The following is a 72089-nucleotide window of genomic DNA, read 5'->3' as shown; positions in this document are numbered from 1 at the left end:
TTGGAGTCTTTTCAAGCTGAGTTAAACCCAGTGAAAAGCTCGGTCTACCTGGACTCGGTGTACGATAGGGTGATCCTTTTGGAAACACCGTTTTGCAGGGGTTGCATGATTATGGCTTTGGTTTGGTGCCCATGTTCAACATTATTGAGAACTTGCTCAAATTCAAGACACTGAACGATAGAGATGTCAAATTCACTGCAAACCAATGGAACAAGAAGTTAGCTAAGAAAACAAGTCATGCCTAGCTAGACGGCTAATCACATGACATGGGTGTGAAAAAAAGAAGAAAAACATGCAGCAAGGTAATTAATAACCCATTAACCGGTCAAAATCATAGTCAATGAGCTGTACAGGTGCTGCTGGTAGTGTGTGTGGAGATCCATTTTTTAGGTCAGTTTTTCCAGCTTGATGACTTTCATGATTGCCGTTGAACACTGGATCTTCTTGTCTTGATTCATGTGGCGGAGGGTGCTGTCCGAATAACCGTATCCTTTTAGCAAGCGGGACATGGTCATCATCATCAGATTCCAGGACTACCAATGGCGCAGCAGTGCTTCCTGAGACACTTTCTTTTGGAATTTCTTTTTTGGTGCCGCGTCTAGATCGGCTCCTACTAGGAATCACCTTTCTCCTCGTACCAGTCTTGGATTGCTGTGATGTAAATTCATGCATATCATCATTTAAATTAACAAACAAAGAAAACCCTACTAAAGTGAACAACCAAATCGTACTAAGGTGTAAACCCAAAAATATAACAAAGTGAACATCAAATTCAAATTATCACATGAGCTATGATACAGAAAGCAGACCACCTTATCCGTCTCCTTATATCTTGGTTGAGATGTAGTCTTGCCTTCGGTAGACGGAAATTGGTCAGTGTCCTTGCAGGGCCTTTTACACCCTCCTTTCTTGTTAACTGCCTTACTCGAAGGCTGTTTCTTGTGTCTTTTCTCTTTCATTGAATTGTTGACTAGGCAACCCTGTGTTCAACATGGGACAACAAATACATGGAAAAAATCTAATGTGAACTTTCAGGCGTTTGGGAAACATAACAACCTCACAATCGTTCATAAAAACTAACCATCTATGGCCACACTATATTTTACATCCAAAACCCAACTACAGTGAACATCCTTAACTACAACCACACTAATCATCACTGAAATCTACTTTCACACAATGAATCAACTAGGCAGCACCATCAAGCAATTCTTTCATACATAAAAAGCCATCCAAATAAATTAATCATAATTTATCTATCCAATTCAGGTTAGAACCTAATTTGAGCATCCTAAATCCTCCTGTTTAAGTAACAAACTCAACTCAAGTAAAACCTTAATAAAATTAAGACACAACTATATTCAAACAAGCTTTCAACATAGAAACATGTAAATATCATACACGGTCATTGAATTTAGCCCTCGTAACCGTTCTTTTATGAACTTCATATATCAAAACAAGCCATACAGCCACATAATGAAGCCTCAATTACAATTTTGTTATCGCAAATTCTATGATAACGATCAACCATCACAACACATAAATAAGGATCCAATTAATTGAGCTAACGATCTTGCATAAGGAAAGCAAATCACCTTTTCTGCGTTCCTATAGGTTGGATGAGGTGAAGTCTTCCCTTTGGTAGACGGTGATTCGTCAGTGTCGTTGCGGGTCCTTTTACACCTCCCCCCCTCGTTAACAGCTTTACTCGAACATTGTTTTTTCTGCTTTCTCTTGGTCCTTACATTTGTTACTATGCAACCCTGTGTGTCCAACATTTGGTCAAAAACAAGATTCCAATCACTCAACATGGACCGCCAATTGCATTTTTTTGTTCAACTAGATTTTATAAAATGCATTAGTAGAGATTGAACCTGTGAGATGACGTAGTCGGCCTTCTTGTCAAGCTCATTAGTGGTCCACTCAACAATCCAGGGTTCGGGAACTCGACATGCATGCAATGGACCATGTTTCAAGCGCTGAAAGTACAAAACCTATAGAGAAATAACTTAAATTTTAGGAATTACACATACGGTCGTACATTGGCTTCAAATTAAATTAATTTATTGCATTACCAGCAACACGAACATGCACCCACCGCATGTTTCCCTGTTCTCATCTTGGAATTTCCTTATCGCATCCCGCAGCCACTTTAATATGTGATAAGGCCAATGAAACCTTCTAGGGTTCGACACATCTAATATTGGAGGGAGGTCCCACGGAGAAATAGTTTGCTGACTTGTAGGGTTCAGAAACATCTTCAAAACAACCATGATAAAGTATCTTCTAAACCTCATCCTCTGTTGCTCAGTCTCCATTGGACAAGAAAAGACAAACTCACGGAGTTGGCTTGTTGTTTTCTTCTGAAACTCCGCCTTAATTGCCAGATGCGATGGATTTTTCTTCTGCAATTCTGGGATTGGTTCGCCTGCGAGGAACGGAACAGTTTGCCACAGTCACTAAGCGTCAAAAACAGAGAAATTAAACCACTCAGAGAAATTTTGACAACCTACATAACTAACACTAACCATGAGAAGGTATGCCGAATACACTGCCAATAAGTTCGGCACTAATGCGAATGTTCCCTGCGTCCACCATGAGCGTGTTTGTGTCAACGTCATAAGCCCTGGCTAGTTGGAGCATGATGCTCTGTTTCACATGCCATTGTGGTACGCGACGGAGGAAACCGAATCCTATGGCCTCAATCTCGTCCAACTTAGCTCGCTCATGATGTCGTTCAAGGTGGGTAAATAAGTTATTGATGTAGCAAGGTGAGCACCGGGTCTCTACTAGTTTCTGTTGAGCAAAACCAAAAAGGATCAGAATAACGTTTTAAAAAAATGTTGATTTAGTGATGTAATTTGTTCGATACCTTTTTACCTATCTGAGTTTTAGGTCAGCCGGTATACAGATTGATTCGTTCGAGTAGCGTGGTAATCTGCTCACGCAATAGTCCCCTTGAAACCTTTCAGTGTATCTTCTAAGTTATGGAAGATAAACAAATATCAAAGCTCAAAACTTCCCATTAGTAACCATCTATAATTAGGATGAAAAACTAATTCATGAACACAAAATAACTTACCATCCACACACTTAACTAACAATCAAAATAACTATGGGTCATGTCTATCAACCACACCAACTATCGAATTCCCTATCACAAGGGGTACCCAAACAGCTTTGAAATATCAATAACAAACAAAGACCAGCCGCACACCCGTCAACTACAAGCATACCAATCATCAAGGAAAACTACTTTCATACAGTTCATCAACTAGATAGCTCCAGATATTGTTTTATTCCTTCACAAGAGGGCATGCCAATAAATGATTCACAAAAAAGCTATTCACTTCAGGCGACTCCCACATGAACATATAGAATTGGAATTTTTTTTAAACCAGCAATAATCATACAAAAACCAAAAGACAAAATAAGCGTGTACATTATAAACTGTTGACTGACATAATAAACAAGACCGTTTAGAAATTATAAGATGCACCAAGGACACATTTATGGTTTCAGTCCTCTTCCTAGCACATGATTCAGCGACAGCATTTAACTGTTGATCAATAGGATGCAACAAAGATGATAGATACATGTTTCAGTTGGAATCTAAAAAAGCCATCAAACAACGCAACAAATACAAACACATAGAGAACGGACACCGTGATATCAGGTTGTATAAACCAACATGCATGTTGTGAAAATTATTATATAAGGAAAACTAAACAAAGGTGATTCACCTAATAGTAGGTTAGCACGCTTGAATTGTTGAGAGCCTGAAGTTGAGACTGTGTGGTTGTTTTCCGGTTCCTGAGGCACCAAAAAGAAAAAAATTAATATTGTGTATTTATCCGGCTCCTGTACCCGGAAGCATGATATAAATAGATTCCAGGAAAAAAAGTCAAGCTTGTTTTGCACAAAACAGCATGATACAAAGATGCATCGCAAAGCCACCAACACATTCCTTTGTCCATATAGCAGATATTACCTTGTTAGAGCGTACTAAATGCAATTTTTTCTCTCATGTTTAAAAATCAGGGGAACCAGGCTTGAGAATAAAATTATTTTATTGTTATTACAAAGCAATATCATAAAGAGCTGGTAATTATTTAGTTACAGTGTCAAGAGAAACATATTTGGTATCAATAAAAATTCCACTATATAGCAAAGTTTCAAGACTAACTATCCAATGTCATACTAAACTAACCATCCGAGATAATATCAACGAAGAGTCAACAATGGTCAAGCAAGAAAACGTCAAATTAGATGCACATGGTCCACACAGATACAGTCAAAAAAAGGGAAAAAAAATTAATTTAAACTAATATGAAATCAAAACGAACAAACTTTTTCGGTTCTTTCCCGCGCTAAAGTTAAATCATCATGAATTACAACAACGTAAATGAACTACCTACCCCACAATCTCCGGGATGCTACCATCGCACCCATAGCTTTCTCACCATGGTTAATCACTCATATAATCAACAATATCTATCTCTAACACTACATGCAACAGCCATAACCGTTCGAAAGAAGAACAACTACAGATACTTACATTAGATGGTTAGCATCTTCAGCTGATGATGTTACATGTTTCCCCTGTGAAGAGCACGCGGCTGGTTTCCTCAGATCGGATGTTCAGTTGACCGGCGACGGCGGTGCCCACACGAGTGCAACGGCTCGAATGCTTCTTTCGGGGGTGAGCGCTCCTCTGCCTTCAGCTCTGATCGGAGGCACACCACGGACGGACTCCGGGTCGGCGACGGCGGGATGTTCAGCCGCCTCTCTCCCTTCGGATCTGATCAGAGGCGGAGCACGGACTTCCTCGGGCGACCACGGCGTGGTGTACGCGACGGTCTCGGGCGGTCACAGCTGGGTGGTCTCAACGGCCACGTTGGGTGCGGTTTCCTTACCTGTTCGCCTACCGTGGTTGCCGTTTCCGGAGCTGAGGGGTCTTCCTGGTCAAACGGCGCTGAGGGGTCTACCTGGTTATCATCAACAATTGAAAGGGTTTTGGAATAGGGAGTAAAAGGGCTTCAATTTACTGTATTAGGATTTGGGGGAAAAATGTAATTTCTTAAAATTTTGTGGTATGGTTAACTAAACATCTAAAAAAGATTAGGGTTATTAATGTGTTAATTTACTTTGTTAAACTAAATTGGGCCTTTTAAACGATCCATTGTACACATATTTCATTGTTTCCCTAGCATTATCCTTTTTCTATATATATAAACAACGGGGCGTAACCCAAAATGCAGAAGACTAACAAGGAACTATTCTAGGAAGTAGGAGAATTAATGCCTGTAAAATCAACACGAAAATATAAAGCAATATAAGAAGAAACAGAGTATAAAAAATGACAGCTCAACTGAAGGCCATGACCATACTAAATTAATCCATTAATGCAGACATTTACTTCACGATACTAGTGATGTATGCTCCAGCTGCTGAATCTTTTACTCCTTTTTTTGGTAGCCAAAACCACAACTCTTGTGGAATACAGGTCTATGGAGTTTTGATGACAAAGTATAACTGTTGCATGCTTTGGACTCCACTTCCTTGCAGATATAAGTGTAATCTAGACTTAAATTCAAATAGGGGTGGCAATGGATAGGGCAGGGTAGGGTTTGGAGCCAACCCTAACCCTACCCGCTCTTAATCCGCGGGTACCCGACTCTATCCGCGGGTTACAAAAAAAGATGCAACATTATTATATAATTTGATGATAATTTAAAATAGAACTGACTTTTATGTAAAAAAATATTAAATTATCAATTAATGATCTTCTTTTAATGACTAAGGATCTTTTGCATTTAGTGAGAGGTCTTTGGTTCAACATACACTTAAAATATATTTTTATATAAGTATATAACATATACATATATATGGTGCGGGTTGGTCGAGTAGGGTTGAGGCACAACCCGCACCCTACCCGACCCGCACGAGAACCCTACCCGCACCCTATCTTACCCGCTGCGGATCTGGTTGGCAACCCTACCCGACCGGGTGGAGTCGGATTGGATACCCGCGGGTAGGGTACATATTGCCACCCCTAAATCCAAATTCATTCCGAATAGAATATTCTAGAACTCTGCCATAGTTATAGTACACATGTCCAAGTTCGCACTATAATAGGCAAGAAATTTGTCATCATAGTCTCTAAAAATGCCTCCACAAGTTGCCTTACCCTCCTTGTGACAGAGTTACCGGAGTTCAGTTTAATGTACGGATAAATCGAGGGAGTCCAATAAATCTATTTTTCAATGCACTTCAAAAAAATATTGAATATCGTCGGATTTAATATCGAACATTAGCAGCAGATTTACTGGCAGATTTAATAATAAATTAGTCGGGTAAAAAGGTTACTGTCGAATTTGATTTTCTGACGATAAATTTGTCGATAATAATTGGAAAAAAAGGGAAAAAAATTGGCGCCTACGTTTTACCGTCGGATTTACCAACCTTAATCAGTGTAATGCTGTGTTTTGGTTACTCGAAAAGTATTACCGTTAGATTAATTCGAGGTGATCTCACACTAAATTCAAATCACGAATCTTCTCCTCCTTCATTTTCAAATTACTCTCTCTCTCTCTAACCTTTTCCTCTCTCTCAGCCTCTCTCCCCTCCCCCCCCCCCCAAAACCACCTCCAGCATCCCCCCTTCGCCAACGTTGGCCACCACTAACAGCGTCCAAAGACTACGTAGACTCGATTGGTGCTCCTTGCGTCGCATTGGTCGCTCTATCGCTGCCGTTTCGTCGCTCTCACCACTGATGTCGCTGCCGCTACTCTCTGTGGCTGCCTCATTCCTCGGTCCAAGTAGGTTGTCCTCCTCCCTCTCCCTATTATTTTTTTGCAATTTATTTAAAAAAAAAAAAACCCTAATACAGCCTGCCGATTGGTCACCGCTAGCGCTACTGCGTGCATCCGTATTACTGCTACACCAAAAAAGTCTTCCGCGCCACCAATGTCTCCAAGTAAATCACTCACTAATTAGTTTAGAGTAAAACTCTAAACCCTAATTCACGTTTAGCTTGTAATAACTAATCAAATTTATTCAATACCTCATGTGATTGTTTAACTTTGCTATTTTTAGCTGTTGTTTGAATCTCTGAAGCTCATTTCGTTACTAGGTAATTATTTAATTCTGCTCTTTTCAATTTTGTGCAATTTTACATATTGAAATTATGATGAAGTATCTAATTCTTTTGAGTGTATAATGATTTTGATTTGGATATATAATAGTTGCTAAGTTTATAGGTTTGTTGCCTCTGATTTTTGTTAAATCTTCTTTAATTTTTATGTCTTGTTTTATATCTATTGTTTTTATTTCTTTTGGTCTATTTAATTAAATTTGGTTCTAATTCTTGTTTTAAATTTGGTTATGGTCTATTTGCTGGTTAATATGGTGATGGGGATCACAGGCAAGGACTCCAATTGAGAGGTGGATTCCTTAAAATTTAAACACTGGTCATATGGATAGGTTCTTCTTTCTCTTTGGTGACTTACCTGCTTTTGATTTTTTTCTTTACTTGTTCTGTGCTAAGTGGTACAAGTTTATTAATCTTCAAGCTAAGTTGAAGATTTTCTTGACGTGATTTTTAGAATTTGAGCTACAATTTTTTTGTTTTTTTTTTCCATTAATCTCCATTGTAAGTGTATCAAGTATTTTTTTTTCCTCCCAATGAATATAATATCTTTTGCATAAATCTTCATAATATTAAATTACATTATACTGGTGCAGTGAGTGTAATTAATGCTTTTGTCCATTATTCAAATGTCAATTTGTTACTAAAATGGATTGAGGATCCATTAAAATGCAGTGTTGTATGATATTTATTAGGATAAGGAAGTAACATGTATGTATTGACCTAGGTCAATTAATCGCATGATATAGATGCATGCCATAATAAAGTCACTACACAATTTTTATTGAGATTTGATATGTTAGATTTGTGTTTATATTAAGACTTATTTTTTATTGTTAAAATTATTATTTAAAAATCGTAATCCAATCCAAATCGCAACGCTTGAAATTGGATCAGATTGAATTGGATTTTTAAAAAAAATTTAAAAGTTTATTGACGAATTTATCATGAGTTAAATTTGCCGATAGTTATGAATTTAATTATTAATAAAAAAATATATTACTGTTAAATTTATCATGGAATAAATCTGACGGTAAAAATTACCAGCAAAAATTTTTTAACATTAATTACTGGTGGATGAAAAAAATTGCCGGTAATTGGCTTATACCATTAGATTTATTTCAACGCTAAATTCAACAGTAAACATATTACCAATGGATATTTTTGATAAATTCGTCGGGTATCCGACGAATTTTTTTAATGATAAAAATACTGATTCTCTATCTTATCTGATTCACTTCCTCTTGACATAGACTATAATCTTTTATCAAGTAGAACTATAAAAAATCCGTCGGATACCGTCGGATTTACCAAAAAAATTCGTTGGTAATATGTTTACCGACGAAATTACTGTCGGAATAAATTTGAGGGTATAAACCTCGCAGGTAATTATTTACCGGCGAATTTTTTCGTCCGTCACTAATTACTATAAAAAAATTTTCTGGTAATTTTTACCGTCGCATTTTTTTTTCGGTAAAACCGACAATAATATATTATTAATTAATAATTAAATTAATAACTACTTATGGACGGTAAATCCGAAGGCAAACTTAAATTTTAAATTTTTTAAATTTTTGTTTAAAAATTTAATATATAATTTTAAATATTTGATTTCAATAATTTCTAAATTAATAAGTCAGAAAATACATTACTAATTAACTCATAAAATAATTAAATCAGATAATAATAAACTTAAAAAATTAACAACAATAAATAATAAGATAATAATTAGCTCAAAAAATAAACAAGTTAAGATTAATTCAGACAATTAACAACAATCAATTAATTAACTCAAAAAATAATTAACTCAAACAACACCAAAACAGAAATCATAACAATGCAATTGGAGATTTACACTTGCAGATTCATTCAGATGAGCAACATCAAGTCATATTGCTCTTTAGCTTCTGTGTCGCTAATGTTCTCACCTGAACTGATACCAAACTACATAATTATATCATAGCATTTGGAACAAAATCATAAAAACATAATTAAAAATTAGAATAATAAAGATATAATTTAAAATACAAAATCATCAAAACAAAATTCAAAATCAGAATCATAAACAAAATTTCAAACACAGAATCATCAAAAAAGAATTAAAATAAATTCTAAAAAAATAGAATTTAAAAAATTCTAAATCAAAACAGAATTAAAAACCTTAAATCAAAACAGAATTATTGAAACAAAATCATAAAAATAGAATTACAAATCAGAATAATAAACACATAATTTGAAACACAAAATCATCAAAATAGAATTCAAAATTAGAATCATAAACAAAATTCCTAACACAAAATCATCAAAATAGAATTAAAAAAATCCTAAATTAAAACAGAATTAAAAAATCCTAAATCAAAACAGAATTAAAAACCCTAAATCAAAGCATAATTATTGAAACAAAAATCATAAAAATAGAATTAAAAATCAGAATAATAAACATAGAATTTAAAACGCAAAATCATCAAAATAGAATTCACACTTAGAATCATACACAAAATTTCAAAAACAGAATCATCAAAATAGAATTAAAAAAGTCTTAAATCAAAACATATTAAAAAAACCTAAATCAAATTAAACAAAATTAAAAAAAATCATAAATTGGATATCGTCTGGTGCGTGCTACTGCTATGCGTGGAGGACGACGGCAACTACTGAAGTGTGGCATTGTAGAGAAGCACGGAGAGAGAAGCATTTCGAGGATGGCGAAGGGAGAGGAAAGGGTCACACCACGGGATGCGAGTTGGGGTGCTGTCGGGCGGCTTTAACAGCGGAGAAGAGGGAGGAGCTTCGTCTTTGTGAGAGACTGAATGTGTGAGAGAAGATTTAACACTAAGAGAGTGGGGTGTTTCGGCGCTATCAAGAGTGAGACTGAAGAGGAGATCTTTTGGAGGCTATTAGTGGCGTTGGCGTTGGCAAAGGGGGTTGCCGGAGGTGATTTGGGAGAGAGAGATGTAGAAAGAGGGAGAGAGAAGAGGTTTAGAGAGAGAGTGTGTGTGTGTATGTGGGTCTTTCAAAATAAGAAAATCGGAGAGGGCGCACGATTTCAATTTAGGACAAAATCACTGTTGAATTTACTGGCAGAAAAATTCGACGGTAATACATTGCGCGTCCATTAATTGAACTTTGCCGGTGGATTTATCCGCCAATAATGATCGCACCAATTAATTTTTTTATCCTTCCAAATATTACCGAAGAATTTGTCGTCGAAAAATGGAATCTGATGATAATTTTTTTACTCAATAAATTTATTATCAAATCTACCAATAAAACTATCAATAAATTTGACATAAATATCTGACCCTAAATTTAACAATAAATCTGATAGTATTTAATATATATTTTTTTGTAGTATAGATTGTTTAAGTTATGGATCTTCTTATCTTTTAACCCACTATTTCGATCAAGAATGAACTTATTTCAATGGTAAGAGAGCACGTAGTTCTAGCAAATAGAAGGGGCCAATATATCTAATTGCTTGGTGTTTGAAAAAAATTGATTAAATAATTAGACTAAATAAAATTTAATTTGATTAAAAATTTAAAACTATACAGCTTTGTGACCTATATACATTTGGCTTCAAATATTGCCTGTTGTTCTTTCCAAATTCAATGTATACATGTATACACTTAGATTCGTAACTTTCATATATATATGAAACTAATTGATACACACTTATAAAGTGTCTTTTGTAAAGGTGAGCAACCAACTTAATATTTCAAAAAATACGATATAGTAGTAAAAGTTTTTCAAAATCTTTGGAGGCAAACCATCGTCTAGATGTAGAGTTCGATTTTTATTATTAAAAAAAATAAGACAAATAAAAAAAATTTACGTAAAACTAAAAAGGAACTCTTGCATAAAAAAATATATTAATTATATAATTAACTATTTATATAATTTCTTTTACGAAATTTTTTTAAATAAATAATTTAAATATTTTGTATACAAATATAGATAATTTGTAATATATTTATCAATTTTTTTTTTTTTACATATTTTGTTTACTGTGTAAATAAATTAATATTATTTATATTTCGTTTAGACAGTAAATGATATATATGGAATTTAAAAAATACACATATCTCGTTTATACTATAAAAGTGTAAACAAGATATGTATCTTTGTAAATATAAAAATATAATTTTTGAAAATAATAAAAAATATTAATAATTTAATATGGACCAATTTAAAAAATAAAAATTGATATATTTTATTACTATTTACTATTTAGATCAACTTTAGTTAATTTATATCTCATCTATATTTTAAATTTTAAATTCATAAATTTATTTGTTTGTATTCAACTCTTGAAAATAAAACATTTCAAATAATAAAAAAGATGAGCAGCTTTAAATAATAAAGATGAACGGCGTCAGAATAATAAAGAAAATGGCGGTTTTAACTCACTTATTAGCAGGCGAATGGACATATTACGTAATTTTAAACTACCTATACACATTATTTTTTCTAAAAAGCAACCCATTTAATTTAGTATTAAAAAGGAATAAAAAACATATTTAACGATATATAATTTAAATTTAAAATTTTTAATATAACAAAATTTTTAAAATTTTTATATGTTTTTTATTTTTTCTGAGTATTAATTTAGATGTGTTGATTTTTAGGAAAATAATTTTCTGATTTTAAATGAACAATTTCAAATTACGTGATACCCAATCGCTCAATAACTCAGTGAATTAAAATTGGATTTGAATCCTCTGAATTTTAAATTTTATTTTAGAGGATAAAGTGTGATCTCTCACCATTTATTTTATAAATGGGACCAAGAGAAAATATGAGAGAGAAATCATTCAAGAATAAGAGATCGAGATCACACTTTAGCCTTAAAGTGAAAATTCAAAATTTAGAGGATCCAAATTCGTTAAAACCGCCCACAAAATATATCAATTTTTAATTTTTAAATTGGTCTAAATTAAATTATTAATATTTTTTATTATATATATATATATATATATATATATATATATATATATATATTTTTCGTTTACAATGTAAATGAGATATATGTACTTTTTAAATTTTATATATTCTTGTTATTGTGTAAACGAGATATAAATAATATTAATTCATTTATACTGTAAATAAAATATATAAAAAAATAAAAATTAATAAATATATTATAAAATATTTAAATTATTTATTTTAAAAAAATCCCCTTTCTTCTACCAGTATAAATTTTTGAGACAAATGATGGTATCATGACATTATCCGTCGTCAACTCTCAATGGTTAAATGTTACTTAATTTATTGTTAGTTTTAAATTTTAATTTAACCAACATTATTTTTAGAATTCCATATGGATTTAACATTTAGGTCTATAATGCCTATAATGAATGTATTTTATATGCTAGATGTCGTTTTCAAAAACTGCTAAAAGAAGCTGTATAATTGCTGATCGCTTTTATATTAGATCCATCAAGTGCATGTTTATTACTCGGCAAAGTACTACAGTGAAACTCCACTTGCTTATTTCCTTTTTTTAGTTGCAGATCTAAAACACTGCAATTAATAAAGATATTAAAATACATTAAAATATTGTTAAAACTTAAAACACATGTAAAATCTGCGCATGCCTCATAGTGGATGAATGTAGCTAGTTAGTATGTTATTGTTCATTCAAAAAACTTAAAATAATAGAAAAAATAATATAAATAGTTATATTTTTAATATTTCTTTTTAAATAAGAGTTATTTTTGGATTTGTTTAATTTTAAATAATTTTTTATTTTATTTTATTTCTCTTATGCTATTTTTTTATTTTTAGAATTCACCAAAAATTGAATTCTAAACCTTTCGGATATAAAGTTCTGATATCATCTCATGATATCACTCATCTAAAATGTTTAAGTTGATAAAAAGAAACAACATAAATAATTATATTTCTAACATAGTAAAATACGTAATTATATATTAAGTTCAACTAGAGAATTATTTTATTTTAATATCTCCTAATACTTTTGAATTTTTTATTTTAAATTTTAAATTTTATATATTAAACACCTAAATCTTCAAAATATAAAAGTTAAAAAATATTTTAAAATAAAAAATTGACTAATAGTAACTAATCAAAGTTAATTTTCTATATTATTTATTCATTTATATTATGGTGGAGATTTAGATAAGGATGTTTAAAACGTCTTTAAATAAAGACGTTTAATCTCATCTATTGAATAATGAATAGATCGTCATGTATTAAATTTTTAACAGGTGACATAAATTAAAAGTATTATCTTTATTAAAAAGTGTTGTTATATTTTTTAAATTATTAATTTGACTAACACTAAATTTTTAATTAATTTAAAATTTAATTTTTTAACAAAAAATTTATTAGAAGATTGTTTTATTTTTTATAAATTTTATAATATTATTTTTCTGCTTTGAATTCATTATCATTTTGATATTTTTTCATTTTTATAATTTAATATTTTTTTACAAGTTGAGTTTTTGTTTACAATTTGTATATTTTTTATTTTTAAAGATTTATATTTTAGTCTATCAATTCTTATTCTTAATTTTTTATTTTTAGTCTAGTCATTTTTATTTATTTTTGAATTCTTTAAATAAAATTTATTGTGAAATTGAGATTTTAAAAAAATATATTTTATATTGAATTTAATTCAATATCGTTTAAATTAATATAATTATTTATTCTTTTAAATATTTAATTTTATTTTTAATTTATATGTTTATTATTAATTTATTTTTTTAGAATATGTTTTTTACTATAATTAAATAAAAAATTTTAAAAAATATTTTTACCATCTTTATATAAGTGGTGTCTTTATATTGAATTTAAATCCTCTAAATTTTAAATTTTTATTTTAGAGGATAAAGTATGATTTCTTACTATTTATTTTATAGATAGGACCAAAAAAAAATATATAAAAAAAAACTATTCAAAAATAAAATTTAAAATATCTAAATCCTCTTCTATTCTATTATAGCGGTGATGAGAGACACAAAAGGGAGGAGATAATAATCTTGTCGTTTAATGGAGACTCAAACCCGCGATCTCTAAGTGAGTATAAAAAAACTATACCGTTTGAGTTATAGTTTATTGGCCTTGTCGTTTAATTTTGCTACTAATTAATCATATGTCGTGTATGTTATATATATTATAAAGGGTTAATAATTAAGTTAATCCTTAAAATATAGTTTATTTTTTAAATTTGACTTTGAAAGATATTATCAATTAAATTAATTTTTTAAATATTATAAATTAATTATTTTTGTTATTCAATCACTCAATTAATTATTTTTCATAAATAATTGATTATATGAAACATTAACTCACATATACATTATACTTAGCATATCTAATTAGACGCTAAACAAATATATATTGATAAAAAATTATCAATTTAGTGTCATGTTAAGTTATATTAAAATTAAAATTTATATAATTGAAAAAATAGGTTAAATTAATAGATTTTTATAAACATATTTATTTAGTATCTAATTAGATATATTAAATGTCATATATGCTATAAGTGAATGTTTTATATAATTAATCATTGATAAAAATTATTAATTGAATAGCAGAAAGATAAAAATAATTTATAATTTTTAAAAATTAATTTAATTATAAAATTTTTAAAAGTGAATTTAAAAGATAACCTATATTTCAAAAACTAATTTAATCATTAACGCATATTATGAAACTCTTGGCAAAAGACAAACCACAACCATGAAGGTGGAAAAGTTATTCTCACCGCACATTGTGATTTTTTCTGGCGAATCAAGAGATCATATATAAATGTCAAATCATTTTCGCTAAAGTAAGGTAATAAATAATATCATTATTTTTGCGTTACACTGTAGTTTTAAGACAAAATTATTGCTCCTTTAAACTTTTAGGAGGCAAAAATGTGGAGTTGTTGGATTCGGAGCTGGCAAATATCTTATCTGGACCCTCGAACCCTCACCAAAAGTATGCTATTATTATTATTATTATACATCAACTTCATTATATATTTATATATACTTATATTCTTTATAAAAGAAACCTGCGTTAAATTTAAACTGAATTTATTTAAAATTAGTTATTCTATTTTCAAATTTATTTAGGCCGACATTTTTGTTGTTCTGGCAAGAACTCCAATAGAGGGTGGAAAACTGGGATGCAATTTTGTATGTTGATGCCATTGTAAAACTTTTTTCCTTCTCCTTCATTCAAGTAACTCTATCTTTTGATTCATAAACTTTTGTGTTAAGGATGGTTGATGCCATTTTTGGGCTGAATATTCAATATATGATTGTCGTGTTTCAAGTTCTATTTGTAAAAATTAACTCACTCACATCGTGGTGTAACCTGAGTTAGGAATAGGATTAAGCATTATGATTAAATAATTTCTGACCCAAGAATCATTAATTTTGATTGAAAAAATTCTTTCCTACTTCCTAAAAAATATCTTTTTAAAATCGTTCTATCTTTTATATATTATGTTTCCGTCACCTTTATGAAGGATTAATAATTGGAAAAGTATATGGAACTAAAAGGTGATCAGCCAAAAAATAAATAAAACCGTTTAATTAGAATCACTTTTTGAATAATATGTTTGAAAACTACTCCTGGAATTATGGAGCATAAACCAAAATCCAATTTTTCATGGAACCAAACACATTTTGGCTGGTTTTTGGCTGATATATTTTTGATTCCCTAGTTATTCTCTTAATAATTTAATACTAACTTTAGCCTTGGAAAAAACAAAATACCTATAGTACTTACTCTCATAAAATTTACTAATTAGGAACTGTGGTCTAAAAAGGAGTCTCCAATCTTATTTTGCTAGCATCTCAAGGTGGAAGGTTTTAAAATCTTTAAAATTAAGGCCACCTTGAGCTTTTGGTATACAAGTAATCTTTTACCCAATTCACTGCATTTTCACTCAGCTCCTTTTTTACCACACTAAAATTAAGGATTGCCCACTGAATTGCTTATATCAATGTCTCTAAAAGCTTGAAACAAATTAAAATATAAACAGGAATCACGTATGGCTACATCCTTAGTTAGCAGTTCCCTACCACTTGAAGATAGGAGGGCTCTTTTCTAATGACTTAGTTTGTGGCAAACCTTGTCTTTAATGAAGTTGAATGTAGTCTTCTTTGATCTCTATATCAAAGTTGGGAGGTCCAAATATAGTTGGTCTTTATATTTTTATTAAAATAGTGAATATGGCGACGAATATTCTATTAAATCAAACGTGGTTTGAATGGTGGGATCTAATAAATTATAAAATTTAATTTTGTTTAGGGATTCAATTACAAATTTTTAAAATGTAAGGACCAATTTGTAATTTCAGTAAAAATATAGGAATTAACTATATAATTTAATTTTATAATAATAAATGAGATCACCTATATAAGTGATATAATATAAAATAGCTAATGTGATTATAATCAATTATATGTATTACTCATAAATAGATTAGGAAGTTATAATTTTCTAACAATCTCCCACTTGGACTATACATATATATATTTTTGAGTTAATTAATCAAATCTTATAAACTTTATGTGTGCAGCTGAGTGTTATTTCCTTAATTACTTTAACAATTTATCCGTCTCATATATCAGTTATGACTACATGTTTTATTACATTAGTGTCACAATAAAATCACGATGATCACCATACTAATATACTCAACGACATAAATTAAACTTGGATAGAAAATTTAGAAATTATTTTCAGTCAAAGTGAAAATAAAACTAAATACTTTATTTCTACAAATATATATATATTATAAAATAATATAACACCTATATGAATAATAAAATAATATGACACCTATATGAATAGTATCTATACAAAAGATCTTGGGTGTTTGTTTCTTATGAACCAAATATGCATGCATTCATGGAGTTTGTGCTAATTTGCTCGTTAGACATTTAAACACTCTGAACTCCCTTATTTAATAACAATTTAAAATATTAGACTACTAACACATTGTCACAAAATAACTTAAATAATCTTTTAAATTTATTTTTTCATAATTTGTGACAAGTATTCATTGTCACTAAAATAGATGCCTTCAAAAAGTGTTTTATATTTAATTACTTTACTAGAAAGAGTAATAAGTTTCTTCTTAACACCTTTCCAAAGAACTCTTTCAATGAACATATGAATACACCTGCAGTGGATCAAAATTACTTAGACATCTAACAAAATTAGAATTTAAATACTAAATGATCTCTAACTTTAATTTTTTACTTCATATGTATGAATATTTAACATTTTGCTATAACAAAATTTGTTTATCTTTTATTTAGTCATCTATTCTTAACTAAATCAAATATCTGTCAAAGATACTAATAAAGTATACAACAATTGTATGTGTACAAATTCGTTATTTATCAGACTATTGTTGAAGTATAATAAACCTTAAACACTTTTGAGTTTTATAACTTTCTTGACACACATAATGAGGCTATACTGGTCTCCCTTAGAGTTGAGTATATAAACTTATTTACAATTCTGCATGCCGCTGATATACAAGAATAATAAAAATATACTTACTCTTATTAAACTGATATAAATCATCAACGATATTTATCTCAAAATGCCATATGAGATAATAATTTGATGAACCTAAGTTATTAATGACAAAAAATCTCTCTTTTTTTTTCAGTTTCAAAAAAAAATCTATTTAAAAATAGACTAATATTGACACATATGACTTTAAAGTAAAATAATATGTCCAAATAAGACACATATTATATTAATAAAATTCATATAATAATGATGGACTCTATCACAAATATCTAGCACAACATTAATATTTAGTTTTTGGATAAAAATACTAATTTGTAAGTGATATTTTAATACAGTAATCAAACTTTGATAATAAATCCTACCAAATAATAAATATTTTTGGACAAACTTATTATTCACATGAAACCAAATAAGTATCACATGTTTATTACCACAAATGCGCATGTAATTTGGCCAAATATAGAACTTCCTTTGGATCGATCCTTATTACATAAACTATGTACACATAAATTTATTTAGTGTGGCTTACTAAATATTTTCAACAAAATTCTCTCAAATGTCTGAATCGACTCATTATTCACATGAAAACTTGAGAACTATACCTATTTATTACTGAATATATTTTCTATTAATTGGTCAAACATCAACCTTCCTTTGGGCCGATTAGTGGCGGTATAATTAAATAGAAACTAAACACAAGGTTCAATGTTTATTATTTGGCCAAACAATAAACTTTCTTTGTGCTGATTATTAATTATTCGCATAAATAATAAACATTGATTTATTCTTAACTAGTTATCCAAATATATAAATATCATTGATATGTATTGTAACTTTGCTAAATATAGACCTTCTTTTTGGCCGACCAATATTTATATGAATTACATATCACCATATTCCTAAATTAGTTTTCACAAAAAATGCTACTATAGTAGCATAATATTCAACTAATTTATTTCAAAACTAAACCTTATAAAATATATGGATATAACATGATTTGAATTGTAACTAATTTTCTAATGTAACTAATCCAAAATGTTTACATATCACAAAAAAAAATCAGAGACAATATATACAATATTATAATATTGTGAATTCTTATTAATTAATTATTAATCTTTTTGTTTAACACAAAAATTAAATTTACAATAAAAGAATTCAAATAACAAAAAAGTTATAATAATTATTTTTATATAACATAATAAATTATAAAATAATATTCATGCTATTATCTTCAATAAACCCCTTTACGAAGGCTTTTCAATCCAGATCAATAATAATATCCTTTTATTATTATTATTATTATTATTATTATTATTATTATTATTATTATTATTATTATTATTATTATTATCCAAATTACTCTATGTAGCAATGAATTGATTCTTGATCTATGAATATATAAGACAGAAAGCGTCGAAGGTTTTTGTTCTAAACTCCCAACATTAAATTCAAATATAATAATAACAAAAATTTTGAATTCTTTATTATCGAATCAATATAAATACTACTCTCACACAGGTTAATTTGGATAAATATATATACAAAAAGATTTGATTTGAGTTTAATTTTATAGACTCAAATTAAGATTCAATTATAAATAAATAAAATTTATTGATTTAATCATAGATAGCTCTAATATTACTTGTTGAAAATTTTTTATTTTTTTTACCTCAAAACTATCTACATGTTAAATCATTAAAAAAAAAATAACTGAGAGTAGAAGTATACTTGAATTCATACGGCGCATGATTAGAAGAATTTGATTCTTTGATCTTCTTTAACCAAAGTCTTTTATATCTCTAATAGGGTTGAATAACAATTCTTTAATGAAAAAAGAGTTACGAAAGTGGTTTTGATATATTGGAGACCAAAACCCTAAAGTCACTATTTATATTTGAGTGTGACACCCATTAAAATCTAAAATCCAAATAAAATAGTATTTCTAGTTTTATTCTTATTTAATTTCAAATAAAAAATAATAATAACTTATTTCATTAACATAATAAATGAGATCACCTATATATATAAATCATAAATATAAAATAACTAATGTAATTATGATCAATTATATATATTGCTCATAAATAAATTAAAAAATTATAATTTCTTAACAATGTATTCTACTATATTAAACTAGAATCGATACATCATTTGTTCTTCTCTTGGAAATTATGGGGATATGTTCTTAAAATCTGGGAGGTGAAGTGGTTGTGGCATGGGAAATTAAGAACATGTTTTAAATTTTGGCTGTCTAGAAAGTATCGAAAGAAACGTTGAAAAATGATGTTCTTTGGGATGATTTAGTGTATTTGGAGGTTAAAAAATAGTATTATTTTTAAAGGAAAGAAGTCTAATGGAAGGGCTACGATGGATGGATACTGACACAGGCATGGAATACGATGCAACACAGGACATGCGAATACGCAAATTTAAAATTTTTATAAGACACGAGGACACGGCATATATATATAATATAAAGTATTTTTTAGATAAATTATAATGATATTTTAGTATTTTATTGATATTAAAATATAAATTAATTTTTTTAGTATTTTTAACATCTTTTTTTAATTATAAAATATTTAAAATATATTTCATTTTAATCATTAATAATATATACTAGTTCTAAACTCATTTTAAGAATATATGTTAAGAATAAGAATGGACACACTGACACGTGGTGTTTTTTAGGTGTGTCCAAGCGTGTTCGAAAAAGAATTTTTTTTTTAAGACATAGTTGGATATAAAAGATACGCGTGTCGGACAAATATCGATGTGTGTCGTATCTAAAATGTGTCCAATACAAAAACACGACAAATCAAAAAAGTCTCCGTCATAGTGTTGCAAAATCAAATTATATATATTGGTGGAAGACGTGGAGAACTCCAAGCATTGAAAAGAAAAAGAGAGATAACATTCATGAGATACAACAAGAAAACTTTAATTAGAGTGGTATACATTAGTTTTTTTGGAATTTTTTATTTTGTTGGTATTTATATCTTTTTATTGTTAATTATGTTTACATTTTTAGTGGTGTTAATGTTTGTTAAGTTCTTATGATGTTGAACTACACTCACTTTTCTTGTTGAATTTTGGGAGTTGTTAATTATAGAAAGAATATAAAAAATATGTGCAAAAATAAGTGCCATCGTTATTCTCACCAGCACCCAAACAATATTCCCATGCATCACTCTGTCCTCTAGCACTCACCATGTAATTTGATATGCAAAAAATTATAATGTTATATAATAATGATATCATTCTCAATTTTACTAGTATTCTCTTAATTTTATTAAAGTATCAGAGTTTTTAGTAGCTCTAATGAAGACTATACATGGTTAAAATAACTAATTCAAACAAATTTTTTTATCATTAGTTTTTTCTAGTAGTTCACTTTCACCCACCATAGATGATATCAGTTCTTCTCAAAATCCAACTAGCCTTTTTACATATATTTAAGTGAGAACCCTAATTCTGTTCTTGTTTTTCCTGTACTCATTGAAAATAATTATCACTCTTCGAAGCCACTTTTTTTCATGACAGTTATCTCCAAAAATAAATATGGAGTTCTCACTGACACAATTTCTCCTCCCTAATGACCCTCTGTTCTATGTCGGGGAGAGATGCAACAATTTTATTCTCTCCTAACTCTTTCATTCTTTATCATCATTCATAACTCAGAGTGTAATTTACCTCTCTACTATCTCTTCTGTTTGACAGGACCTTCGTGAAAAATTTTCACAGACTGACCTTTTTCGCATTGCCAAACTCCAAGAGGAAATATATGGGTTGAAGTAAGTTCCCTGTCTGTCTGTTAGTGACTTCTACACAGAGCTCAAAATTTCATGGAAAGAGATGGAAAACTCTCGACCCCTTCCTGTTTGCTTGTGTCTGCCAAAACTCACCGTCTCCAAGATTTTGTTATTCGATTTTTGAAAGAACTCGACTAATGATTTGCAGTTGTTCGATCCCAATTACTTTTGCTCGATCCTCTTCCGGCATTCTTGATGAACGAAAAATTCTTACCGCTGCCATCGATAGCTAACGGCCGACGCCATTCCTTAGGCTGCGACATGGTTCCTCCCTTGCTAGCGCAGGACGCGGATATGCTCGATCAAAAATCTGCACTCATTGTGGACGAACCGGTCACACCATTGACATCTGTTATGCGAAGCACAGCTATCTTCCGGGTCATCCCCTTTTTCCTAGTCGACCATGCCTCCCAGATCACACCACTACCTCTATTAATAGCGTAGCTGCCGCACTTTCCTATTCCTTCAGTACTCAGAATCAACGTGAGAAAGATGCTAAGGGTTATCCATCAGAAACTGTTTCTGACTTGTCATTGGCCCATCATAACACTCTTATGACTTTTCTGAAGAAAGCTGAGACTCATGCATCAGCAACCAAAGATAAGACAATTCTTCCTTCCTCTCAAATTGGACTTTTTTCAAGTCTAACTTTGGGTATCCATCATTTATGCTCTTCTTCAACTTTTTCTATTTTAAATCATTCTTCATCTCAATCATTATTTAACGATACTTGGATAAGGTGCTACTGACCATATTACTTTAAATTTGTCCAATTTTTTTTTATCTTATTCTAAAATCAAACCCATCATCGTACACATGCCAAATGAATCCATCGTTATTGCTTCTTATGTTGGTGTAGTTAAATTTTCAAATTCTTTAACTCTCTCTCCAACGTTCTTTATTTGCCTCAATTTCATTTCAATCTAATTTTTGTATCTAAAATTACTTCTATACTTCTCTATCAAATTACTTTTTCAAAATTTTTCTTGTCTCTTTCTGGAATTGAACAGCTTGAGAATCATTGGTTTGGGTAGCTTTACGAGAAGGATTATATGTTCTTACATAAACATCTTATGTCAATAATTCGTTACAATCACATTCCATCGTCTCCACCTATACCACTCATCTCACGCCTTCCAAATTATGGTATTTTCATTTTGGACACATTTCTGAACACAGACTTGATATATTACATAGGCAATTTTTTTTTATTCCATCATACCATGATGAAGTTTGTGATGTATGTCATTTTTCCAAAGAAAAAAAACTTCCTTTTCATCTTAGTATAAATAAAGCAACTGCTAATTTTAAATTATTGCATTTAAATATTTGGGACCCTTTCGCCAAAACTCTATTCATAATCATAAATATTTTTTAGAGTAATACCCCAAATAGGTCCCCAAAGATTTGATGGTCCGACAGATTTGTCCCTCAGAAAAATTAACTAGGTCCCGGGTCCCCAAGATTACTAGATATATGCCATATAGGTCCCCAAGTCAGGTTGAACCGGTTAACACGACACTCTCTCTCCTACGTGGAGGTTGTAGGTGTGACGTGTCAGGTAAAGCAACACGCGTGGTGCTCGGACACATTAGTCCCTAGACACATGGCTAAAACAACGTCGTTTTGGGACAACACCAAAAGACGCCGTTTTGAGGGGACAGATACATCCCCAATTTTATTCCTTAATTCTCCAAACTTCGACGTTTTAAAGTCAAATAGGTCCCCAAAATTTTTTGATATAAGTCAAAAAGGTCCTTGAATTAAAGTGAGTACCTTACATAAAAAAAACTCTTCCTCTCCCTTTCTCTTTATAAAATTACAAGTATCACAAACCCTCACCTAGGTTTTACAAACTAATCCTTCATATTCTTCACCCTATTAACATTTATCCAAATTCGTAATGGTGCTTTGATGGTGTGTACAGGGACTGTTTGGTGGTGGTGTGTCATGTATATCACCATTGTTTGAAGTAAGTTAGGTTAGCTTTTGCTGCATTAAATTGGCAGTAAAGAGTGAAGTATGATGAACGTGCATGTGATGTTAGGGTAGATCAAAGATAATATGTTATAGGTGTAGCTTAAGTGAGAGTTGTGAAGTGGTTATGAATGCGTATTTGATAATAACAAAAACAATAATAGTATTTGAAATTTGTATTCTGTTGTGATGTTGTATTGTGTTGGTTGCTTGGTGATTTGATTTATTTCTTTGACCTATAGAAATTTTTTTTGGACTTGGATTACCATAACCAGTTGACCACAAGGCAATATATTAGTATGATCCCACTTTTGCTAACTTAGAACCTGGTATTCACCCAATTTATGCAGATAAAGAGATCAAAGTTCTACAAAAGAACAAGATGCTAAACGAAGATACTGACAAATTCTAATTGTCTGATTGTAATTGTACTTGAGATTTGTCATTTCATGTGCTTGGAACTGCATACTTTAACGTACTTTGGATAATTTCATCATGATTTCATTCTAATTCTGGTTCTAGTTGCTTAATTCGAGGGGACTAATTTGACATATATACTATAAATTTAGGGGCCTTTTTTACTTGTAACAAAAATTTTAGGGGACCTATTTGACTTTAAAACGTCAAAGTTTGGAGAATCAGAGAACAAAAGTGGGGACATATCTGTCCCCTCAAAATAGCGTCGTTTGGTGTTGTCCCAAAAGGACGTCGTTTTAGCCAAGTGTCCAGGGACTAATGTGTCCTGAGTGCCATGCATGTTACTTTACCTGACACGTCACACCTACAACCTCCACGTAGGAGAGAGAGTGTCGTGTTAACCGGTTCAACCTGGCTTGGGGACATATATGGTATATATTTAATAATCTTGGGGGTTTGGGACCTAGTTAATTTTTCTGAGGGACAAATTTGTCGGACCGCCAAATCTTTGGGGACCTATTTGGGGTATTACTCTATTTTTTAACTATTGTAGATAATTTTAGCTGATTTACTTAGGTCATTTTACTAAAATCAAAAAGTGAGGTGTCACAATACATTAAGAATTTTATAGCTTTAGTAAAAACCTAATTTAATTCAATGGTTAAAATTATTCATTCTGACAATGGACATGAATTTCTTTTACATAATTTTTATTCATCTCAAGGCATCATTCATCAACGAAGTTGTATTGAAACTCCCTAATAAAATAGGAGCGTCGAACGTAAACATCGACATATTTTAAATATTACACGCGCTCTTATGTTTCAATCAAATTTACCTCTTATTTTTTGGTGATATGCCATTCATCATGTTTTTTATTTGATTAATAGAGTTCCGTCCACTATTCTCAAGTTTAAAACTCCTTTTAAGATTTTATTTGATAAACAGCCAAACTTTAATGATTTAAGAATTTTTGGATGTTTATATTTTGTTTCCACTAGCGCTAATTAACATTCTAAATTTGATCCTAGAGCACACAAAGCTATATTTATAAGCTTTAAAAATGATTTTAAGGGTTATATTATCTACATTTTGGATCATAAAAAAATTGTCGTGTGCAAAAATGTTATTTTTCATGAGCACATTTTTCCTTTGATAAAAAATCTTTCCTAGCCCACTATCCACGGTCCAAACACTCCCTCACTTCTAATTGGACCTAATACACTATTCCATGACCCAACACCTATTCCCTCTCTCTCATCTAACATGTCATCATCTTCATCTTCTCCAAACAACATCCTTTCCCCCCTGATCACTTTTCCATCGCCACCATCTCTCCCATCACCACCCTGATCTCATGTCCCTTCCTCTCCCTCGTTTTCTAACCAAACCACCTCCCTAGCTACTTGTGTCTCCCCACCAACTCTGGTTCCTCATCTTTATCGGAGCCAACGCCAGTCCTGGCCACCTTCTCTGATTTTATTTGCAATTCTTCTCTTAATGTTCAAACTTCTCGCTCCTCAAGTTTTAGGTATCCTATTTCATCAGTTTTCTCTCTTGATTTTCTTTCTCTTTCACATAATAAATATGTATCATCTTTGCATTTTTAGTATGAACCCAGACAGAAAGCACAAAAGGTCCCTCACTAGCAAAATACTATGAATGAGAAAATTGCTGTCCTGGCGTTGAACAGGACTTGAAAACTAGTAGACTGTCCTCCAAAAGGGCGACCTATTAGCTACAAATAGGTTTACAAGATTAAACACCGATTGGATGGTTCTATTGAGAGATACAAGGCATGACCCGTAGCAAAGGGTTTCACACAAACAAAGGGGGTTAATTTTTTTGAGACTCTCACCGGTGGTGAAACCTGCAATGATTAGAATTTTTCTTGCCTTAGAATTAATGAAGAGATGGTCTATTCAGCAATTGGATATCAATAAGGCATTTTTCCATGGCGATTTGACAGAAACAGTTTAAATGGCACTTTCTCTTGGCATTATTCCATCCCGTCCCAATCAGTGTTACAAGATCCTTAAGTTTCTTTATGGGTTGCGACAGTCAAGCAAAATGTGGTATGAGAAACTTTCAGCTCTTCTCCTTTCTTGTGGTTATCAGCAGACAACTTTTGATTATAGTTTGTTTGTCAAAATTTTGGGCAATGACATATGTATTCTGTTAGCTTATGTCGATGACATCATCGTTAATGGGAGTTTTGCTGCTAAAATTGCTTCTATTAAAAAGATTTTAGACTGCAATTTTAATATTAAGGATCTTGGTACACTAAAGTATTTTTTAGGTGTTAAAGTTGCTCACTCTTCAAGGGATATTTCTCTTTCTCAGCATAAATACTAACTTAATTTAGGAAAAGTATAGGTAAACAATGAAAATATTAAACAATGTAAACAATAGATATATCAGATGTTCATTTTACTAGTGTACGAATGGTTATTTTAATATTAAAATTTAGAGGATTAATTTGGAGGTATAGTGTGTTTTTATTTGATTGGTGGTTGTTCATATTATTCAACAAAGTCATTGTCTCCCTAGCATTCCCCCTTATTAGATGATTATGGATTACTTGGTTTTAAACATGCTGCTATCCGCCGTCTTGCTTTGTCCACTACTCAGACCGGATATTATGTATGCCACCCAACAGCTTAGCCAGTTCATGGCCTCTCCTTCTCAAACTCATTATAAAGCTGTAATATGGAATTTTTTGCTATCTCAAAAATAGTCCAGTCAAAGGGTTATATTTTCCTAAAGACTCTACTATTTAAATTTGTGGATTTAGTTATTCCAATCATAGTTGTAAAAACCGGATCAGACCGGCCGGTTCGACCGAAAAATCGATGAACCGGACTTAATACCGGTCTGGTCCAGGTTGAGGACCGTTTAAGACAAAGAACCGGAACGAATCGGTTAAATCCGAAATAAACCAGTGAAAACCGGTCCAGTTCGAACTCAAACCGCTCGGGTCACAGTTGAGGGAAACCTATGACGCTGCGTTCCACACAGGGTTCGAACCCCTGCAGTTTTGAATATAACATGAAAGATTGTACCACTCAACTGCAGTGCTTCTTACTAAATTGTACACAAATTATAATACATATAGCATTTTTTTATTTTATTTATATTCAATTTATTTTCATTATAAAATCACTTATTTTTAAATCAATTATATTTTATTTAACTATAAATTTTATTAAATATATACAAATTAAAAAGAAGATAAATAAAATTTTTTTATTAATCACAATTTATTTATTTAATAAATTATATAATAATAGGTAAAGACTCACATGCAGTTGTTTTCATATGAAGTTGATAGTTGAAAATCGTTAGATGATATTTAGTCAAACTTGTCAAATCATCTAACGATTCTTAAATATCAACTTCACATGAAAATAATTGTATGTGAGTTTTTACCTATAATAACATAATAATAAAATAAATATAAACTAATTAATAAAATATTAAAATTTAAAAACAAAATAAAAGTACTTATAAAGTTATAATAAAAAATAATTAAATTTTATATAATTATTTAATTATACCGGGTTGACCGGTTCGACCAGTGACCTACCGGTTAAACTAATAACCCAATGATCCAATAACCTGATCGGTTCGATCACCGGTTCGGTTCTGATAACTATGATTCCAATTAGGCCGAATACCCCGATATTAGTGGTCCTTAACTGGCTACTGTTTTCTTTGGGAGATTGTTTAGTATCTTGGAAAACTAAGAAGCCAACCACTGTTGCTCGTTCTTCTATGAAAGTTGAATATTGTGCTTTGTCTAATACAACTGTTTTCTTTGCATTACTTGTAAAAGACCTCTAGTTCTGTTTTGCGATAACTAAAGTACATCACATATAGCTGTGAACCCGTTTTTCATTAGAGGACCAAATATCTAGAAGTTGATTACAAAACGCTCAAATCGGATCATGAAATTATTTTCCGTTCCTTGTTCAGGACAATTGGCAGATATTTTTACTAAATTTTTTGCCTATTCAACTGTTTCATGCTAATTTTTTTAAGTTGAATTCTCCATATATATCATTTTTCAGCTTGCAGGACATATTGAATTAATCACTTTTTAAAGTCCATGAAAAAATTTAAAATTTAAAATTCTATTAATTTGTTAGTGTAGTTTAAAATTCAAAGATCTGTTAGTTTATTTTGTATTTTTATATATATATAATTAGTCATCATTTTTTATTTTTAATTAAATAAGAAATATACAAATTCTCTTCATATACTCTTTTAATTTTATTATGTACTCTTTTAATTTTATTAATTATAAAATAATATTTAGTTAACCTCCAAATTTTTTAATTATAAAAAGTTTAATATTGTATAATTAAATTATTTATTTCAAAAATTTAATTTATTATACAAAAATAAATAATTATATATCAAACCTTAAAAAATTATAAATTTGCATGGTATTTATGGTGAAAATATTAAATCTAATTATCAGATAGTATGATGATATAAGTAAAAGATATGATGGGATTAAAACGCTGCGCATCAATGCTTAAATTTCTTAACGTATTAATAATAATGATTGAAGCATAAATCATCCAAAATATCCAAAAAAAAAATTTAGGCATTGACAAAAAGACTCTTAATAAAATATTAAACTTAAAATGTCTTTAGAATATTTAAAAACCAATAAGATTACAGAAATATTAAAAACTATCAAAATTTATTATTTTTTAGCATCACTTAATTATTAATTCAATTTTTTAATTTAGATCTTTTAATTTATTAATCTAATAATATATTTTATTTCATATTTTTAAATATTAATGGTCAACTAATAACAGAATAATAAATTCTGATGACTCACCAACGTTTCTCTAAGATTAAACTAAAGAACTTTTTTTTCTATAAGTTTTAAATAATTTTTTATATTTGACAAATAACTTTTGTATGTTATCTTAATTTTAATGAGAATATTTAGATAATTATATAGAACGTGCACATTCGATTTTTAGTTTTTTTTTCCCTTATTTTTTTTAAATTTGGACTATTCACCAAAAACAAATTGTAAAAAAAAAATTTTTTTCGTCAAATTACAAAAATTTAAAAATAAAATTGTTTTTTTAATCCTGTTTAAAAAATCATCAAAAAATCATAAAAAATCCAATTTTTGTAATTCTTTTTTAAACATATATCCAATATTTTTTGCTATATTTTTAAATTTTTTATAGCCATTTTTGTTATTTTGATTTTTCAAAAAAAAATTTTTTGTCTAATTTTTTGAAAACATAAGAAAATTGGTCAAATAAAAAAGATTTTGAGAATTTAGGCATCGTTGATTTTATAATTAAATTATGTATAAAACTATTATCTTAATTTAATAATGATGATGATTAGAGACCACATTCTTACTTTGTCATTTTGTATGGTTTATTCGTTATTTGATTTTCTTTTGAATGGAGAGAGTATATATCCATATCTCCCATTTTTGCTTCACTCTTATGTGATTATGATTATGATGAAAAATAGAAGTTAGTAAATTATTATCAATGGGGGAAAATCCATATAGGTCAATTTTGCACTCTGACCAACATCAGCATGAATACATACATAATGGCATGATGCAATGTATCCCCTTTCGCTCATGACTGGATCGCTGCTAATTCTCTTCCTCTCTCTTGGGCATATCCATTACAAATTTATACTATAATAATTACAAAAAGGTCACGAGCATTTCTGATCACAATCATGACTTTTCCAAAAAAAAATTGATACATTTGAAAAACAAAACCATGACTATTCAAATTAGAAAAAAAGGGTCATCCACTAATACTGAAATGAAATTAAATAGACTCAAGACTAACATTGTAACTTGCAAGTAGCACATACTCCCAAAAGGAAATACATGAAAACAAAATGTCTATTTTCCAAGAAAAATGAAAAATATTCTACCAATTTAAAGTTGTGGCTGAGAAACAATTTGGTTCTCTCTCTCAGACACACTCTCTCGCCACTACTTCATCAGAAGGCAACATAAAATGCCCCATATTATTTGAAGAGAACATCAACTCTTCATATTCACATGCCATAAACAAAGTAACCATTTTGGGGTAAAAACCAAACTCACATCTAAGTACTCTCTAGATTCCCGATTATATTATCAAATTTTCATGCACCATAAGACACGTGGTATGAAGCAATTAATTTTTTATGAGATTTTCATATATTTATTTTTGTGAATTCAGTATTATGTATATAGAAAAATAAATCTTTGATTAATGCTTGGTGTGTCATCACCTCCTGTGGGGAGTACAAGAAGAGATGAAAGAATGGAGAGCTTCAAGTCGATTGGGGTGTCATCAAAAGACGATGAATTTGGCGAACTGTCCGAAGGAAGCTTGTTGGAGAGCATCAATTTTGATGACCTCTTCGTCGGCATCAACATGGAAAGTGATGTGTTGCCAGATTTGGAGATGGAGGCTGATGTCTTTGCCCAATTTTTCGACAACCCTAAGGCAGACCAATCTTCAATTCACAATAAACTTGCTTCCAACAAGAATGAGGAGTCTATGGTTGTGAATCCTCCTACAAAGTATGCTGGAAAAGGAAGAAAACCATCGTCTAAATCCAAGAGTAATAATCCTCAAGCCAAGATTAAAAAAGTCAAGGTACAACCTACCTACTTCCTTGCTTTATTTTCAAATTAATTATCACTTGTTTTTCTAAACAAAGTAAAATGCCAACTAAATTTATTATCTTAAAAATACCAAAACTTAAATTTAATCTTCTTACAAAAACTAAGAAAATGATTCTTATAGAGAACATAGATGCCATTATTTATATTTATAAATTACTTTACCAATATAATGAGAGTTGCTAATAAAAATTATTCTTAGTTTATTTTCTAAATTCTATTTTTTCACAATAATGATTTTTTATTTAATATTTATTAAATTTACTAGTAGTGTTTTTTTACTTCATTAATTAGGAAGTTTAAATTTTCATTGAAGTTTATATGCATGTTAATATGTCAAAGCAAGTTTATATATCCATAATGTTCTTCTGAGTCTATCTCTCTATCTCAATTATGTTATTCACAAAGTTGAAAAAAGCTCACGGGTTCTATAAGTTGCATAGAGAAAAGAAAGAGAAAGGAGTTTTATAAAAATAAATCATTGACCTAAAAATTTGATTTGAAAAAGTATTTGGTGGAGAAGGAATATTATTGTTGATGTTGTGTTATCTCTTGGGGTGTGTGAATGTATAGGTGGATTGGACCCCAGAGTTACATAGGAGATTTGTACAAGCAGTGGAACAACTTGGAGTGGATAAGGCAGTACCTTCTAGGATTTTGGAGATTATGGGAATTGATTGCCTCACTCGCCATAACATTGCAAGCCACCTTCAGGTAACTAATAATAATATTCTTTTTATTTCCTTCAATTTAATATCTATATAATCTTCCGTAAAAAAAATATTTTCGTAATTTAATGGTAGGATATTTTTTCTCTTTTTAGTTTTAGTATTCAAACTTTTAGATTTTTCAAAGGAAAATTTTTATCAATTTTTATGGAAAAAAATTGTATACATCACATTAATTTTTAACCACAAAATTAGTTTTATTTTTTTATTCTTATATTTTTTTAATTTATATTAGTCTGAAAAAAATTAAACACGTATTACTTCAGTAGTTAAAACTCTCTTTTTGAAAAGAAAAAAACATAATTGGTGTTAATAGAATTAAAAAGTTGGATTACTATTAATCATATATTGTTGATAATATTATGATGATATTGATGATAATTTAGACAAAATAGATTTAGAGAAGAATTATTTGTAATAATAATAAATTGTTAGTACTAAAAAAATTACTTTGTCATTTTTATATAAAATTTAATGGGTTAAATTTATTCACTTTGTTTTTATATGAATTCACTTTGTTTTTATATGAATTCACTTTCCTCGATATCTCTCTCCAATCTTTGATTTAGTAGATAATAATAGAATTTTGTTAAATTACTTTAAAAGATGACAAATGAATTTTGATGATAGAGTTTATACGTGAGTAAAGAAGATTTTTCAGTATCTAAGTATATATAAATCTTAATCTACAAAACAAGTTGCCTAATATATTTTTTTTATGTAAATGTATTTATTCTATGAAAATTAAATTATTTTTTGTAAATGTATAAAATAATTTATATAAACTAAAAAATAAAAAATATAAGATATATATATATATATAATTAACAAAAAAAGAAAAAAATTATATTTCACTCTTCATTTTAATCTTTATTCATATTAGTATATATATTATATCAAAGTTAGAATCTAGATGTTCTTTATGAAAATTCTTATGAAAATTTATATTTGAAAAGCTCATTTAATAAATTTAATTAAATTATTAAAATTGTAAATCTATACTATTATCAGCTATCAATTATCATTTTTGAAAAAAATACTCCGTTTGATTTTTAAAGTTATACTCGAACTTCAAATTAATCCTTGAAATTTATTTTAATTACTTTAATTTAGTTCCTAAACTTTTTAATTGACCTTGTGGCGAAAATTATTGTAAAAACTAATGTGATTAAAATTTGAAAAGTGTAGGGACTAAATTAAAACCATCCAAATTTTAAAGACTAAATCAAAATGTAATTTAAAGGATCAAATTGCACCGTACGTTTTTTTTTTTTGGTCAATGTACTCGTATTAAGTATACACTAGGTACATGTTTCTCTTACAAATGAGTTTAAAAGAATATTATGTCAAGTAAATTTTATTATTTTTTAATCTTTCATTCTAAATTATTTAAATGTACAGTTTAAAATATTAAATTAATTATTTATACTGTTTAAATATTTATTTTTAATTTAATATTAACTATTTAAATTATTTTAATATTAAATTTGATATAAAAGATATTTTATTAAATGAAAATCACTATTTACCTTTACAACTTAGTTTCAAATTTTTTTCATTGTGAAGCATGGCCACCCCATTGTCTATGCTAACTGCTAACTTCCACCAAAATATATATATTGGTAGGAAGTTACGTATAATTGTTTTTATTTAAACTTAATAATTAAAAATTGATACATTACAATTTAATTAAATCTATTGAATTAACTAACCGTTTTCGATTATAAACTAAGTAAAAACATCTATACATGAGTATTTGCCGTGTGTGTATATATATATATTATATACACACGTGCGAGCGCGCTGGTTGCTTCAATTTATGGATTATGTAACTTAATAATTTAAAAAAAAAAAGTGTAGGATTTTGTGATAAAGAACAATATGATTTGTTTTAATGCAGAAATATAGATCCCATAGGAAACATTTACTAGCGCGTGAAGCTGAAGCAGCAAATTGGAATCAAAGGAGACAAATGTATGGAGGGAAGAGAGATGTGAGTAGTCCATGGCTAGCACCTACCATGGGTTTCCCTCCAATCACTTCAGTGCACCATTTCAGACCATTACATGTATGGGGACATCCCTCCATGGACCAATCTTTCATACACACGTGGCCTAAAAATCCCACTCATTCACTCTCGCAGTCGCAGCCGTGGGTGCAACCTGTTGCTCTCCCGTTCTGGCATCCTCACCACCAACTAGTTAACGCTCTAAACTAACTCCTTTAAGCTTCCAACTCATAATTTGTTGATTGTTTTCATGGTTTAAATTGTGCTTGCATGTTGCGTAACAAGAATTATGTATATATAGTTGTGCTTTGATGTGAAAAGTTATGAAAACAATTTAGTAGAAAGCATATGCATGTGATTATTGAAATTATTGCAATGCACATGTGGAATGCATCTTCATTGTAGATGCAAACCAGAATTCAAAACCATGCATGATATTAGGTAGCTATTTTTGAAGATATTTTTACCTGAAAATTATATTATTAGAATGTTAACACGTATTGTTAAATAAATTAGTTAAATATATTAATTATTTAAAATTTTTCATTATTATTTTTATACAAAAATATTTTTATGTGAGTGATGATCAAATATTAATTTAATACGTTGTTTGATTAATTTAATAACCTTGTAGCTAGCTAGTACTTCTAAAGCTTAAACTTTCTTTAATAATTTAGTTCCAGTAAAAAATTATATAATAATTTGGAAATGTGTAGTTCTCGATCATTAATAATGTTTTGTTTGTTTTATACTAAAGTTAGAATGAAAATTTGAATCTCAAGAATAACTCATCATGTTGCTTTCTTAGTTTCTTTTTCTGAAAAAAAGTATATTCTTTTTTTTTTTTCATGCAGGCTCAAAACATGCTAACCCCAGGATCACCGTGTTTTCCACAGCCTCTGACAACAAGGGTAACTGTTCGTTTACCTTACTATTTTGGAACCACCCATGTTGTCTTCTCTCTTTGTCCTTTAGATTATTATTATTCCCCCTTACCAAAACAATAACATATATTTATATATATCGTATACAATTCTTGCCATAAAACTTATTACACTTCGGTATTGTCTCGTGACACAAGAGACATGTTTAATTTGAAATTAGCAAACAAAAAAATTGTAAATCTATAACATTTTAAAACTGTACATTATTTGAAATCTTGATCCATTGTTATCTATATTTTGAAAGCTTTTCAAATTTATTCTTATCATAAGAAATGGTCTTATTAATATTTTATTTTTATATTATTGAAATTTAACATTTAGAATTTAATTTTAGTATTTAAAATTAGTCAAATATTAATAAAAAATAATAAATTTTGATAATCTTTAAATATTTCTATTATTTTGTTAGTCTAACTAACTAACTAAAGAAGAAACAAAAAAAAAAAATGCAGAAATATGGATCAGGAGGTGTGGCAGGCACTATTATTCCAGTAACATCACCACATCCACATGTTATGTACAAAGCAGCAGATCCTCCCATTAACGGCCTCTCCAGCGCCAACCCAAACCCCATCATTGACTTCCATCCGGTAAACTTCATTTCATTACTCTGCCTTTTCTTCCTTCCAACACACGCAAACATTTTTCACACATGTCTAATAATGCAATAAAATTACACCAAATGCTACATATCTAAGTTTCCAATTAAATTAAACAATAAAACTTGAATAAATAGATAATTGAGAATAATAAAAATAATGTCTATTGATGTTAGATTAATTTAGTTAGACTTAATTGATAAAAAGATTTATACGAATAGTATTGAGTAAGAGATTCTAGCGCTTTTAACTAATATTACAGTACTTTTAATTTATTAGTCTAATAACATATTTTTAACCCTTATTTTTAAATATTACTAATTAATTACTGGACAAAAACAATAAATTTTACTTGTCTTCTAATATCATCCTATACTAAAATGTGTTTTGCAAATGGCATTGTGAAATAGTATTTCTATACTTCATTGTGAAATAGTATTAACGATAAAATTGACATGAAAATTTATGTGTTCAAATTAGTCAAACTTAATTATTACTCTATTCAGATATATATTAACCAAAATGTCACTCTCAATTGTCAAAATATATTAATTTATGAAGTAATATTTTTCTACTTCATGTGAGGATCCATAAATTGCTTTGTTTTACATCATTGCTTTAACAAATAACTAAACACGACAAACTATTAACAACATGAAAATATATATGGATTTAATTGCTTTATTTGCATTGTTATTATTAAAAGAGCACATCAATCATATATTATGTTATTAAAAGTAAATTAAAACATTTTATTAGGAAACCAATCTTATTTTAACCAACAATCACCAAAAACAGTAGGGAATATACAAATGTTAAAAGGAAAAAGATAAATATAAAAAACAAGATAGGCATTGACTGATTTTGTTAAAAAAAAAAGTTGGTTTCCAATTTTTATCAAAATAAAATTACTTTTCAGGCCTATTGAAATATTAAAAGGGAGACCAATTAAATTCATATATGGAAGAACAATGTACCTGATTTTATGAATAGTGGTGGATACTAGGAAATTACCTTAAATTCTTTTCTTTTTTTTTTGCATGTTTAATTTATAATTCATTTTTTTATTTTTATATATGGGCAGTCAAAGGAGAGCATAGATGCAGCTATTGGAGATGTTCTATCAAAGCCATGGCAGCCACTACCTCTTGGACTTAAAGCTCCAGCACTTGACAGTGTTCTAACTGAATTACAAAGACAGGGAATTTCAAATATTCCACCCTCTTGTGCTTGAGAATAAAAAGGTTCTTTATCCCTTTATTGCACTTTCATGTGGTGGCCACAACAAACCCTAATTTGACGACTTCTCTTATCATTCATTATATATATGTTGCATGCACCGCATCATATATATATAGTAATATTTTGCTTTTAAAAGCAAAAGGAAAAGAAGAATTAGAAAAGGGGAAAAAAAGAAGAAGATATCTTTCATTGCTTTTTAACTTTTTCCTCAGGTGCTGTAATCTTAAACGAGGTATTAGTTTGGAGACTCGATCATTAGCCATTTTGTGTATGTACCATTGTAATGGCAGTGATTTTTGTATTAATATGAGACTAATAATATAAATAAGTTGAGGAATCCCAAGAAAGCATGCACTTTAAGGATTTTTTTTCTCTCTCTCTCTCTTTTATTTTATTTCTGTTTTTTTTTTTTTTTTTCAAGTTACACCTATAACACATACACACACCTCTTTCCATTTCACATGGATTCTATATAACCATTTTTTAGTTACAGCTAAAATTTGAATTCGATGCACTTTCTAAAGAAGACATATAGGCTGCGGTTGTTTATAGAAAAATACTGAGATAAGAATATAGAGACACAAAATTGTATTAATAAATGAGATATGAATAAAAATATTATGTTCAAAAATACTAAATTAATATATTTTGTGTTCATTTTAACAGAAAAAATACAGAAATACTAATAAAAGAGATATAATTTATTATTTATTTTTTTTATTATTTACATCAATTTTTTATAATTATATTTTTTATTATCATATTTTTTTAATAAAAAAAATTAAATTAAACTTTTATCATTTATTTTAATTTATTATTAAATAAAATATAAAAATATTAATTTTTATATTTTTAGTTTTTATCTCTTATTTGTAATATCTTGTTTTATCTTATTCTTAAAATCAAACATAAAATAATATAGATGCCGCCATTAGACTAATCCTTGGAGGGCCTTAATTACTTCTTTTTTGAGAAGACACTTTAACGAATAAGGCCCAACTTTATTTTGAGAATTTTAGCTTGCATGCGGGAGTCTAAGAATATAACCATATGTAAAGTAGCACTTCATTCCTATTTATTTGCACCCAAAAGTGAGATTGTATTTCCCTATATGTATCTTTATAGTCTTTAGTCTTATTTACCTCCAATCCAATCCCAAATATAAATATTCTTTTTATTTGGAAAGAATAATATGCTGAATTATATTTGAAAAATACGGAATCGTCTATGGTGGGAAAATTTAATTCTGGTCCTGTAAGGACCCTTTGAGAATACGCTTAGGTTCTCCTGCAATTCGTACCTGACAGCTTTGTATAAGAGATTTTGTCAAAAAAAAATATAGATAGACAATAAAAATACTAAACAATATGAACAATTAATATATTAAATATTTATTTTACTAGATGTGCAAATAGTTATTCTAATATTAAGATTTAAGTGAATAATTTGGAGATGTAGTATATTTTAATTTGATTGGTGATTATTCATGTTGTTAAAAAAAATTATTGATTACCTAGTATAAGTGTATTTTTTTTGTTTGCACCAGGGTATCCATCAAGCCGAAAACCCAATGACTAATCCCTCGGGTACTGCAGAGGCACACAAAGTGTATAACCCTATTAAATAAAGTATTGATGACTTTTTTTTTTTTTTGGTAAGTAAGTATTGATGACTTGGCTCTTAGTTGCACATCACGTTGGCTGAAACAGGTGTTTTTGTTGGACTTCCACGAAGATATTGGGCTGGGCTGAATTTGGTTTTATATGAATGGCAAAGGCCAACATTAATGGGAGAGGAGCGGACAACTACGCGGCTACGCCGGACCATAGAGGAATTGAGAAACCAGAGTCACGGCTGGGTGTGGAGAGAAGCAGCACGAAGCCAAGCGCCGATCGGAAGAACTGGCGCCACCACGGATCATAAGAAAAGGTTGGGTTTCGGCCTCAAATTGTCCGGGAAGTCCGGTTGACACAGGAACCGTGACACAGTTGCCACTTGCCAAGAAGAACGGTGAGCACCGAGAGCGGAGCCGTCGAGATCCATCCGCCGGAAAGAAGAGTGAGACCACGACACCGAGTAACTGGTTCTGAACAGCAACAAATAGATAGTTCACACGGTGGAGATCAACAAAGTGGCTCAGGCGCGATGGAGGCGACGAAAATCACGATCCCAGCAGCGGTAGACAAAGACGGTCAGAGGTCTCTCCTTCTCAGAGGAACCCATGGAGGCATGGAGCAGCACAAAGTCGAGGTCGCCACGATTAGGTAGCGGGTGGGGAGGGTGATCAGATGGGTACGGATAGGGTATTAAGGGTGGGTCTGTTTGTTGGGCTCTGTCCAAAAAGAGAAACAAAATTTTTCAAATATATTGAAAGCTTAAATGGGTCATCAACAGACCACGTCAGGTCGTCAGCGTTACATGAAAGTTTATGATAAATTGCCACTAAATTTTTTAAAATTCTATAAAGTACCTGCTCCTTCGAGATCCTAAAAATAGTGCTGGATTCGGATTTGATCAGATTGGATATAGTCTAAAATTTTATTCAATTTACATTATACTCATCGGATCGGATATGATATCCGCTTTTTTTCAGGTCAGATCTGATCCGATCCGCATAATATCGGATATCGGATCGAATCAGATTAGATACCTGATATCGGGTATATTCGTATAATTCAAAAAAATTATTTTAAATTATGTTAGGCTGTTTTTACAAAAAAAATTTAGAAAATTCATTTTTCATCTGTTTAAGCCTATTTACTTCTAAAATATTATCAATAAAAGTTCTCTTGAATAACAAAAACAAAATAATAACACAAGATTTAAGTTTAATTATTTTAGGTTGAAGTGCAACATAAAAAATTAAAAATAAGATATCATAAAATTCATAAAATAGCACACTAAAATTCATATCACATTAGGGTTTACTTTTTTAAACTATGCTATTTATAAGAAATATGCGGATTTGTGAATTTGCAGATCGGATCCGCAGATATCACTGCCAAATCTGCAATCCGATTCTATCATAGTGCGAATTGGATCTGATCCGATCCGATGGCTTGAATACAATCCGATTCTATCATAGTGCGAATTGGATCTGATCCGATCCGATGGCTTGAATACAGATAATTACTGCGGATATTTTTTGGGATATTTTTCGATCCATGCGCAGCCCTACCTAAAAATACTTTTCTCATCATAGAAGCTTTATTGAAATACATTAGGTTAGAGATATAACTATTAATATTATTTTTTTTATTAATTTAAATTTTTTAGATGAATAATTTTATATCCGAAAAATCAATAATTTTTTTTTGTAAAAAAGACTATACTATTTGAATTATAATTTATTAGCAAAAAATTAATAATTTTATACTTAGTAAATTCTAAATAAAATTTTTATTTAAGAAAAAATATTAATAATATAACTATTAATATTAGTTTCTTTTTTCAGTTTAAGCTTTTTGAGATTCGTGATATATGTCATAAAATTGTATTACGAAAATTTGCATTATTAGATAAAGCATAAATATAAATAATAATTAGAGGCCACGTCTCTAGTGGTTGTACGTTACTTATTGGTGTGATTAAATAGAGATAAAAATGGTTAAGCATTGCGTCTTGGTAATCATATTATGCTAACAATAATCTCGCTAGAGAATCATGGATTTAGCCAACAAGCCAATAAATATTTTTAAATTGTATTTTATACTAATTAATTGTTATTAATTAATAATTATTTAAATTTTATTTTTTAAAAGATACAAATTAATAATTATTAATTATCTATTTTTATTTTAATTCACCTTTTATCATTTATTATGTAAATTTTAATCTCTTTAAAAAAAATTTCGAAATTCTAAAAAAAAAAATAAGATAAAGAATTATCCAAATTCTAAGAAAAAAAAAATATGTAAAACATAGGAAAAAAATCATCCAAAACTAATAAAAAGAATCATCCATATTCTAAGAAAAACATACAAAACATAGAAAAAAGAATATCCAAAACTAATAAAAAGAATCATCCAAAATTTAGGAAAAAGAAACATAAGAAACTAGTTAAAAAGAATCATTCAAAACCAAATAGGAAGAGAAGGAGAAGAGTCGCAGGGTGGCCGGCGATGACGTCTTTCACGGCATTGCGTAGACGGTGGGGGACTCGCGGTGGCGCGTTGCGAGGAGGAAGCCACGGAGGCCACACATCGCAAGTGGAGGAGTCGTCATGAATCGGAGTAGTTGATCGCGCGTCGCGAATGGGGACCTGGTGGTGGCTGCATCGCGACGGATGGAGAGGCGTGGGGTACAGATTATGCACTGTCTGGCGCGACAAATGGAGGCCGCGATGGTATTTGACGGTGCATATGCGTTGGGATTATGATCCCACAGCGGTGGAGGCGGCTATGTCCAATGAAAAAGGATGGCGGCGGGACGTGAGGAAGAGGTCGCGTAGCGCGACGAAAGATGCGGCGGGTGGTCGATAGGCGGCGGCGCTGAAAACTGCGTAGAGACGGCGGGTTTGTAAAGGGAGAGATTTGACTGTTTTCAAGTGAATGAAAAGGGATTAGATTTTTTATAGATTGTTTTTATTATGTACTATAAATGTGATTAAGATAAATGTAGACAGAATTTTTTTTTTAAATTTTGGATTTTAATTTTTAAATTTTTATTTATTTATAAAATTTAAATTATAATAGAATTGGTCTATATTAATTTATAGAAGAGTTATTTTTCTATACTTTTCTTTATTTTAATTGTGTACATGGTTTGGAAATTTGATGATAAAATAAAGGCCAGGTGAGATAGTAATTTCATTTTTTATCTCTCTTCGGTTACAAACAGTTATTATATTTAAGAGTTCTATTTATTATTTAATTATTGTCAATATTTAAATTCGGATATAATATTTTAAAAAATATCATATTTAGTCACTCAATTAAAGTTTCAATTATTTTTAATATGGAGATAAAGATAGTATTTTAGTTAAATATTGATATTTAAAGTGTATTACAATATTGTGGATATACAGAAAATATGTCCAACACGTATCCTGCGTTTGGCCAGAATATTGACACGTATTCAACATGCATCCTGCGTGTTAATTTTCTAACTGCAAAATCCACCCACCTGTAATTACATCAAATAATCTCATTTTCAACAAAAATTTTAATATTTTTCATATTAAAAAAAGGGATTGTATAGGATTCTTGGAAGGAATAAAAAATATAGTATATTAATAAATTTACCCGGTTGAATTAATGCATTTACTGCAGCTTAATAGAATTATAAACACGGTCAACAAAGCAATAAATTCGGTTGCCCCCAAAAAATGACACCATAATTATATATCTATTGGTACACAAGTAAAACATCATTTAAAACTAAATATCGTGTAATTATAAAAAGTATAACGGAAATATTTGGTAAACAAAAAGAGAAAAGGAGAGCTATGAGTGACAAAGGGGTGAGCGGAGATGAGAGCGACCGTGATGAGAGTGGAAACACATGAAGAGACAACCGGCTCCGCTGGCAGAAGTAACAAAGGGGAGAGTGTGAGAGGGGGTGTATCTGGTGGTATGGTGGGTTCCAAAGGGATGAGAATCTCCTTTAGGGATAGAGTAGTTGGCGTATCTAATCCTAAACCTTTTGTAGTTGGTGATTCACTGGATGGTGGTAGTCTAGTCATTGTGACGGGTAAGTAAGGGGATCCAAACCCATCGACCATAACGTTCTCGAAAGAGGCAAGGCGAGTTTTATCTGCACCGTATGAGAGTTCCATTGTTATTAAAGTGCTTGGAAAGCATGTGAGTTATATGACCATGGTTCATCGTCTCAGAAGCATTTGGCGAGTGCTCGGCGGTTATGAGGGTATGGATGTTGGCTATGGATATTTTCTTGTGAAATGTGATCTCATGGAGAATAGAGATAGGATCCTCCTGGGTGTCCGTGGAGGTTAGGATGGCACTATCTGGCGGTCAAGCCTTGGACATCTGACTTTTGTCCTTCTGAGGAATTTTTTGGATCAACTCTTGTGTGAGTGTGCATTGCAGGGTTGAATATATGGTACTATCAAGAAAGAACAATGAAAAGAATTGATGCGGCCATTGACACACCCATGAAGATAGATATGACAATAAAGGAGGTGGAATGTAGAAAATTTGCCAGAGTTTACGTGCAGATTAACGTGGGACTGCCAATGCCCGGTGGTGATAGACATAATCATTGACGGACACAAATACCAGGCACAACATGAGAACTTAGAATTAGTATGCGAACAGTGCAGGTGTTTTGGGTACGAGAGAGCAGCTTGTACAAAAGAACAGGTAGCACAAACTGTGGTGCAATCGACCAATGATGAAATGCTAAGTGAAGAGGTAGCACTGCCGACGCAAACGGTGAAAGTTTCAGAGGGTAAAGAGGACACGGTTCAAATTCAAAATTCAAAAACCTTGTTTGAATTTGGAAAGGAACAAGTTGTTAATCAACCCAATAAGAAAGATGAGGATTTCTTGCATGAGACGTTGCATGGGAGTGATGAGATCAAGCAAGACAATCATACAAAAGAGGAGTGAGTCCAAATGAATAGAAAAAAAGAAAAAAAAAAGATCAGATTGGTGTTCAAGGGGATAAAGGGGAGAGTTCTCGGTTAAAAGCATACAATCCCAATGTTACAAAAGAGTTTGCAATTCATGGTGGGCCAAAAATAAGGAATGAGTTGGCAACGTATAGTTTGAATCAAAGGAATAAGGCTTTGACTTTTTTGAGAAAGGGAGGCATCAATATTTAAATGGAGCATATGGTCATCATGAGGTGTTGAGAGCTAATGTAAAGATCCCGAATTTCACTTCTAATGGAAAATGCATAAGGCCTAATTTCCTCCAAAATTCACCTACTGATATTGAGAATATAATGAAGTTGGAACAAAGGCCTCCCGACGGTAGGGGGAGGTGGCGGTAGTGGTATAATTTTAATAGGTGGCCCATTTCAAACCATGATGTTGGTATACTTTATCCTCATCTTTATTATTCATATTTATTTTTTATGGATAGTTGTGATTTTAATATTTTGGCTTGGAATATTAGAGGAGCCTCTAATAAGATGGTTCGTATTTATTGTAAAGAGCTTGTCCGCAAATATCATCCATCTTTTATCTGTTTGTTGGAAACATATATTATTTTTGATAAACTAAAAACTTTTGGAGTAGTTTGGGTTATTCAGCAGTAGCCTTCTCTGAAGCGCAAAGTCAAAGAGGTGGTATTTGATTTTTATCCGCTATCTCAATTAATCATTGCAAAATGATCAGTATCATAGAGCGATGCATTACGGTGAAAATATCTTTAAGAAGTAAATTATGCTTGTGTAGTATTATGGTTTGATGTTTGACATCCAGGAGACAAAATCTGTATTATATCCCTTTTGTCCATATCTCCGATACTCAATTGACTATTAGGGATGTTTGGAGTGAGTATGGTTGATGTTTGGAGTGAAGTACAACACCCTTATCAGAGTTAGTTCTCCACATGATGCAGTCTTCTAATTGATTTTGGCAACGCACAGTTGAACCTGGATGGATTTAGACAGCAAATATTAGTAAAGGTTATTCAACCAATGAGGGATATACATGGTTACTGAAGAGGAGAATTCAGTGGAATGAGGGGCGAAGTGAAAAATGAATGTGGCGGGAAAACGTCCTGGAGAAAGCAAAACTCCCGGCCATTCATGATTCTCTACCAACGGAGGCTTTCCGACACCGCCATAGACTCTCTGAGTTGAACATGTGCCCTCGATGTGGCGAAGAGACAGAATCGGCGATGCATTGCTTGCTACGTTGTCAACAAGCACAAGACATTTGGATGAATCCATCAATTCTTCAAGTCGGTAGAAATATATTTTCTTTGATGCGAGCTGCTATTTGGAACAAAAAACCTATTTTTTTCTGGCATTTGGTGGATCTAGAGGCATCGTAATCAAGAAATCTTTTTAATAATATGAAGTTTGGATGCAACATAAAGTGGTAATCTTGACTAGAAGATGGAAGATGGAGTTAAAACAGGCTCGATTCCAACCTCGTCAGCTATCTTTGTTAAAAAATGTGAATTGGGAACTTCCTCAGCTTGATTTTTTAAAAGTAAACTGTGAGGCTAGCATTTTTTTTTTGGAAACTCAAAAACCAAATTTTGGGTGTATGATTAGATATAATGAAAGAGTTTGGATAAAAGGTTGTTTGGGAAGAATTTTAATTTGGAGTATCAAAAGATTCGAACTCTTTGCAATATGGAGAGAGATAGTTTTAGCGTGAGAGTGTGGGTTAAAAAAGATTGTGTGCAAAACAGATTCAAGGGAAGCATTCATTGCTGCTCAAAATGAGCCTGCTTTAGAAGACAGAAAGATGGGGATCTGGTGTTGCGTATTCATGAAATGCTTGTAGGAGATTCATTTTAGCTTAGTTCTTCGAGAAGGGAATAATGTGACCGATCTGATAGCAAAGCTTGGAGTTTAGAGTCAGAACAAGTACGTTGAGTGATTTGATCCTCCTAATAACATTGTTAAAGCTCTTTTTCAAGATCTAGATGTTGCTTGAAATATAGAAATTTCTTATATATCTTTCTTTTGCTTTTTTAGTTTTTTTTTTAATTTTTGTTCAGATACCAAAAATTTGGTAACAAAAAAATTTTGTAAAAAACAGTTAAAATTATTTGTTTTATTTAATATTTATTAATTATTACATTTAATATGTATTAATTGTTATAATAATTAATAAATATTAAATAAGATAAATTTTGATTATTTTTTTGTCTTTCTAACATTACCGAAAATATAACATTTCTCTAAAAACCATATTTTAACATATGTTAAAGAACTTGATAGAAAATAACGCATGTAATGAAATTTAGTTGCTGTCACCACTGATATTATTTTATCTTATATTTGAACTTCATTTTCAGCACTCTAGTACAGTAACTATCTAGTGTGACAAATTAAATACAGTTCAGCTCTTTGCCAACCTGATTCTTCGTAGTTGAACTAAACATTTTAACTTGGACTTACACTTTGTCCAAAAACAAGTTCCTCAATATAGGGCTTATTTGGGTGAGCTTTTAAGAAAAGATCTTTTTTTGAGTTATTTTTTTTTAAAAGATCTTATAGAGAAGTAAAAGTAATTTTATGTTTGGATATCTCATATAAAAAAGTCTTTTTATCAATCAATTATGTTTGGGTATAACAATATAAAAGTACTTTTTATTTATTTATTACATGAAAAACATCTTTTTTTTTTAAGAAAAAAGATCTTTTAAAAAAAGATGTAAATTACAGCTTTTCAAAAAAGATCTTTTTTTTATTTTACTAGTACTTTTACTTTTACTACTAGAAATTTGCCAAACACGTTAAAAAATAAAAAAAATCTTTTTTCATTAAAAAAAATCTTTTTTTTTTAATAAAATAATGACGCCCAAACATGCATATAATATGTATGTTATTCATATCTTGAGAATTGATCAAGTGGTAGATTATAATAAGTTTAAGTACAAACTCAAAGTCACGCCTAGAATATAATGTCCTTAACTCTGAGGAAGGATGATGGAGATAAGAGTATACCAAATTCTTATATTCTATCGGAATTCGTTTCTCTCAATCACTCTGCTTCACGAACCTTTCAGTATCACAAGTCTAAGTTAGCAATTATTATTTCTAAGTTAATTACTTTCAGAATTGATTCAAACACAATGTATTTATTTAATTAAGAACATATGTTACATCAAACTAGCTAGTTACCCAACTTGTCAGAATGACTAAGCAAACAACATGAACATGTCCCATATCATGCTCTCTTTATTTAAAGACAACAAACCACATACAATGCAAGAAAAAACAAGGATAATTATTCTTATATTGGAACAGGATCTATAAGCAAATCCTCAATGTATTTCTTCATTATTCCTTCGGCATGAGTGTAATTATCTTGATTTTTGTACATGACGCTTATAAATCGTGTCATGTTGAGAGAACGGATCAGAAATATCATTGGAACTTTGGTTGGCATAAGACATTCTTCATGTATATCCTTCCAAGCATCACTAACTCTCTTCTCTGCTTCTTTAATGGCTTCTTCTCTTGACACGTCATATTCCTTCATATAGCACTCTAGAAATGAGGCAACATGTCCTCTTTTCTGTTCAAACTGCTCAACAACATATCATTTATTTCAAACAACAATTCAGCTTAAAAATCAATCTTTTTAATTAACATTAGCTAACTATTTTAAATATATTTTTTATCTTAAATCTTAAATAATAAATATTAAAATTTAAATTTTAAACTCTAAAAATGGGTCAGTTAGTTATACTTATTCTTAAAAATAATTTTTTAATTCAATTAGGAAACTAATTATTTTTTAGTCAATATTAATTAATTTTTTTTAAATTATTTTTTATTCTAAACTCTAAATCTAAAATTATAAATTATAAACCTTAAATTTTAAAGTTTAAATCCAAGCTCTAAATAAACTTTTTAAAATGTAATAGCTAAAAAGTAATGTTGCAATAAAAAAAGTTTAGCCAATATTAATTAATTACAAGTTTGTTCTCTGTAGTTTTTCATCATTTTTATTTTTTATACGTGACAAAAGAATAAGAAAAACGTTAGTGAAATGACTATTAATCTACTATTTCATACTCAAAATAGGTCGGCATGACAAACACGCTACTCTGTCATACTCAAACTATTTCTCTATCTTTTATTTATTTATTTATTTATTTTTTTCATGGCTGACCCATTTTTAAACTTGGTGAATTCTACTGTATTTGTATTTTTATTGTGATGTCTAAGTTGTCTAATTTATTTTTAAAAATAAAAAATAAAATATTTAAAATTTATTAAATATTATTTGTTTAATTTTTTTAGTAAATTAAACACAATATTAAAAGTACCATTTATCTTTAAATTTTTTCTATAAATTGACTTTTTTAAAGATATTATATTTTTTTTAAAGAAAGTTATTTATACCCTAACCACTAAATCAATCACGAGATATTCTATACGAACTACTGATTTTTTATATATATATATATATATATATATATATATATATATATATATATATATATATATATATATATATATATATATATACTATGTAGTATGGTTATATTTTTTCTATTTAGGCTAAGTGAAAAAAATAATAAAAAGCAATAAATTTTTTTTTTGGTTATAGTAGAGTTGTTTATTTGACTAATGTTATATTTACTACCTTTGTGACACTCCCTTTGGATAAGAAATGAGAGAAAATAAAAAATAAAATTGTCTTTTATACCATAAAAAATGTAAAAAAGAAAGATACACAAAAAATAGTACAAATATTATTTCTTTTTTTATTTAGATATTTTAGATATGCTAGTTAAAATTTTGCTTTAACTTTTAACTCCTAAAATTTTTAATATTAGATTTTAAATGAGTTAATTAATTCTAACCATTTGTATAATACAATTTTACAATTTATGTTTCACGTTTTGAGTTTATTTCTCTAATTTTGTGAGTTTATTTTAAGAATAAAATATTCTATTTAGAATTAGTTTTGAAAAGGGGACTCGATCATTGAAAAATTTATATGATGCATGTGTTGTGTACCTCATTGGAGACGATATCATCCATGAGCCTGCAAACAATTGCAGAAGCTGTAACAATTTTGGGTTCATTAGTGACCCATTTGAAGACGTCCTCGCTAGCCATGTCTCCCATGCCAATAAAACAAGTTGTTGTGAGTAATGGGTATGTGGTTGATCGAGTACAAGTCTGGAGATACTCCTCTGTTTTTGCAACATAGTTACTGTTGAACCATTTGGCTTCAGTCAAGTAAGCTTTCACTGTTTTCTTAAACTGCCATCAATAAAATGCATATGTCAACAAGGTTATATTTATTAAAACAAAAATATGATTTACACATTAAAACACTAAAATTAGCTATTATATATTATATAGTTTAACTCATTTTTATTGTATATTCTACACTAATAACTTATTTTGATATACACCTAACATGGTTGTTATTAAAATCCAACCCATCTCTCTTCTATTTAAAAATATTATAAAAGTATATACGCAGGTATTTTTTTAAACTTTAGATAATGAATGCTAAAATTAATTATTAGTAAAAAATTAAATTTTTTAATATGAAAATAATAACTAAAAATATTATTATTTATTTTTTTTTATTTATGGAGACTCTGATCTTTTTAAACGAGAGAAACTTTTGTCTCTTATAACATTTTATAAAAGTAATTTGATTATATAAATATTTTTTGTTATAATCTATAATGTCAAAACAAACTAACATAATTTTAAAAGATTTATATTCTCATAATATTGCTACGATTAAAAATACTAATTTTTAACTATGTAAAGTATTTTAAATAATTTTTGTATTAATAATTATATATATATACTATTTTCAAATTTATTTAAAATATAGACAAAATAAGAGTTACTTCATTTATGCCGTAGTCAATGCTATATCCTCTTCCTTCCTTCACCACTTCTTGTTTGGCTTTTTCAAAAGCTCCTAAGAGAGCCCTGTAAATTATTTTCATATATTCGGGTAGATCATCCAAGTAGCAAGCATCCCACCTAAAAATCATTGAAAAACGTTACATAACTCAAAATTTGATATTTCAAGAAAGGAAATTAAAGAAAGCAATATATATCAACCAACCTGTCAATTGCCTTAGTAAAAAGCTCCAATTCAGCAATGGTTCCATAATTATCATATGTGTCATCAATGATTGATAACAAGGCGATTGTTTGTGTTAGTAATATTCTTGCTTGATAATATTTGGGCTCAAAATATACAGACAAAATCCAACTGCAACATTCCACAATCCTATCCCGTGCATATGGTAGTTTTCTACTCACATCTAACTCCTCCCACCACCTAAAAGTTCAAAAACAAGATCACATAATTAGTAATGAACTAATGATAATAATAAAAACGAGAAAATATCCGATTTTGTCTTTGAATTTTCAATTTGCATCAAAACAGTGATTCCTAAATTTACAAATTTTAAATCTCATTCATCTCTAATTCAATTGTCGTAAATACAATATTAATATAGAACATTTAAATACCAATATAATATCCTCAATAGTTAGACGATATTACTACAATTTCAGTATAATCAAATAAGTGTCCTAAATTAATTAGTTAGACTATTTTAGTTAATTGATTTTATATTAGTGTACACAAAAACTAAAATATATCCAATTAATTAATTTGAGACACCTATCTAATCATAATAAAATCTTAGTCGCATTATTTTACTGTTAAAAATAATATATTAGTACTGTAATACTTCATATCAATACTATATTAATGATAGTTAAATTATTAGGAACGAACGAAATTTACAATTTATAAATTTAAAGATCAATTTGAATATTTTTAAAAAAGTCAAGAACTATTTTAATGATCGATAAAAATTTCAAAGAACAAATTAAAAATTATCTCTAATAAAAACTAAAAAGATTAATTATTCTATAAAGTATATATAATCTCATTTAATTTTTAATTATGTCATTGTATAAAAGTTTATAATCAAATTTTATAATAACTTTAATTTTAAATACTGATAATATAAAAAAATTTTACATACACAAATTATTCAATCAAATTTATCAGATATATATTTAAATAATTTTTAAATAATGTATATAAAAATAAATTAATTTTGTTATATTACAATATATAATTGACTGTATGTGTAAACTGATTCATTAACTAAATTTTTTTTAGGAAAATTATTCTAAAGGATCATTAAAAAGATTTAATTATGAAAAAAAATTAATATCAAAATTATTAAAAAAACCAAATTTTTTTATAAAAAAATAAATATATCCTTAACAATTAAACGTCCTTTTTAATTAAAGGTGCTTTTTCCATTTTTGCCAGTATAGTAGTACACACCCTCGCGTTTCATCCTTTTCATAATATATTTAAAATTAGAATCTTATCGGATTCTTTTTGGGGACAACACATCATCAACTCCATTAAGCCTTTTCATATATATTTATTTATTTATATTGGAAGACTTCACTCAAGCCCCTAATTTTATCGATCATTGCAAAAACATCAACAGAACATTTCATGAATAAATATTCCTTGCCCCACCTATACAAAATGTACCTAATATATTGGGGAAATTGTTTATATATAATTTTAGAGAAAATTTTACTTTTTTTTTGAGATATGTTAAAATAATATTTTTTTATTTTTCATTTGTAAAAAATATTTTTTTTATAATATTTAAAAATTTTTCTTTAATCCATTTTAAAATTTGTATTAACTAACATTAAGTTTACCTATCTTTTAAGAAAAAAAATATTTTTTACAAAAATATATTTCAACAAAAAATGTATTTTTGTGATTAAATTTTATTTATTAAAATATTCTTGAACAAATTATTTTTTTAGTGATTAAATTATATTTTTATCAAAATATTTTTCAAAAATTAAAATATTTTTTTACTAAGATATTCTTTAATATTTTTTTTAGTTACTAAATTGTGATTTTATTAAAGTTTCCTTTAATATTTTTTTAATATTTTACTGTTAATGTCACAATATATATCAATATATATTATTAAATATGGTTTTATAAGTTTGATTCAGTATTTTTTTTGGTTTTCTATTATTCTTATAGGGAAATTTTTTTAATTTAATGTTAAAATAATATACATTGGCATAGTGAGATTAATAGTAAGATATCAAAAAAGGGGCATATTTAGGATTTTTTTTTTATGAGATAAAAAATAAAACAACATACACTACTATTCTTTTTCTTTCTTATTTTTGTAATGGATGGATGAAAGTACAGGAAATGGATTTAAAATATAACTATAAACTTTTAAATTATAATAATTTTAATTTTGAGTAAAATTATAGGAACGCAAGGTACTTAAAACCAAAATAAAAAGAGCAATTATTTAAATAATCATGGAAATATTCCATAATTTCGTAAAAAAAAAAAAAAAAAAAAAAAAAAAACCAACTTTTAGTTAACTAATAATAACTATTTTTTTAAAAAAAATATAAAAGTTCTCATTTCTTAAAAGATGTAGAGTTTAGCGTTTATAATTTAAATTTTAAAATTAAAAATTTATGATTTAGGATTTAGAATTTAAGATAAATAAAATAATTTAAAAAATATTAATTAATATTAACTAAAAAAAATTAGTTCTATAACATTCCTTTTTGGTTAATTAGAAAGAATATGTGGTTAAAGAACTTACTTGGTGAGGTTGCCAACTTCTTTTTTATGCAACTTTTGTAGATAATTGAAATCCAATTTAGCAAGAGTGAGTAAAACTTCATTTTGATTGGGATGTTGTTGGTAGATTGAAATATAATGTCGTGCCTCCCACCTTGGTAAGCCATGGTGGAGAGGCTGCCTTAAACTATGCTTAACTTGCGCTGCAAGAAAAGGGCTCAACTCATGATGAGTAGTAATGGACTCAAGCTTAGTGGAAGTGAATTTAAGAGCTTCTTCTAATATCTTCTCTCTATGAATTCTTAGGTATGAAGCTTCATATAAACTTAGCATTCCTTCAACATCTTTCGTAAGGCTTTCATTAAAATTTCCATCTATATCCTTAAATTTGTTGAACACATCTGCATAACAAGTCCAAAATAGTGAACATTAAAATCATTACCATGAACTATTTAAAAAAAAAAAAGTTAATACCATGATATTATATTTTTTAAAAGTTTAAGTTGATAGAAGACAAAAATAGCTATATTTCTAGCATTTACTAATTTCTTTTCAAGTGAAAATTTATTTTGAGTTTGTTTGATTTTTTGGATAATTTTTTTTGTCTTATACTAATTTTTTTTTTGTTTTTTAAATTTTTCGATCATAAAAGTTCTAATACTATATTATGATATTATTTTTTTAAAAAGTTTAAACTGATAAGAGAAAGTATACAAAAAATTATATATTTAACAGTTAAATAAAAACTACATATTCTAAATAAAGGAAATCTTTTGAAATATATATTGTGACCAAGTAATGAAAGACTGTTTCCCTCTAATAATAATTTTAGTGTAAAATGGAATATTAATAAAGAGAAATATAAATAAGCAAGTTGAAGTGTATACTAGATGAAACCCGAAATCCATGCTGCCGCAGTAACCTAAAGAGTAAAGCAATGGAGCGAAGATTGTCTTCAATAGTTATCTCTCCATTTTTGACATAACTCTTGTGAATCTGTTGCATCACTTCATCAATCTCACATTCAAAATGATAATGGATACCCAAACGACATATTGAATCAATCAAATCAAGTTTTGCTAAGGGCTTCTCAGATGTTGAGGTAAGCATTTTGGACACTTCTTTCTTCAGTTCATCAATTTGTGGCTCAGTTTTATAATCAAGTTCCTGCATGTGTGATGTTATTAGTGGAAGAACAAAGTACTCACTTACATCAAACAACTAAGATAATACGTATTTTAACAATGAATTAAGGAGCTATCAACCATAGATCGGTATAGTGCTATATGACCAAGTTATTTTGGTACTAAGTTTAAGTTGGTCGTCTAATTAATAGCACTTCGATAAAATTCAGTTTTAGTGATAAATTTTTATTAACAATAGCATAATGACTATTATATATCTTAGTAAACTTATGTTTTTGCGATAATTATATATTTTTTGTAGTGATTAAAAAAGTTTTTACTGATAATTATATAATTACTGCTAAAATTTTTTAGCAACAAAGCATATGATGTTTAATGTCTAATTATTAATAAATATATTAGTTGTTATTTTTATTGTCACTAAAAATAAAATAAATATCGCTGAAAATTATTTTTTTATAGTATAATTTATTAGCACAATAAAAATCAGTTAAAGAAGGAGGAGATGTATAAGAAGAAGAAAAAAATGGTTATTTTACCAAAAAAATTGATTAAACTTAGTTAAAAAATAATTTATTTATCCAATATTTTTTATCATCAAAATTCTGACTCAGATCCATCTCGAAATTAAAATGATAAGTGAATATAAGTCCACGAAATGAACTCAAATTAATGAATTTTGCTAATTAAGGTAATATAAAACTTAGAATCTTATTTCATTTATTTATTTTTTATTTGTCACTTTAGTTAAATGCATAATTATTAACAAATTTAAAATTAATATAATCTAAAAGTAATATTCCCAAAAAAAATTGTTAATGAAGAGGGAGAAGAGTAGTTAAACAATTTTTTGGTAAAAATAGTAGTTAAACATTTTAATAGATTAAAAATAGGTTTAATTAATATATATTTTAAAAGTAAAAATTAGTATTATTATTAATAAAAAATTTAAATATTTTATTTTAATAAATGTATAATAATTATATTAAAAATTAAAATTTGCACAATTTTTTATAATATATTTTTTTATTAATAAATTTAACATGTGCTCTAAGAGTTAGAATATATATTAGTTAAATTCTTAAAGTATAATTGATAATTTAACTTTGAATTTTCTATAGAAATGAGAATGATAGATATTGTTAAAAAGAAGTGATGAGAGATATTAAAAAAAAAAAAAAAAACCCGAAAAGAATGATGTAGCATCTACATGCATTAACTATTTTTTAGCTTCTTTGAGAGTTAAAGTTAATAGTTTTTAAGAGTATATATCATTATATCTTTAACGAAAACCTATAGTAATTATGTGATTTCTGTTTTAGGAAAGTTAGCAATTTATTTTATAGGATATTTGGAAGATGTTGGAGTTGTGAGTTGAATAAAGTGACATGGAAATATATCATTTCAATTTTTTTTAATTATTTAATAAAATATGATCTCTTATCTTATATTTTTTAAGTATATAACTGAAGATATTTAATAATAAAAAATTATATTTGACCAAACAATTTAAAAAAATATTGAAAAAGATTTACTCTCCAGTCTCATAGTGTAGTTTAATGAGATATATAAAAGAGTAATACTATTATGAGTTCAACTGCTAATTATGAAGATGATTAATACTAAAGTAATTTACAATTGCGAGTATTTATATACCTTGAATTCTGAAGCATATTGAAGGAAATAGTCCTTCCAAATGCTAGGGTGATATGCTGAAGTGCGTCGATGATCATGCAAACTAGAATTTGCATTTGGCTTGGGGAGATAATAATTAAGGGTTAAAGCTCCACTAGTAGACATGATTCAATGTTTCTTTCTTTCTTTTTTTTCTTCTGTATGCTGAAAATCTTTGATTTGCTTTGCAGGATTATTTGGACTCTCTGCGTTCATTATATAATGCTTAAAAGTTTATGTAAAGCAATTAAAATTTGATAAAGAAATAAAAAATAAACAAGAAGATAAGGATTTAAAATGAATAAAAAGATATATTAAAATTAAAATAGAAACAAAAAGAATAGATTGAAATTGAGTACAGAGGGAATCATTCTACTTTTTACCTAATTTATTGACGTAATAAAAAAGGGACTTCTCAACCTAACTTATCAACGTCATAGTTTTGGAATTGAATCGAAGAGATTCCTCAACTTTTTATCCAATTTCCCGAATCCCGATGCAACAAGAGAGGGACTTCTCAATCTCATGTCCACACAATGGTTTTATCACGAAACTAAAATGGAGTTTTCAAACCTCTAAGGGTGTGTTTGGCAAACACGTTACGAGAGAAGAAGCACGTTTAGCCTTCTTGAAAGCTTCAATTTTTTGTTTGGCAAACTTTTGATCCATGAACGCAGAAGTGATTCTACTCTCAAAATCACGTTTACAATAAGCTACAATTTTGAGCTTCTGCACCAACGGGCTTTTAGCCATTAATACTCCATCTTTATTTATCTTTTACCAACTTTATCCTTTATGCATGTTATTATATTATTTATGAAATTTTTATTATTTTTGTTTACATGAACTTTTTTTTCTATTATTTATTATTTTTTTATTAATTATTTATTCGATATTATACATTTTTATAATTGCAATTTTTTGTATTATTTTTATTATCTTTTTATAATACGATTTATTGATTCTATTAGGTAAAATAAATTAAACAAAAAATTAATTATAAATAATAATAATAATAAATTATAGCATATTAAAAAAGAGTATTAAGAGTACTAAAAATATACTATATAAAAAATATTATAATTTTTTTTTAATTTATTTTAATTACTGCCAAGATCAATATTTAATTTTTTTTATTATTCTTAGTACTCTCTAAACTTTATATTTTGTTAGTTTTAATTAAAAATATATTTTGCCAATTTTTATATATTATTTTTATTTTAGTGTATAAATATTAATTTTATTATAGAATTAATTAATAAGATCTATTCAAATATCTAAATTAAAATGATAAGATAATATACAAAAAATATTTAAGTTTGTGTCTATTTTAGTAATTTTTTATCTAAAAGTAATTTTGAGTAGTATAATCCAAACAACATTTATATTACTATAATCCATTTTGATATAAAGATTGCCAAACATAAATCACTTTAACACAAACTTACTTTTCATCAAAATTAAGTTTGCAAAATCAATTTTATACAAACTCTCATTTGCAAACTGTAATCCAAACACACACTAAATCATTCTATATTGCGATTATTCTAGTTTGTGAGGTATTTATAACCTTTTATTAGGTTAAAATATAAAAAATTCTTAGCCTACAAACATAAGTTCTAATTTAGTAATTAAATAATTAAAATTAAAATACATCAAATTAAATTAAAATATTCTAAAAATATAAACTATCTTTTAAATAACATTTAAACTCTTCGTATCAAAAACATTTGAAATACGTATCAAAATTGATTAAATAATTAAACAATATTTAATTATTTAGCACTAACTTTACCCCATGAATTCTTAAATGCGGATTCGGTAATCATGGTGAATATTTTATTATTTTTCATTTAGCACATTATATTCATTTAATGTATTGGAAACGATAAAAAAAAATTAGCAGTATTTTGATTGGAAGAAGAATTATTTACATATTTATTTTATTTTATTTTATACTAGTGGATAAATACTTATTAATCTACTTTTTTTTTTATTTATTTATGTTAGGTGAATTTTACGGTGTAGAAAGAGAGAATTTTTTACACCTATATATATTTGTTGTCAATAGAAAAAGCTACCATAACTAAAAAATGGATTAATACAGAGAGATTTACACACAGATCTAGTCTTTATTACAGACGGATTTTTGGTTATCGACGAAATTACCGACAGATTTTGTCTCTCTATAAAAGTTTCGTCGGAAATTATTTACCGACAGATTTTTTCCGTCAAAAAATTACTGACGGATTTTTACCATTTATCGACGGATGTTCTCTCTGTAAATTCTCCATCCATTTTCCGAAGACGACGAACTTTCCAACGGATTTTTCGTCGATAATTACAGATAGATTTTTTGACGGATTTTCTGTCTGTAATTACAGAAGGATTTTTCGTCAGTAATTACAGACAGATTTTTCGTCTATAATTACAGACGAATTTTTCAACGGATTTTTATCTGTAATTACAGACGGATTTTTCGACAGATTTTTCGTCTGTAATTACAGACAGATTTTTTGACGGATTTTTCGTCGGTAATTGGCAACAGATTTTTCGTCTGTAATTTGAACCTTGGAAAATCATCCCACACTCTGAATACAGACAGAAAATCCGTCTGTAAATCTGTCAGTAAGATAAAATAGAATTTTTTTAAATTTTTCCATTGCAAAATAAATACTTTAGATTTGTTTTCTAAATTTACTCTATCAAACACACTGTAAATTGAAAAAAAGAAATAAAAAAATCACATAGATAAACATAATATTCATAGATAAACATAATATTCATTACAAGATACCTATAAAATTGGATGTTATTTTTCAACACCATTATCCAATATCTCACTGTCTCAATAAAAAGATACCCCAAAAAATAAGGAATATGCCTACCATTATCCAATATCTCACTGTCTCAACACCATTATCCAATATCTCACTGTCTCTCCGAGACAACTCTATTCTTACGCAAAATGGTAAGAAAAACCAAAAAGAGGAATAGAAATAGAAGCTCCCACGCCACAATTGCCTACCCTTATTTTGGGCTAAACGACACTATTAACACTCGTAATATACAATTCTACAGAAAGTTTCCTTTCCAATCACGATTGAATCTGTATTCTCAAAACTGAAGCCATGTTGCTATAAAAACACCATGCAAGAATGAATGATGGAAACCATCTTATGGCAAAGAATGGGTAACAAATTGAGAGACCACCAAACCGGAAAAAGCATGTCCCCAAGCAGTGCAAGACACTAATAGCGAACTCAGATGTGACGCTATCAAGAAAGGATAGACTTCAAGGAAGCAAAACCATGGAAACTATGAAGAAAGGATGGATTGCAATGCAAGCTGTTGTTGCGGCTGCAGAGATGACCAAAAAAATGGGCAACATAAACTAGCTAGAAGCAAGAGTTGCAGGTGGTAAAGTTTGCTGAAGCTGTCTGAGCAGATTAATCATGCGGCTAGCAGTTTGTTCCGTTGCGAGGTCCTTTCCAGCACACAAAACCTACATAGCATAAAATGGGCAACATTAAATAGAAAATCAAATTAAATCAATATTTAAATCAAATATGCAGTGGCACATCAAAGCAGAAAATGCTTGATAAAAATTAACCTCAGCAAAAACTGAAACTATTTTAGGAAGGTACTGATTGTTTGGACCCAAAAGCTCACTGTCAGACCTACAGGTAAACAAAAATAAGAATTAGAACAAAAAGAGTAAATGCGGGACTACATTAGGAAACTAAAAAGGAAAATTTGAGTTCCTTACCTTTCAACCATGGAACAAAGTTGATCATGAACAACTTTGGCCTCAATCAAATCACCTTTTATTGGCAAACAGTTCAACCATGCAAGAATCACCTGTAAACATAACAGAAGATTGCAAAAAGATTAAATAAGCATATGCCATCTCAACCTGACAATTAAAAAACTCAGCCTCCAGAGAGATTAGACCATGATAAGGCAAGATGTTGATGAACAAACCATGATAAGCAGCTATAAAGTAAATGCTGTTCTGGCAGAGTCTGAGTTTGAACCTGAAATTGAGAAAAAGCGGAAGAAAAGAGAAGATGATCAGAGCCGGTTTCGGATCCAATGCTTTCAGTGCATATCTGGAGAGACTCTTATCATTGAGAGAGGCTTTTTTAGTCTTTGCAACATAATAAGGAGGAGGTTTTACAATGCAATTCAATGAATTCATCAATGTTTCTTCTTCCATGGACTTATTAATATTGGACATCAAGATTGAACTCCAGCATGTTCCAACAAACTTCTTACTATTATTTTCTTCTTCTTGCTTCTTCATTGCCGGCACCATCATCTTAATTAGTAAGCTGCATCCAACAAGTTATGATCAAAGTTAATTAATTCACAATAACAACAAAGCCTAACTAGTGATATTAATTTCAAAACCCAAAGCTTATTAAGAAAACACATAGATATATATAGTACCTGTGATTATTATCAACAGAAAAGTTAGGTTTGAGATGAGAGTTCAGGTGATGGTTGTGGTTAATTGATGTGAGGAGGAAATGGGGTATTTATAGGGTGCCAAATGGAAGAACCAATAACCGTTCTATCTACTGCCACGATTGAAAAATCTCCCTTTTCAGGTTTTCAATATATTTTTTTTTTCTTTTCTATTGCTTACGTTAGGTGTTAATTTTTTCATTTTTTGCTATCATTAATATTATTAGTTGACATTTTTTCTTTTTAATTTTTTTTCCTGTTCAATAATAACCCAAAAAATTGTTTTCTAATTTTATCACATGTCCATATATATATAAAAGTCTATCACATTTAGCATTCATTCATGTAGTTAATCATGATACGTATACCAAATTAGATTTGAAAATGTTCTATGTGCGTAAAAATCAATTATTATAATAAGAGCAAATTTATGAAAGAAAGCATGTTGGGATTAGGGCTCTTCAAATCTGTGTGAAAGAAAGCATCATTACAACTAGAAAGTAGGATTAGGGCTCTTTAAATTGTTAGGAAACCTTTCTAAATAAACCAAAGAATATAATAATTCAAATTCATTGCAACTAAATATAATAAATTCAATATGAAGAGTCCGATCATTCTTCATTCATGGTTTACAGTTTTACTAGCAGAAGTTCACGTTACTACTATACTGCTGCTAAACTAGAATGAATATAAACATGCTATAGCAATCTGGAACTGGTTCCTTATATAGACTTTCGTTTCCAGAAGCTAACCAAAATATTTAAATATTGTGAATCGAATTTATATATGAATTAACTAGCTCGCCCAGCATAACAGTAATGGCAGAATCAAAGGATCACGATTTCACAATGCTAAATTCAGAAAACCCTAAGAGTCTTAAAGAAACAAGAACTACTTTTTCTAAACATTCCAATTATATTTGGCCCTCTTTAACTTCTCATATTTAACAAATTAGACGGTTTTTCTCGAGATATGTTCAACTATACAAAATTGATAGCAATTAACCACTAATTGGCACTGTTTCAAACTGAATTTCGATACCAGAACAAGACACTGCACAATAACACGTTTGGAATGAAAAATTAGCGAGAGAAACAAGGGAGGGCTTACCTGGTTAGTGGAGTGCGAATAGATCAAAAGATTGAAGATCTATGCAACCCTATATATAAAGTGTTTGATTCTATTTGATTCGGTTAGTGGAGAAACTGGTCTTTGCCGGAGAAGAAGTTACCAACAGAGTCAACTATCATTCCGAGCTTCGCTTCAAGCTTCACCATTCAACAATAACCACTGAGTTTCCACCGAGTTGAGATGAGTTTCACGAATCGCTGCAGACGCGACGAGAGCAGCGGCGGAAGGAGCCCGTGCGACGCAAGGGATGACAGAGAGAGATCCTGTGACGCGAGCGGCGGCGATAGTGGCGGAAGAAGCTGGTGCGACGGAGAGAAGAAGCAACTTGGTGACGGAGAGACTCATTTGATTTGTGTGGAGTGTGAACCGTGAATGGATTGAGAGGGTAGGGATAAAATTAGGGTTAATTCAATATTTTCGACGGAAAATTTTAAATTACAGACGGATTTTTCATCTGTAATAATTTAATAAAGCGCAGCGTTTTGTCTATTGAATTACAGACGGATTTTCCGTCTGTAACTATTTCCCACGAAAAAAATTAATTTTACCGACAGAATTATCGACGGATTTTGTTTTCCGTCTGTAATTTATGCTAATTTATTTTTTTTATTTTCCGACAAAAAAATCCCTCTAAAATTCCGTCTATATTTTCGTGGGATAAAATTCGCCGAAAATATCCGTCTGTAATAACTAGTTTTCTAATAGTGTACCAAGTGTTTAGAAAGAGAATATTTAAAAGACAATATCTGTCATTGTTTTGATAAGTTGTAGAATTTTTTTTTAATTTTTTTTACTACTCCTTGAGACACGTGAAGGAATTTAGTAACTAAATGTAGTAAATATTTATTTAATTAGTGATTATAAAAATCATGTTAGGCTTTTATTTGTTTTTTTTTTTTGTGAATTTTATTTATTTTGGGTAAGACCACATTTATAAATAAAAATTAAAAATATAGACCTAAATTTTATAAAAAAATTTATATATATTAAAGCATTTATTAAATATGGTACAGCAGAAAAAAAAATCTACTTTTAAGATGTTCACAAAAAATACATAAAAAATTTCATGGTAATTAGACACATTTTTTAGAATAATAATTAACAAAACTTATATTAAAATACTAATTAAATTAGATAATTATTTAAAATAACTGTCAAAATTTATTAAAAATACAAAAGTGTAATAATTTGGTTAAAAATTGAGAAAGTAATATATATTTAAAAAAATAATAATGATTACGGTTTAAAAGGTTAAAATATTTTCATAAATAATAATTATAGTAAATAATATAAAATTTGCAATATACGTAAATATAATTTTTAATTAATATGTGTAATTTGAATACTAATTTAAATTTAAATTTATCTACTTTATAATATTAAACTGTATTTCATATCATATTTTGATTTTTAAGTTAATAGATGAATAATTAATTATTTTTAATTTATTATGTACTAATTTTTAATTGTGAGATAAATTTAATTATTTTATATATCAAGTGTTAAACCTGATCAGATTTTACTACCAATAATACCAAATTTCAAAGTCATAACACACCTTTTTTTTTTTAGTAGTGAACCTTGCATCATTTATCTATTAGTAATATATTAAAAGAGAGTTAAACATAACTTTTTAGGAGGCTAAAAATGAATATAAAAGTTTCCTTTAGCTTTCTTTTAATATATTACTAATAGATAGATGGTGCAAGTTGTTTTCTCTCGATTGAGTTCACTACTCTTTAACGCAATAAGAGAAAAAAAAGTATCTTATACTTTGAGATTTGGTGTTGTCCGTATTAAGATTCAATACTTGACATGTGAAATAATCAAATTCATCTCACAATTAAAAATTAACACATAATAAATTAAAAATAATTAATTATTCATCTATCAACTTAAAAATTAAAATATAATATAAAATACTGCTTAATATTATAAAATAGATAAATTTAAATTTAAATTAATATTCAAATTACATATATTAATTAAAAATTATATTTACGTATATCACAAATTTTATATTATTTACTAGAATTATTATTTATGAACATTTTTTAACCTTTTAAATCATAACCATATTGTTTTTCTAAATATATATTACTTTCTCAAATTTTTTAACCAAATTATTACTCTTTTGATATTTTTAATAAATTTTTACAGTTATTTCAAATAATTATTTAATTTAATTAGTATTTTAAAATAAATTTTTTAATTATTATTCCAAAAAATGTATCTAATTACTATAGAATTTTGTTAATGTATTTCTTGTGAACATTTTAGAAGGAGACTTTTTTTTTTCTATTGCACTATATTTAATACATGCTTTAATACATATAAAAAGTTAATGACTTTTTTCTATAAGTCTTGTAATTTATAAAATTTAGGTCTGTATTTTCAATATTTATTTATAAATATGGTCTGATCCAAAATAAATAAAATATTATAAAAACAAAAAAAATTTAAATAAAAGTTTAATATTATTTTTATAATTACTAATTAAATAAATATTTATTATATTTAACTATTAAATTTCTTCACGTACATTAAAAGAATAAAAAATTAAAAAAAATTATAATTTATTAAAATAATGATAGATATTATCTTTAAATTTTTTTTCTCTAAACACTTGATAACTTTTTTTATTAACAATATAAATATATAAGTATAGAAAATTGTCTTCTTCTATATCATAGAATCCACCTTTATGTTATTATTAACATGTGAAATGATAATTATTAAAGGATATATGTATACAAAGAGAAAATATATATAAATTTTTAATAGTCAATTTTTTCCTTCTTCTATTAAAATTATTATTTTAACCCTCATCGCTTCTGATATCTCGATATGATCTTTTTCTTTATCCTCTGCCTCTCTTCATCCTTTCTTCTAAGATACGAAACCATGCTATGCCCAAATTACAACTTAAAAAATTAAATTTTCGTCTAAGAAAAAAAAAAAAAAAAACCATTTCAACAGTAGTTTTCTATTTCTTTAATAAACATATACATATACAGAGAGTTAGAGAGTAAAAAATTCGTTAAAAACTTTTCTTTGATTTTTGTCTCCAAATTCTTTAAAGCTAAGAGAAATGAAAGTCAAATTATTTTTAATTTGTGTCAGCATTTTTTGCTAATAAAAAAAAGTTTTATTTTAAAATGGTAGTCTGCATTTTATTTATGGATATTTAATTTGATCCTATTCGATTGGATAGGATTGTCAATCTAATTTACAATGAATAAAATATCTAACCTGATCCATAATAAATAAAATCGTATTGGATACGGTTCGAATATAGTGCGAGTTGAGTATTAATTCTATTCGACTAAGTAGATGTTAAACTACGAATTTTTTGTTTGGTGTAAAATATCTTTAACCACAAAATCAAAGTCATCAATTAATGACTTAGCACATTTCTTTTTATATAAAAGTTAATTTTATTTTAGTGAAAATTATCACCATATTCATCATGTTGTATAATATTATATCTTTTTAGTAACTCGCATGTAGAATTAGATATCTATGAAATAAAAATGGGTAAAATTAGAGTTGGAATGTTTTCAATTTATAAATAAAATAAAGTTAAATTTATATAAAAAAAAAAAAATCAACCTGCATATAAAATTAAAATTAAGTTCAACCTCTATCCTATTTTACTCATTGTCACTCTTATTTATACATGGCAACAAATACAAAAAAAAGTGAGTAATAACTTCGACCCTCAAAATTTCTAACAATTATATAAAATATGTGTCTAAGGAAATAAAATATTTTATGTGGTATAATAGTGATTTCGTTTTATATGTAATAATGAGTTTATATATAATATTTTTATTTAATCAATTTAATATCAAATATTTAAATTTTTTTTAAATTAGTTTTTATATATCTATTTCTCTATATTCATATTTTAAAAATTTGTTTGATATTTTAATAATATTAAAATATTAACGTATTTAATATTTATATTATTATATAGAAAAATAATATTGACTTAATAATTTTTTATTTTGTTCATCATGTTATATATTTTAGATGTTTTTTCTTATAAAAAATATTAATTTTTTTTAAACTTATATTGTTAAAAATTTTTTTTACCTTTTTTTTATTATATCTTATTTTGACTATTATTTTATTTTGAATTTATATCTTTATTTTATATGAGTATCAATATTTTTAAAATAATTAATAGTTTATAATTTGTTTTCAAGTTTTTAAAATTAAAAAAAAAAACTCATTTTAATCATTCAAATATTAATAATTTCTTAACTAAACACACTACAAAAATATTAGTATTTTATAATTTTTTAGAGGATTATTAATATTTATATTGTTGTGTCTTTTTAATATATAGCTGTTATATAAAAATAATATTATTGAAAAAAATTCTAAGATTTTGTTATTTATTGATCAAGTTTTTAAAAAATTAATATAATTCAACATCAGCTACATATCATGTATAAATTATTTTTATATAAAAAAATATAATATAAAAAAGGATAATTACAACGTTTGTGTAAAATTTACCGTTTGCATATTGAAGTCTCTAAATCTTCCCTGAAGGAGGGAGAATTCACCATCACTCATGTTTCTTATGCACATCATCGTGTCATGCATGTGAATATTTTAATAAGAGCAAATTTATGTTTTAGTTTGTGGGATAAGTTTTAATTTTGTTTTGAAGGTTTGAAATATTTTTTTTTTTTTGGTTAAATTTTTTTGAAACATTTTTTTATTATGATTTTTTTAAATAACTGTAAAAGTTATAATTTTAGTGACTATTATAGTAATTTGAAAATAAAAATGACAGAATAATAATTAAAAAAAGACAATAATAAGGAAAAAGAGATGTTTTTAAAAAAATAATTTTGATTAAAAATTTGAAATAAGATAAAATAAAATATTTAAGATAAAATTAAAATAAAATATTTTAAATATTAAAAACAAAATTAAAATTTAGTCTAAATATGAGAAATTAAATCAATATTTTTTTAATAAAAATAAAAAAATATAAAATAAATTGTGCCATTATTTATTCGAATACAATATGGTTTATATATCCAAAAGTGTTATGATATTATTCATTCTAAAAATTTAAGTTGATAAAAAGAGATAACATGAACGATTATATCTCTAATACTCCTCTTCAAACAAAAATTTCTTTTAAATTTGCTTATTTTTTGGCATAACTTTTTTTATTTGCCTTAGCTTATGTTTTTTTGTTTTTTTTTAGATTCACCAAAGATTAAACTCTAGATTTTTTGGATATAAAACTTTTATATTATATCATAATACTATTTATCTTAAAAACTTAAATTGATATATAAAAGGAGACAATATAAATAATTAAAAAAACTCTAAAAGACTAATTATTATAGCATGAGCCAACCCAAATTAATTATTTTTTATTTTTAATTTTAAAATTTTAGAAAATAAGAATAGTAGAAAATTATTTTATATATATATATAATTGGCTATAATTGATTATACTTCAAAATCTAGCAGAATCCAAATGATTATATCGCAAAAAAAAGAAAAAAAAAGAAAGAAAAAAAAAAAAAAAAAGACACGCGAGACAAGACACTCCAACTCACACTGGCTGGCGGATAACGAATTATGCATGTGATTTCAACTATTGGCTTATTTATTCTTATCATTTTTGTTTTCTTTCATGTAATGGTATGATTCTATATTTATTTTTGGTAATTTCCTTTGGGGAAAATTATATCATCCATAGTGTCACTCCCACCATGCTTTTATTTTGTGTGGGCTGGGGGACTGCGTGCCATACTCGAATGAAAGAAACTAAAATAGGAAATAAGTCAAAATTATTATTTTCCTTCTTTTGTACGTTACGATAAAAAATAAGTGATGAGATTGTAGCGGTTGAAATGTTGAGAAAAATATGAATGAACAAGAATGATAATGAATATATGAAAAGTGATTAAAAATGACAGAAATAATATATATACATGAAAGGTAAAAAGGTGATGGAAGATGTGAATATAAAACAAGAAGAAAGAAAAAAATCGAATAAAGTAGGATAAGAAAAAAATAAAAATAAAATAATGATGAATTTTGAAACCACATAAGGGCGTTAGTTAAAAAATGATTAAGATATAATAAAATAATATTAACAAAATTAAATAAATCAGTTAAATTTTGAATTTATTAATAAATATTTTAGATATTAATATAATAAATAGATTTAAAAAAAAAACTGGCTTTTGGAAATCTTCAAAGGAAAAAATGCCAAGAATCAATATATTTACCGTGTAAATTAAAACATAATAAATTAGTTGGTGTTAATATAACCAAAAATAAAAATATTCATTTAATATTTTTTAAAAATGAAAAATGCAAACACACACATCAAAATGTTAGACAATCTCCTGTCGCGAACTCATCCGAATCCCTATTTTATGATCCATCTGTTATAAAAAGTAACTCCACATCAATTTTTACGTTATAAATAGATATTCAAATTATTAAATAAAAATATAATTATTTAATATACTTATTTATAAATTGTTAGTCACACGTGTTTAATTTTAATTGGCTTCTCTTTTTTTTTGGGCAAGGTCCAGGCTTATAGACAGGCCCAAACCAAAACAAACCAGATTCCCAAACCAGATCCTCAAACCTATACCCGACCCGGCGTTGGAAGAGGTCACCTTCCCCACTCTGCAGCTGAAGCTTCTAATCGGTACCAAACTCATTACCTACCACTGTAATATCATGCGCGACAATATCAATGGCCACAGGCACTGCATGTTACCCAGAGATCTGACATTGCAGCAAGCTTCCATTGACAAATTCTTCCGGAATGAGGGAAAGAGATAATCGGAAGAATCGTCAACAGACCAGATCTGAGCACTACTCCAGTCACCTAACCCTCAGTCACTAGTCAAACAATGTAGAAACCAAATCAGAAGGATTCTGAGCAGATGCAGTAGGACCGATTTGCAAGATCAGGCTATCTCACTCTATCCGATCCAAGAGTCAGCTGAAACATAACCCCAAGGAGCATAAGCCAATCATCTTGTTCGATGAAAATGAATGCATGCATCTGGTTGTTCATGACTACTCTCCCCTCTTAGCTGGTTCCCTGACTGTGGTTTCCACATCCAGCCTCCCTGGCACATTCCTTAGCAGCCGCATCAACATCTCCTCAAAACACCTACTGGTCACTCAGTACTGAGATTCTGCATAGCTTAGAGCAGATGGATTCTAAGCAGAACCGTGCACTCCAAAATGCAGAACTCTGGCTTTCTCACCCTCCGGACTAGCAGAAGGCATGCTAAGCTGGTGAGGCAAAGAACAGGACACAAACCTACCAAAAAGAGTACAAAAAGAGTACAACACCAAAAAGAGTACAACAAGGGGGAGAGAAACAACAGACATGGCATTCCACCCCCTCCCGACAAACAAGGTAGCAAAATGCATATCCATAATGCCTCCAAACTTTCAATCTGCAATCTAATTAATTCCCTGCCTGATTTGATTTATACGCAGCCAAAAAACCAAAAAAGTGATCATACTCATGATCTGTTTGCCAGTTGCAGAGACATATAGTGCTCTTGTGTCAAAATGTTGTTGATGATTTGCGGCTTGCACCTGAGCCAATTCTGTTGAAGAGAACCGTCAGCAGTAAGCCTGGCTACTTCATGTGCTAAGTCATTCCCTTCTCTAGGCACTGAGGCAATTCTGTTGAAGAGAACCGTCAGCAGTAAGCCTGGCTACTTCATGTGCTAAGCCATTCCCTTCTCTAGGCACCCAGGTAAACCCACAATTTGTGATACTTCGCACTAATTCCAAAATGTCATAAAAAATAACTTGAATTTCTGCAATTGAGGCTTTTGATTTTAAAGCTTGTATGAGTATCAAACTGTCAGATTCAAAAATAATTCTATCCAGTTGAAAGTTTTTAGCCATTATTAATGCTTCCCTAACCGCAAATGCTTCGGCAGCTAGAGGTGAGGAAGCTGCAATTTTAGAATTTGAAGCTGTGACGAGGCTTCCACCATGGTCTCTGAATACTGCCGCTGTTGCTCCTCCAGAGTACACTTCGCGAAATGCTGCATCGACATTGCACTTAATCCATCGTGGCGGAGGCGGTCTCCAGGTAACCCTTTTATCTGACCTTCTATCATGAATAGAACTTATAGGTGGTTCTTCTGCAACATCTGCAAAATCAATTTCCATTTGTTTAGCATTTTTAATTACTAGTAAAGGACTAGGTTTAGACTTGTGATGCACTGCCTGATTTCTTGCTTTCCAAACCTCCCATACCAAAAAACCAACTCTGCTGCTACATAGCTCATAATCAGTTCCTGCGCCGATCTTCATACTTTTAAAGAGGTCCATTACCCATTTTCCAAAAGATGATACAGTATAGGCCGTAGGACAGCACTGGATTTGGGCTCCGAACCACGCAGCCCTTGTCCAAGGGCATAGTAGAAGCGCATGCTCAGTGGACTCTGGTTCCTGCAAACAAATAGGATAGATAGGAGTGTTAGAGATTTTCTTATTATAAAGATTTTGGAATACCGGAAAAATATTATGCGAGGCCCGCCATAGAAAGGTTCTGATCTTTTGAGGCACTTTTAATTTCCAAATGTCTCTCCATAAATCCTTAAAGTCATCACTCATTGATGGGCTATTGCTATTATCGAGATGCTGTTCTTTCCTGGCAGCATGGTAACCCATTTTGATAGTATACTTGCCATCTGGTTTAAAAGGCCAACTAAGCTTGTCTTCTCTGCCAATAACACTCACCGGAGTTCTAATGATCTTCCCAACAGTATCTCCATCAAAGTGTTTCCTTAACTCGCTTATATTCCACTCCTGTCCTTCACTAATCAGCTCCTTTACAAATGTGACATCATCATTCATAACAACAGGACTGTTCGTCATGTTCAATATCCAATTGTCATCTAAAATTCGCACTCTTTCTCCATTCCCAACCAACCATCTCCCATTTCTCAAAAGGAAATCCTTACCATGCACAATACTTTTCCAGATCCAAGATGCTCCCCTTCCCACCTTAGTTACTTTAAAATCCTCGTTTAGGAAATAGACAGCCTTAAGCACCTGAACCCATACTGCATTAGGGCATTCGAAAACTCTCCATGCTTGTTTTGCCAGGTGTGCTAAATTTTGACTATAAAAATCCTTAAAATCAATTCCTCCATTCCTTTTACTAGCACAAATTTTATCCCAACTTCTCCAATGGATACCCCTATCCTTACCAGTAGAGGCCCACCAAAATTTAGCCACTTTTTGACAAAGGCGATGACAAAAACCTTTAGGAAAGAGGACGACATTCATAGCATAGGCAGGTATCGCTTGAATAACCGATTTGATGAGAACCTCCCTCCCAGACTGAGAAAGAAGTTTTTCTTTCCAACCGCAAAGCTTATCAGACACTCGCTCCTCAATCCACCTCAGAGCTTTATTCTTAGATCTACCCCACTGAGCTGGAAGACCCAGGTACTTGCCTGGTTGATCCCAAGCCGGCAACCCTAAGATCTCTTCTATTTCTACTCTATTTCTGATCGGAACCTGATTGCCAAACGTAATTCCAGACTTGTCAAAATTTATTCGCTGCCCCGAGGCTTCTGTATATATATTTAAAATAGTAATGAGCTAATAAACTTCCTCCTCATTATCCTTCGAAAAGATAATGCAATCATTCGCAAAGAGGAGATGAGAAATGGCTGGAGCAGTGGGCGCAATTTTGACACCAGAGATTCTACCCTCATCTTTAGCCTTGTCCATAAGAATAGTAAAAACTTCAGCTGCTATGATAAACAGGTATGGCGAAAGGGGGTCTCCCTGCCTTAGTCCCCTCTGCGGCAGAAACCTCCTCGACAAAACACCATTGATCTTAATCTTATAAGAAACCTGCGAGACACACATCATAATCAACTTGACCCAGTGCGAATTAAACCCAAAAGCTTTCAGAGTTGCTTCTAGGAACGACCATTCAACCCTGTCATAGGCTTTATTCATATCAATCTTAATAGCTAAATTCCTGGAGGCAAACTGCCCTTTTTTATTTATCGCATGATACATTTCCTGCACTATTACCATGTTATCCTAAATGAGGCGTCCCCCCCAAACGCACTAGGGATAGGTGAAACAATCGCATCAATAACTCTTCTAAGCCTAACAACCAACACCTTAGAAATAATTTTATATATAAAGTTGCAACAGCTGATCGGTCGAAGCTGATTAAAAGATTCTGGATAATTGGTCTTAGGAACGAAAACTATAATAGTATCTCCGATGCTACTTGGTAGGATTCCTTCCCAAAAAAAGACCTTAACAACTTCACAAACCTCCTTCTGAAGAATTGCCCAATGCTTCTGGAAATAAAGGCCATTTAATCCATCTGGACCAGGTGCCTTAAGACTTCCAAGGCTGAAAGTAGCTTCTTTAATTTCCTGATCAGAAACCTCTTTCAATAGCTCTCGATTCATATCTTCAGTAACTCTAATAGGGATCTTGCTAATGCATTCAGACATAACAAGGTTGCCGGAAGCTTTAAACAGATTCTGAAAATGAAGAACAACCAACTTTAGTATCTGATCCTCACCACACACCCATTCTTCACTAATATCCTTTAACCTCACAATCCTATTCCTATCCCTTCGTTGGATGGTAGAAGCATGGAAAAAAGCAATATTCTTATCGCCAAACTTCAGCCATTTCACTCTAGATCTCTGGCCCCAATACTTTTCCTCCTGTTTCCATAACCTAATAATATCCATTTTCAAATTACTAATTTCCTGCTGCTGAGTGTCCGAATAATCTCTTTCCTCTGCTAGCTTAAGGCTATGCATTTACTTTTGTATTTCAATATCAACCCTCTTAAAGTTAGCCTTGCTCCATTTGACCAATTCTTGCTTACAACTATTCATCCTACGAGACAAATTGGTCCAATGATCAACCAAACTATTACAGACACTATTCCATCCTTTCCTGATGATATTACCACAGTCAGCATGATCAGCCCAAAAAGCCTCAAATTTAAAGCATTTGGTCCTTATTCCCCTGGATGTAACATTGAGAACTAAAGGCATATGGTCAGAGCTAATGGCTGGTAAAGCTGAAAGGGTAGCATGTTGGAAAGCTTCTCTCCATTCCCAATTAGCAAGTACTCTATTTATCCTTTCCTTAGTAACAAAACCATTCCTTGGGTTACTAAACCATGTGTATTTAGTACCTTGTAACTCTAAGTCCATGAGAGCATTCTTATCAACAAAGCACCTGAAAGTGTCAATCTGACTAGTCGACTTTGGATGCAACCCCACTTTCTCATGCTGTGCAATAACATCATTAAAGTCACCAATAAAAGTCCTCGGCACATGCAAATTATTATCTACACAAGTTAACTCATTCCGTAACTCCTTCCTTCTCTTAAAATCAGGATGGCCATAAACAAAAATTCCTTCCCAGACATTAACATTAACAGTGCTTATCTGGGCTTTAATAAAGTTATCACACCAAGCATAAACATCAATATTTATATTACTTTTCCAAAAAAGACAGAGCCCTCCGGACAACCCCCGGGACTCAACACAAAATATATTATCAAAACCTAAGTTTCTCCTAGTCCTAGCACAACTAAGATTACTAGCTTTAGTCTCCATAAAAAACAAAACGGATGGCCTAAGATATTTACATATACTTCTTAATTCAGACACTGTCGATGGGGCCGCCATACCACGACAGTTCCAGCTAACAACAATCATGGCTGCTGGTGGGGCGTGATAAGGCCCGCCTCCTCAGCCATGACTAATCCAGGAACATATTTGAACTTCTTACCTGAGTTTTCCATTCTTAGGTGTTCATCATCCTCGAACTTGTCAACAAAGACTGCGAGGCTGCTTGTATCCCTAGACCTTTTAGATTTCAAATTCAGCCTTAGATCAAACGCCAGATCCAACACACGTTGACCCTCATTTCTCTGCTCTGACCCAGCAGCAATCTCCTCCTCCTTAAGATGCTGCTCCTCAGCTAGTTCGACATAATACTCCTCTCCATTATCCATTCGCTGTATCATGGTTCTACCAGCAGCAGTAACAATTCTCTTCATTTTTGGTTTGTCCCTGTAGCTCCACATCTGTCTTGCATCATGCCTAACTATTCGTGCCTCCAACCCAGAATGCTTGTTAATATTCGCATTACCATGATGCTTAGCTTGGGCCTGTTTCTTACCAAAAAGCTTCTCCAATTCTTCCCCAATTGTTAGCTTTCTGGAGTTCCCGCAGACATCATCTTCTGCTTGTAGGCGCTGGACACAATCCTCCATCTGCTTGGGCTCATCCAAAC

At 29.4% G+C, this 72089-nt stretch overlaps 3 protein-coding genes and 2 long non-coding RNA genes across 6 annotated transcripts; 2 read left to right on the top strand and 3 right to left on the bottom strand.

Moving 5' to 3' along the window:
* The first annotated feature begins 29680 nt into the window (after positions 1-29680).
* On the top strand, positions 29681-36424 carry LOC112737714 (transcription activator GLK1). Of its 2 annotated transcripts, XM_025787759.3 has the most exons (7): positions 29801-30051; positions 30182-30530; positions 31130-31270; positions 33185-33484; positions 34147-34203; positions 34689-34826; positions 35920-36424. In XM_025787759.3, the coding sequence occupies exons 2-7, from the start codon at positions 30192-30194 to the stop codon at positions 36067-36069; spliced, it is 1125 nt and encodes a 374-aa protein (XP_025643544.1). In that variant the 5' UTR covers positions 29801-30051; positions 30182-30191; the 3' UTR covers positions 36070-36424. The 2 variants fall into 2 exon arrangements, with proteins under 2 accessions (XP_025643542.1, XP_025643544.1); XM_025787757.3 differs by having other exon boundaries at positions 29681-30530.
* Positions 36425-36965: 541 nt separating this feature from the next.
* LOC140177890 (uncharacterized) lies at positions 36966-38535 on the top strand. Its single transcript, XR_011869467.1, has 2 exons — positions 36966-37685; positions 37787-38535. It is a non-coding gene; the product is annotated as an uncharacterized lncRNA (long non-coding RNA).
* A 7250-nt stretch (positions 38536-45785) lies between these two features.
* On the bottom strand, positions 45786-54338 carry LOC112737713 ((-)-germacrene D synthase). Its single transcript, XM_025787756.3, has 7 exons — positions 54132-54338; positions 52218-52497; positions 51353-51731; positions 48781-48999; positions 48557-48695; positions 47700-47948; positions 45786-46254 (listed from the first exon to the last, which is right to left on the bottom strand). Exons 1-7 carry the CDS (start codon positions 54273-54275, stop codon positions 45961-45963), a joined length of 1704 nt encoding a protein of 567 aa, XP_025643541.1. The 5' UTR covers positions 54276-54338; the 3' UTR covers positions 45786-45960.
* Positions 54339-57078: 2740 nt separating this feature from the next.
* On the bottom strand, positions 57079-58093 carry LOC112735817 (uncharacterized). The gene is made up of 3 exons (XR_003168552.2): positions 57919-58093; positions 57763-57829; positions 57079-57654 (listed from the first exon to the last, which is right to left on the bottom strand). It is a non-coding gene; the product is annotated as an uncharacterized lncRNA (long non-coding RNA).
* A 12504-nt stretch (positions 58094-70597) lies between these two features.
* Positions 70598-71509, bottom strand: LOC140177497 (uncharacterized). The gene has a single exon (XM_072210611.1). The coding sequence runs from the start codon at positions 71507-71509 to the stop codon at positions 70598-70600; it is 912 nt and encodes a 303-aa protein (XP_072066712.1).
* Between the last annotated feature and the right edge of the window lie 580 nt (positions 71510-72089).

This window comes from Arachis hypogaea, chromosome 13 (assembly GCF_003086295.3).
Source record: "Arachis hypogaea cultivar Tifrunner chromosome 13, arahy.Tifrunner.gnm2.J5K5, whole genome shotgun sequence".
In the NCBI taxonomy this organism is placed as follows: Eukaryota; Viridiplantae; Streptophyta; class Magnoliopsida; order Fabales; family Fabaceae; genus Arachis; species Arachis hypogaea.
This window is presented reverse-complemented; position numbering and strand designations above follow the sequence as displayed.

Bases quoted from the DNA above. Each gene is read 5' to 3' on its own strand.
- LOC140177497 (XM_072210611.1), bottom strand. From the start codon at position 71,509: ATGATTGTTGTTAGCTGGAACTGTCGTGGTATGGCGGCCCCATCGACA.
- LOC112737714 (XM_025787757.3), top strand. From the start codon at position 30,141: ATGCTTGGTGTGTCATCACCTCCTGTGGGGAGTACAAGAAGAGATGAA. The intron at 34,204-34,688 runs GTAACTGTTCGT...AAAAAAATGCAG, and splicing joins CACAGCCTCTGACAACAAGG to AAATATGGATCAGGAGGTGT. The intron at 34,827-35,919 runs GTAAACTTCATT...ATATATGGGCAG, and splicing joins CCATCATTGACTTCCATCCG to TCAAAGGAGAGCATAGATGC.
- LOC112737713 (XM_025787756.3), bottom strand. From the start codon at position 54,275: ATGTCTACTAGTGGAGCTTTAACCCTTAATTATTATCTCCCCAAGCCA. The intron at 49,000-51,352 runs GTAAGTTCTTTA...TTGAACTTTTAG, and splicing joins GAAGTTGGCAACCTCACCAA to GTGGTGGGAGGAGTTAGATG. The intron at 46,255-47,699 runs GTACACAACACA...GTTGTTGAGCAG, and splicing joins ATGATATCGTCTCCAATGAG to TTTGAACAGAAAAGAGGACA.